General features: G+C 50.6%; 5 protein-coding genes and 1 pseudogene across 9 annotated transcripts in view; 2 read left to right on the top strand and 4 right to left on the bottom strand.

Moving 5' to 3' along the window:
• The window catches only part of RAB11FIP3 (RAB11 family interacting protein 3), a 108,713-nt gene extending 100,393 nt beyond the window's left edge, over window positions 1-8,320 (bottom strand). The window contains exon 1 of one of the 2 annotated variants that reach the window (XM_037034515.1): window positions 7,300-8,320. In XM_037034515.1, coding sequence (XP_036890410.1) covers window positions 7,300-7,908 — 609 coding nt within the window. In that variant the 5' untranslated portion in view covers window positions 7,909-8,320. The remainder of the gene's footprint in view (window positions 1-7,299) is intronic. The other variant, XM_037034516.1, reaches the window with a different exon arrangement.
• LOC118978909 (uncharacterized) lies at window positions 2,519-2,618 on the bottom strand (annotated as a pseudogene).
• Window positions 8,321-28,838: 20,518 nt separating the features above from the next.
• DECR2 (2,4-dienoyl-CoA reductase 2) lies at window positions 28,839-35,441 on the bottom strand. 2 transcript variants are annotated; one of them, XM_037034606.1, is made up of 9 exons: window positions 35,217-35,441; window positions 34,632-34,700; window positions 33,192-33,243; window positions 32,269-32,404; window positions 31,873-31,997; window positions 31,701-31,794; window positions 31,410-31,517; window positions 30,706-30,917; window positions 28,839-29,374 (listed from the first exon to the last, which is right to left on the bottom strand). In XM_037034606.1, exons 1-8 carry the CDS (start codon window positions 35,294-35,296, stop codon window positions 30,709-30,711), a joined length of 873 nt encoding a protein of 290 aa, XP_036890501.1. In that variant the 5' UTR covers window positions 35,297-35,441; the 3' UTR covers window positions 28,839-29,374; window positions 30,706-30,708. The 2 variants fall into 2 exon arrangements, with proteins under 2 accessions (XP_036890501.1, XP_036890500.1); XM_037034605.1 differs by having other exon boundaries at window positions 28,839-29,378; window positions 30,709-30,917; window positions 35,217-35,440.
• A 1,537-nt stretch (window positions 35,442-36,978) lies between these two features.
• Window positions 36,979-40,455, bottom strand: NME4 (NME/NM23 nucleoside diphosphate kinase 4). Its single transcript, XM_037034630.1, has 5 exons — window positions 40,190-40,455; window positions 38,428-38,561; window positions 38,048-38,149; window positions 37,831-37,943; window positions 36,979-37,403 (listed from the first exon to the last, which is right to left on the bottom strand). The coding sequence occupies exons 1-5, from the start codon at window positions 40,278-40,280 to the stop codon at window positions 37,280-37,282; spliced, it is 564 nt and encodes a 187-aa protein (XP_036890525.1). The 5' UTR covers window positions 40,281-40,455; the 3' UTR covers window positions 36,979-37,279.
• Window positions 40,456-50,036: 9,581 nt separating this feature from the next.
• PGAP6 (post-GPI attachment to proteins 6) lies at window positions 50,037-59,221 on the top strand. The gene is made up of 13 exons (XM_037034514.1): window positions 50,037-50,293; window positions 53,692-53,869; window positions 53,949-54,141; window positions 54,352-54,479; window positions 54,681-54,949; window positions 55,041-55,360; window positions 55,745-55,835; window positions 55,918-56,041; window positions 56,635-56,771; window positions 57,419-57,597; window positions 57,666-57,812; window positions 58,381-58,497; window positions 58,804-59,221. The coding sequence occupies exons 1-13, from the start codon at window positions 50,173-50,175 to the stop codon at window positions 59,098-59,100; spliced, it is 2,301 nt and encodes a 766-aa protein (XP_036890409.1). The 5' UTR covers window positions 50,037-50,172; the 3' UTR covers window positions 59,101-59,221.
• A 2,044-nt stretch (window positions 59,222-61,265) lies between these two features.
• Window positions 61,266-64,725, top strand: MRPL28 (mitochondrial ribosomal protein L28). Of its 3 annotated transcripts, none has more exons than XM_037034607.1 (6): window positions 61,318-61,380; window positions 61,535-61,832; window positions 62,594-62,746; window positions 63,282-63,416; window positions 63,507-63,593; window positions 64,271-64,725. In XM_037034607.1, exons 2-6 carry the CDS (start codon window positions 61,545-61,547, stop codon window positions 64,376-64,378), a joined length of 771 nt encoding a protein of 256 aa, XP_036890502.1. In that variant the 5' UTR covers window positions 61,318-61,380; window positions 61,535-61,544; the 3' UTR covers window positions 64,379-64,725. The 3 variants fall into 3 exon arrangements, with proteins under 3 accessions (XP_036890504.1, XP_036890502.1, XP_036890503.1); XM_037034608.1 differs by having other exon boundaries at window positions 61,377-61,432; XM_037034609.1 differs by lacking the exon at window positions 62,594-62,746 and having other exon boundaries at window positions 61,266-61,380; window positions 61,535-61,761; window positions 63,271-63,416.
• Window positions 64,726-68,165: the final 3,440 nt, after the last annotated feature.

Genomic DNA, 68,165 nt, shown 5'->3' with positions numbered 1-68,165 from the left:
TTCTCCCACTGCTTTTAAGATTTTCTCTTTATTTTTAACCTTTGGCATTTTTTTTAAAGATTTTATTTATCTTTAGAGGGGAAAGGAAGGAGAGAAGGAGAGAAATATCAATGTATGGTTGCTTCTCGTGAGTCCCCTGCTGGGAACTGGCCTGCAACCCAGGCATGTGCCCTGACTGGGAATCAAACCGCGATTGTCTGGTTCGCAGGCCACCTTTGGCATTTTAATTAAGATTATGTCCTGGTGTGGGCCTCTTAGCATACAACATAATTGGGACTATCTGTGCTTCCTGGACTTGCATGTCTATTTTCTTCACCAAATTAGGGAAGTTTTCTTTCATTATTTCTTCAAGTAGATTTCCAATTTCTTGCTTTTTCTCTTCTCCTTCTGGCAACCCTATGATGCAAATGTTGGACATCTTAAAGTTGTCCCAGAAGTTGCTTACACTATGCCTGTTTTTTGGATTCTTTTTTTATCTTGTTGTTCTAATTGGTTGTTTTTTGCTTCCTTACATTCCAAATCATTGATTTGATTCTCAGCTTCATCTATTTTATTGTTGTTTCCCTGTAAATTGTTCTTTATTTCAATTCGTGTATCCTTTGTTTCTGACTAGATCCTTTTGATGCTGTTGAGGTCTTCACTAATTTCCTTGAGCACCCTAATAACCAGTGTTTTGAACTCTGCATCTGATAAGACTGCTTATCTCCATTTCATTTAGCTCTTTTTCTGGAGATTTGATCTGTTCTTTCATGTGAGCCATGTTTCTTTGTCTCCTCATTTTGGCAGCCTCCTTCTGTTTCTATGTATTACACAGAGCTGCTTTGACTCTATCTCTTGGTAGCATGGACTAACGTAGTAGGTGTCCTGTAGGGTCCTATCACCCAAGCTGGGTACTTGAGATGTGCCCTTTGTGCGGCCTGGGTACACCCTCCTCTTGTAGCTGAGCTTTGGTTGCTGTTAGCAGATCAGTGGGAGGGATTTACCCAAGTCAGTCAGCTTAAAGGACTGGCTGTTACCACAGACCAACACCCTCTGCCCTCTGTGGAGGGTCAACTGTGCAGGGGGAGGGTGGTGGTGCTCCAATGTAGTCTGCAGCTGTCCACTGGGTGCACAGACTCTGGGGTTTCCCAAGTGGTACAGGACCAAGTCATCCCCCACCTGTGTTCTGCCTGGGGCCACCCTCCATGAGCCATAAAGCAATCTGAGATGGCTGCTACTTGTACTAGGCTTGAAGGTTCCCATGAAAAGCCAAGCTGTGAATCTAGGCTGGCTACTGCTCGTGTCAGCCTGGGGCCACTTAGCAAGAGGTAAAGGAGCTGGGGGCTCACTGAGGCAGGCAGCTGCTTCTTTGAGAAGATTTAGGAAGTTGTAAAGCATTAGTCAAGACCAGCCATTCATATGGAATAGTCACTTTTAACAGCTTGGGTGGGCAAATAAGTTGGGTGGAATAGAGCCTCAGGCAATCTCCAGGACAAAGCAAGCAGTGTCAGCCAGGTGACTGAGTCTCAGATATAGCACCTGCCTGCCAGCTCTGTGACTCTGTGGAGGGAGGGCTCAGAAAAGGGACAGTGGCCTCTGCCCACCTTTCTGTCAGGGAGAAAGCCATCCACCAGCTCTTGCCCTGATACCAGACTCTTCAGTTCCTCTCTGTATGCCACTGTTGCCTTTCAAGCTGCCACCCTTGTGGTGCTGGAGCTCGGAGGGAGTGCGTCTGAGTGAGTCCATGTGGGAGTTTTTTAAGAAGAACTGCTTAGGACTCCAGAATTTTCTTCCACCAACTCAATACTCACTGGTTTTTGCAGCCAGAAATTATGGGGACTTATCTTCCTGGCACTGGAACGCTGGGCTAGGGCAGGAGGGGCCTGGGACTCCTCTCTCCCAAGTTTTTATCCACCACACATGAATTCTGGACCAGCCCATTCCATATCTGCACCTGTCCTACCATTCTGGATGGATGTTGCTTCTTTAATTACATAGTTGTCAGACCTTCCATTCAACTCACTTTCTGACAGTTATGACTGATGGTTGTTCTATATTTAGTTGTACTTTTTTTTAGTAATTTATTTATTTATTTTTAGAGAAAGGGGAAGGGAAGGAGAAAGAGTGGGAGAGAAACATCAATGTGTGGTTGCCTTTCATGTCCCCTACTGGGAACCTGGCCCGCAACCCAGGCATGTGTCCTGACTTGGAATCGAACAGGCAACCCTTTGCTTCACAGGCCCATGCTCAATCCACTGAGCTACTCCAGCCAGGGCTATTTAGTTGTAATTTTGATGTGATTGTGGGAGGAGGTGAATCGTGTTTGCCTATGCCTCCATCTTGACCAAAAGTCATATAGGTATATATATTTTTGTATTAAGTATTTATGTATTAAGTATTTATGTAAATTTATGTATTAAGTATTTAAGTAGCTATCTTATAGATGGTGGCACTATGCTGATTCTTATTTTTCTGATAATGCTTACTAGTATTATTTATTTTCATCTTTTAATTTTTCTCCTTATGAATTTGATTTTTTTAAAACATGGAATGCCTCACAAATTTGACTGTCATCCTTGCACAGGAGCCAGACTAATATTCTCTGCCAATTTTAGTAGATGTGCTGCCAAAGCAAGCACTACTTTTATCTTTTTAAACAATGAACACCTATAAAAATAATTTAGCTTCTACCCAATACGAACTCAACTGTGTACTTCTTCAGACAGTCGTGTATGGGTGCCTGTGTGTGTTTAAAAATGTCTGGAAGGAAATGTACTACAATGCTAACTGTATTTTTCTCAGAGTTGTGGGACTATTGGTCATTTTTTGTTAGTATTTTATATCACTCTGTATTTTCCAGTTCTTTAAAAGTATTAAGCATGTGTTATTTTATAATTCGGCAAAGGGGCCCTGGCTGGTGTGGCTCAGTGGATTGAGCACCAGCCTGTAAACCAAAGGGTCGCTGGTTCAATTCCCAGTCAGGGTACATTCCTGGCTTGCAGGTCAGGTCCCCAGTAGGTGATACGTGACAGGCAACCACACACTAATGTTTCTCTCCCTCTGTTTCTCCTTCCCTTCCCCTCTGTCTAAAAATACATACATAAAATCTTTTTTTAAAAATTGCCTGTGATCCAAGCACATAAAGGAATGTCACCTGCCTTTTAGCAATCTATCCAACATGCAGACCAAGAGTTACACATACAAACACATACACACACAAAACAGAAGTTTCCACATTCATCTGCTCATACACACAGGTTCATTCTCTCTCAGTCACATCAGCTCCCACATGACCTGCTCACACACACTCATTCACTCTCATTCACACACACTGAAATTCAAGGCCAGAATAGAAATGGGAAAGGACACTGAAGCAACTAAAAGGTGCAGCCAAAAGAAAGAGAAAAAAAAAGGTACAGCCAAATGTCCCTACGGACTTCCAATTCCCACCAACAAAGGCAGAGAATTAGAAACTAGGAGACCTGAGCAGCAACACTTCCTCCAGCAGCCTGCTTATGCAAGTACTGTACTGAAGAGGATGGACAGTGTCTACAAGGTTCCTGAAGGGCATTCAGGGCTCAGAGGGGGAGGGTCCTCTGGAAAAGATCAGTGACTATCAAAATAGAACTGTGTAAGTGAGCATAATAATACAACATGAAGGTAATCTTTACAATTAATTCCTTTGAAAAATAAATCCAAAATAAACCAGCTTTGCACAGTGGCAGTATCATAGCCAATGAGGTTTATCCAAAATAAACCAATCCTTCCTCACAATATTCTTAAGAGTTTATTCTATAATTTCTACTTTACAATGAGTTAGTGGTGACTGCAAAAGCAACAGTATTGTCAGTATGAAGGGGTCATGTTGATGAGGAATCTCCAGAAATGGTCGAGGCTGTTAAAAATAACCTATTTAAGTTCACAACTAGTGCCCGGGCACATCTGACTGTCAGTTACTGTTTCAACCAGAAAGTTCCACTGTAGTCCTCTCTCTCCTTTCCTCTGCAGATGCCTCTTAACACTTCTGTTACACCACACCTGATCTACTACATACCTGATCTGTCACCGGGTGATGTAATGAGATCCAGACGCACTGTGACCTTGCTGAAGAGGGACACACAAAAGCCATCTGTATTATAAATGGGAGCTGCTTCTAGTAAAACTTCAGATACAGAACTTAAATAATTTAAAATGCTTCGTTTATAAACAGATTATATAAGATACTGAACATGCTATCTTTGAAAATTTTGCAATAATCAAGATAATCTAGCTGATATTATCAAGGACAGTAATGTGACCAGCCTAACAGTCTCACTCTCTCAATATTTTGAAATCTCAAAGTGGAAAATACAAAAACTTAAGGTCTTTATTTCCGTTATCCAGCTTATCTGAACAGTTTCTAAGGTTTTAAAAAATCATGAATGCTTTAAAACGAATCCTTATCTTTCAGAGATATGAACTGACATATTTATGGATGAATGATATGTCACATATGTTTCAAAAATAATAGGGGGTTGGGGGGTTTCAGGTGAACCAAAACTGCTGAAACTGAGCATTGGCGAGGGGGGAGTTCACTAGACTAGCCTTTTCTCTCTACTTCTGTATATGTTCAAAACTGTTCTTTTTTCAAAAAAAAGATTTTATTTATTTTATTTTTAGTGAGAAGGGAAGGGAGGGAGAAAGAAAAGGAGAGAAATTTTGCCCGGCAGCCTCTTGTATGCCCCCAACTGGGGGGGTCGGGCCCGCAACCCAGGCATGTGCCCTAACTGGGAAGAGAACCTGAGACCTTTTGGTTCACAGGCCAGCACTCAATCCGCTGAACCACACCAGCCAGGGCAGGGCATCCTTTATAATGTATCCTGATAATGGACTTAGAAAAAGCAAGCTTAAATCAAAGTAAAGGATAGCTAATCTTACACCAACTCTTACACCAAGACAAAAATCAACCTTTCACTACCCTGTGAATTATCTGCTCCAAAACAGATCTCCTCCACCATCCCAGGAAGCTCAGTCAAGTCTGGGTACTTAGATCAAGTCTAACACTGCTTGTTCTCCCTGAGCAGCCTGGGAGAACAGACAGAAGGGGCAATGCCACAGGTTCCTTACACTCACCCATCGCCACCAAACCCTGAGTCATACAAGCCTTACCACCAAATTAGAAATTCCACCAGCAGCTTACAGAGCAAAGAATTCTGACTCATTTCTACTTTTTGGTTATAAGAAAGTTCAGCCCCAAATAGCATCCCAAAGTTTTCCCCATTGTGACCAATAAGGACAGTCACAACAAAAGGTGTTTCTCCAGTGAAAAGAATTTTATAAAAGTCAGTAAGATGAAACTTTGTGGGAATATTTTGAGCTACCAATTCTAAGAAGTTGAGCCCTGGCTGGTGTGGCTCAGTGGACTGAGCAGCGACCTGCGAACCAAAGGGTCGCTGGTTCGATTCCCCATAGGGGCACATGCCTGGGTTGCAAGCCAGGTCCCCAGTCAGGGGTGCACGAGAGGCAACCACATGTTGATACTTCTCTCCCTCTCTTTCTCTTTCCCTTCCCCTCTGTCTAAAAAAATAAATAATTAAAACTTAAAAAAAAAAGAACAAGTTGAGAGCCATGTAAATGTTATTAGCCAAAAAACCACATTCTGGTCCCTGTGCTAGCACTGACAATTTAATTTGTGGGGTGTTGGGAAAGTTGTATAACCTTTCAGGGCTTCCATTTCTTACCTGTAAAGTGAGATGAAGCCTGCTTGCCTACTACTACCTTCGAGAAAGGTGGTGATGATCCAGTGAAAACATAAATGAGCCTCACATAAGCTGTAAAGTACTCTGTCTATGTCAGGTTATGACTAAAAAAAAAAATAACCACACACACAAATGTCGTATTTTTAAAGCATTTTTGGTGTAATGAAAAAGGGTATGTTTGAAGAGAAGACTGATCACACTAGTTAATAACAACCCAGGATGCCCAGGTTGCTCTCCAGCCCAGAGGCAAGAAGGAAAAGCATCAAAGAACCTGGACCAGTAATCACTATCCTGCTAACCACAGAGGAAATTACATATTTCCATGCCCATTAGATTAAGACATGGGAGACCCATCTGAGCGATGTATTTCAGCCCAGCGCTAAGCACAAGCACCATGCACAAGCACCATGCAGCTAGAAGCTGACGGGTGCATGCACATCTTCCTGGGCTCAAGGAACATTGTGAATACTGGGAATGGGGGGCAGGGACATGGCACACAGGTGCCTTATAAAGATTCTTAGTTACAACACCCTAAATACCAGGGTGTCAACTTTACCTCTTTTCTTAAAAATCTCTCGACTTAAACATGCATATCTACTTGAACACCCACTTAACAAATGTCTGCTTGTGTTGAGAAGTCAATAAAATACAAAAACTAGAAGATCAGCATTTTAGGGATTTCCTACTACTAACCAAAATATTTAAAAGTGAAAACCAGTAACCTATTTCATGTTTACCCGGTTACTGGCAGAACACACACAGCCCTGCTATTAATGCCAATTTTCTTTAGTGCTGAGACGGAAGAGAAGGGCTGAATCTTGAGACCCACCCACTCCCAGAGCAGCTGCAGCCCGTGGACACTGAGTGGGACCCCTGTCACAATGCACTGTACATTCCCATGGTTGGCTATGCCTCACCTCTCCTACAAGAGTGGAGGTGGCCCTGATGAAGTTCTGCTCAAGTTTGTACCCCCATGATGCTCTCAGGTTCATCCCCAGCCCTCCTCCCCTCATTATCATTCCCTTTCCTTCCACACAGAGGTACAAAAGTGAAATTTTTTAGTGTTTACTGTCTCCCAAACAATAAAAGATAAGCCTACGTAGAACATATGCCAAAAAAGGTGTCTATCACCATGATCTTAAGCAGCCAAGCACAGCCTGGCTTTTGAGGTCTGAAGGAGTGATTACTTCAGCCAATCCAGATCTGGGCCCTCAGTTAGAGGAACTGCCAGGCACTTCATTCAGAGGGGCACTTCTATCAGGCATCTGTCACCGTGTCCCTACGCCAGGAACTCTCCTCGGTTTAAGAAAGAGAAAGACCCAGCTCGTGTGGCACGCGGAGGCGGGGGGGGGGGGGGGGGGGTTGCAAGGCAGTGAAAGAAACAAACTCTCTAGAACAGAACCTCTTGAAAAGGAGCCTTGGTAAAACTGAACCAGAGTGAGGGCAAAAATGAATAAAAAGAACAAGCGGGCGCACTGGTCTTAACCATGCATTTCGCGAACAGAGCGGACCATATCAGCCTGCTGGAGGCGCGCAAGGCCAGGCTCTCCTGCTGAGGGCCCAGGCACGCTCGCCGAGTTACCTGCTCTGCCCCGTAGACCGTGGCGAACTGGACGAAGTCCTCCATGCGGACGAAGCCGTCCCCATCACCGTCCAGGGCATCGAACACGGCTCGGAGGCGGGGGCCGTCCTCTGCACACCCCGTGGACTCGCTCGTGAGGGAGCGGGTCTGGCTTAAGTCCGACGGCTGGTGCGCGTCCCCGGGGCCCACCTCCAGCGTCAACTCCACCGTCGGCGAGGGTAAGGAAGGAAAGAAGTCGACCTCGCCCCTCCCGTGGTTGCTGTGGCTAAAATTCTGCGCGTAGATAGACGTGTTCTCCTGGCAACTTTGGGGCCCATAATCCTCTGAATCCTCTGGCTCTGAAGTCCAGAAAAAAAGCGGCCCGAGTTCTGTCAGCTGCTGATCAGGGTCAGGATCGGGGTCAGGGCAGGAGGCCTGACTCGGCGGCAGGTAAGAGGCCGCCGGAACCCGCTTGACGCTCAAGTCGGCAGGGTCCAGCTGGCTGAGACCCGGGCGCGGGGCAGGATCGGCGGACATAGGGGCGATCCCAGGCCAGTCGAGTCCGCCCGGCTCCGGGTCAGGGCACGGGCCGCCCGTGGGGGAAGCCGGTCGACCCGGCTCCATCTTCATGGACGCGCCGCGGGCCGCAGCGCGGGCCCGCGAGGCCAGTGGTGCGACGGGCAGAGCGGGCGGCAGACAAAGGCGCTCAGGGCGCGGCGGCGGGCGCGGGCATCCCCGCGGCGGCGCGGGCGTGCGCGCACGGGGCTCCCGGGCTGCTCGGGCTGGCTCTCGGGCCCTGCTCCGCCCTTGCCCATGTTGGTGCGGCCCCTCAGCTGCCCTCGGCCCGGCAGCGCGGCGGGCGACGGCCCATGGCGGTAGGCACGGGGAGGGAATGGAGGAGGACAGGCGGCGGCGTGGGGCCCTGGGGCCAAGGAGGGCGACAGAGAGGACGCTGAGGAGGACGCGGAGTACGGTGAAGAGAGAGGATGAGACGCCGGAGGTACCCAAGCGAACGCCGCCGCCCTTGCCCCGCCCTCTGTCCGGAGTTACGTACACACGCCGCGGCGCCCTCCCGCCCCGCCCCTCGCCAACTTGCTACAAAAGGCGGGCGGCGGGCCGCGGCATGGAAGGATATTGGGGTAGTGTGTGGTATCCTCAAGGCGCGCAGTGTGGATTCTTATTCTCTCGTTCTTTGCCGGACCCTGGTCTGGACCCCGACCCTCAGATTCAGGAGGTAGCTATCCTCGGGAACTGCAAGGGCATACGTGATGTCACTGCCGGGCATGCGGAGATAGCCGACCCACGCTCGGTGCGGATGAATAAACTGCGCCGAGAGGAGGACGAAAAACCCCTATATTCACCTGTCCCAAAGGCTCTGAGCCCTCCTTACGTAAAGCTCTGTCACAAATGGATAAACAAAGAACACCATCCTAATGGGATGCAGTACTGATCGTGGCACTGAGCACAGCCCCCACGTGGCACCGCCTCCTGGCGCACGTGCGCTTGCTGCGCCCGCCCCTCTCCTCCCACAGTCCGCTCCTCTCCGCAGATTCCCACAGCGCGAGTAGGTCGCAGGCTTTACCTGCGGTGGCGCGCAGTGGTGGGCAGGAGCAGGAACTGGACCGCGCTATCTCTGTACAAGGGTGGGAGAGCACCGAAAATGCTGTTTATCTCACTTCTAACTGAAGGTACACGTGGTCGAACACTGAGATATTTTTTAAGCCTATGAAAAAGGTGTTTTTCACAGGGTGTACAGTGTTGATCACCAGTCAGCAGTCAGGCCTCCCAAGCAAAGTGGCTGTCTTTGACAACTGGCATCTGTTTCTCTAGATGTCACTTTCATCAATGAGGACACGGGATGCCAGACAGGAACATGGGCACCCTGCAGCAAGCATGACAGTGAAGACATGCCAGTTAGGAACAGGTGAACTGCCAGGCCCCAGGCGAGATTCTAAATTTAGCCTGTAATGAAATGAATCCAGGGAAAGTATGAACTGGTATTTTTATACGCCGTGGGCACCCAAACCAGATATGTTTCATAAGCAGCTTTGGCAAGAACCAAAGGAAACTGAACCTCTATTTCCAAGTGTACAGTGAGGAGCAGAGTGTTAATTAAATGAGTCATCTCCCATGACAAAAATCCCAGGACATGTAGTACCGGATTTTGTGAGGTGGGCGTTGGAAAAAGAAAAGCAAGGGATCCCCTTCCCCAAACTATATTCTCAAATTCTTTAAAGAGCTATATGCTCTCATCAGGAAGATACTGTGTTCAGAAAAAAAAAAAAAAATCTCCAGTTTTGGCAAGAATTTCAAATGGAACTGTTGCCTTTGGCCAGATAAAATTTTCAGAGGTAGTTATAGTGATGTGCTCGCCTTTCTAAATAACCGTGTTAATGTGGGTGTGGTAAAGAAAAAAAACCTGACAGGGCTGCATCCTAAGGAAGCAGACACTCCTCCCCTGCTGCTGGGCTGATGCCAGAAAATTCTGCGTTCACTGGCTGGCTGATACACCAAAATGAAACCGTGGGGTTTGGAGTATGCACCCTCCTGCTTGGACCAATTCAACAGACTTTCTGTGAAACATTAAGAGTGATTATTTTGGGTCAGTCATTAAAACCTCAAGCATCTCCTTTGTGGCAGGTGAACATTTTGGATGGGTAACATTCCAGATGAAATGAACCAGCTCAGTATAACTAACCCCTGCTGCCATTTCTCCATTAAAATTTGCTATGCAAATTTTAATTCAACCAGGTATCAGGTACACAGAAGAGGAAGGGACGTTGGGGGCAGCTCACATCTGATGGTTTTTGAATCTGGGTGACTGTGAAAACCTCCCTCTGTGAATGTTTTCTTTTCTTTTTTTTGTTAATCTTTAGAGGGGAAGGGAAGGAGAGAAATATCAATGTATGGTTGCCTCTCCTGCGTCCCCTGTTGGGAACTGGCCTGCAACCCAGGCATGTGCCCTGACTGAGAATCGAACCGGGATCATGTTTTGCAGGCCCGCGCTCAATCCACTGAACTACACCAGACAGAGCTGAATGTTTTCTTTTCAAAGTTACTTGGGATAAACACTTATCTTTGAAACTCTCTGAGCAGCTGGGTCTCCTAATCCCTCTTCCCTGATGACCTTCGTCTGTGGGGAAGAATAGGAAGGTAATTCAGGAGATTCCTAGCTGTGTGGCACAGCCCTGGTGGACCTGCCAGGGCAGTAGAGAGAAATGGGTCAGGAAACCTTGATCTAAGTTGGGCCTCTCCATCATCTGGGTGAGACCTGGCCACTAACAGAGGTAGGGGGAGGGGTACAGGCAAGCTCAATTTGATCACAAATGTACTTCTTTATTTTATTTATTTTCAGAGAGAGGGGAAAGGAGGGAGAAAGAGAGGCACATAAACATCGATGTGCATGAGAGGAACATCAATTGGTTGCCTTTCACATGTCCCCAACTGGGAACCTGATCCACAATCCAGGCATGTGCCCTGACCAGGAATCAAACCACCAACCCTTCTGTTCCCAGGCTGGCACTCAATCTGCTGAGCCACGCCAGCTAAGGCTAAATGTACACTTTTTAAAACCAGGAGGAAATACACCAAAATTATAGTAAACATTACATATGATTTCTACTCTGATGAACTTAAAATGCCATCTCAATTTCTCTTTCTTTTTTTAATTCTCACTCAAGGATGTGTTTTCACTCATTTTAGAGAGAGAGGAAGGGAGAAAGAGAAACATCAATGTCAAAGAGAAACATTGATCGGCTGCCTCCTATTCGCACCCAACTGGGGGTCAAATCTGAAACCCAGATATGTACCCTGACCAGGGATCAAACCCCGAAGTTCTCTGGTGTATGGGATGCTACTCCACCAGGCCAGCCACCCAGCCAGGACCTGTTTTCTCTTATTCAAACTTCACTAAATGCTAACATTTCTTAATGTATTTATTTAACCAACTTGGATCTCACATCTGTGAATTGTCCAATTGTACCCATGCTTATTTTTCTCTTGGATTCTCTGGCTTTTTCTTTAGGTAAAATCCCTCATTAGTTTTTGATGTTGGAAATATCTTCTCTCTGCCTGTCACCCTTTCATGAACTCTGTCCACTGGAAAAATTAGACAGAAATCTTTCATTTTGAGTAGTCACCCCATTGATTTTATCCTTATCCTTATCCTCATCGGCTTTGCTAATCATAAAGGAAGGATAGACTTTTCATAGCTGGTGCCAGTTCTCTATTGAGAAATCTCAGAACTAGATCCCTATATCACATCAGATACAAAAATAATTACAGAGTAATCAAAGCCATAAAGGTGGAAAGTAAAACTTTAACACTCCTAGAAGACATTGGAAAATATACTTATGACCTTGGAGCAGGAAAATTTCTTACACAAAAATAAAAGTCACAAACCATTAAAGAAAATAATGGTTAAAAGTTAAAGACATTAAAATTCGAGCCTTCCAAAAGTATCAGGATAAAAATCAGATCAGTGAGAGCTGGGGGAGAGGGGAATGTGCCTGAATGAAGAAACTGTTCTATGTCTTGTCTGTAATGGTGGTTCTATATTGTATGTGTTTGTCAAAACTCATACAGAATTTTTCACTACGACGGGTAAATTTTACTGCGTGTAAATTGCACTTTAGTAAAAAACAGTATTTTTTTAAAATTAGCTTCTGTTTGACCAAAGTCATCATGAACTACTGTCTCATTCTGCTCATGCTACTATAACCAAATTCCAGGCGCTGGGCAGTTTAAACAACAGACATGTATTTTTCACAATTCTGGAGGCTGAGAAGTGCAAAGTCAAGATGGCAGCAAATTGACCCTGCATGGGCTTTAGAGCATTGTCCCCCTGTGCCAAGGCTGCGAATTCAATCCCCAGTCAAGACACATACAAGAAGCAACCAATGAATGCATAAATAAGGGGAACAATGAACTCATGTTTCTCTTTCTCTCTCCCTCTTTCTCTAAAATCAATCAATCAATTTTTTTAATGGCAACAAATTTGCTCCTTTTGAGAGCTCTCTTCTTGGACTGTGACGAGGTGTGAGGGCTTCTTTCTAGGTGTAGCCTCCCATGGAGGCCATCAAATTGGGGGTTAAGGAATTTTGGGGAGCACAATCCAGTCCATAGCAACTATGAAGAGCTTTAAGATTTTCCTTTTTATGTATTTATTTTTAGAGAGAGAGGTGAGATCAATTGCCTCTCACACACCTCTAGCTGAAAACCTGGTCCACAACCAAGGCCTGTGCCCTGACTGGGAATCAAACAGGTGTCCTTTTGGTTCATAGTCCGGCTCTCAGTCCACTGAGCCTCACCAGCCAGGGCACAACTATGAAGAGATTTAGAGCAGATTTAACTGACAAAGCATTTCCTTCCAGAACACATGAAGATTCCTCAGAAATCAATAAAAGAACAGCCACCCAGTATAAAAATAGATGAGCCCTGGCTGGTGTAGCTCAGTGCATTGACCATGGGCTGTGAACCAAAAAGTCACTGGTTCGATTCCCAGTCAGGGCACATGCCTGGGTTGTGGGCCAGGTCCCCAGTAGGGGCATGTGAAAGGCAACCATAGATTGATGTTTCTCTCCCCCTCTTTCTCCTTCCCTTCCCCTCTCTCTAAAAATAAATACTTTTTAAAAATGGATAATGAATATAAATAAGCAGTTCCAGAGGAGGAAACTCATATGGCTGATAAATATTAAAAAGATGCTGAACCCCAATGATACTCAAGGAAATGAGTAAGGATAGCAATTGACACCAATCAGAGTAAAGCTTAAATCTAATCCCAACAGAGTATAAGGGTTCACATTACTAATAAAGCACTTCCACTTCTGTACCTTCCAATGCTCAGGTTCATGAGGAGACAGGAAGGGGATGTTCAGAGGTCCACGAGGAGACAGGAAAAAAATGTTTTTGTAGCACTGGTTTTCTGTTGCCAGTCGAAGTGGGGTCCTTGTAGTGTTGCAAAAAAAGCATTCTGGGGACCACACACGGGAGGATGGGCTATGAGGTATGATGATAAGATTTATTGAAGCTGGAGCAAACACAAAAGACAGTCCCAGGTTCAGCTCCATCTCACTGTGGGCAGAATCTGGCCTAGTCTTTATCAAGTCCAGAAGAAAGGCCAAGTTCCAGATATTCTGTCCCACTGGTTTGGTTCGTGTCAAAGCTTAGTCCAGTACAGCCTTTGTTCCTGTCCAGCTAGCATAGTCTCTATTCCCTGCTGTGTTCCTGCTAGCACTGTGTCATTGTATCCAGGCTCACACTTGGAACCCATGATTGGAGCCCATTCGGCTGCCGGACCACAGGAAGCAACTACGCCCAATTGGCTGCTATGGAGAGAGAACACACGAGCTCATGAATGCGTGCATGTTATGGGGGTGAGGGGTGGGGCTTGCCTTTATTAAGTTCAGTTTATATTATCTCAGGTTTGAGAAGGACCTGGCACACTATCAAACTAACCGATCAACTTCCGAATCCTTCTTGGGCTGGTTTTGGGCCCTTCCCCTAACCGGTTTCCTAGATATTTCAGTGATCTGTGTCCATTATCCAATCTGATCCTTTCCCCAAGCCAGGCAGTCAGGCCTTTATGGTCACCAACTTGGCTCCTACTGCACATCAGCTTAGCTCCCCCTGTGCCATCTTGGCTTCTACTGCACATGTGCCTAGGTCCTCCTGGGCTTCTACTGGGCATGTTCCCAGCAGAGGAATTTGCCCTTTATTGCTTATTCCTTCCACCTCCCTGGAAAGCGGACTGGTTGTACCCTGAGATTGGAAAGCCGGTCTTTTCTCCCTACATGGGGAAGGAGTGATGTTAATCTCCTTAGTGGGGTAATGCTGAGATCCTCTGGGGTATCTGAAGTGGTAACTTCCAGATTTAATTAGGCTTATTGTCCAATTCAGCTTCCTAGTTGATTAAACTTCTTAATGTCTGATTCACATTGCTCCTTTATCTTTTATTAATATCAAATTGCCTATGCTAACATATATTCCTCCCTGAAGAATCTCGGGCCTTTTAATCTTACAAGGATAAATGAATGAAGATCTCATCTTCTGTACCTTCTTCCTGCTGTCAAGGGATATAGTTGTGCCTATCCCAAGGCCTAGCGATTTTTGCTATCTGCCAATGATAGGAGCAAAAGGGAAGGGGAGCCTTCACATAAGGGAAAGTGGTTTTATGAAGTCCAGGTAACTGGTGCTTTCCTTGGGAGGTGGCATATGCAATGTCAAGAGGATGGCACTGCTGGGCAAGCTGGCATCTTTGTTATATTCTAGAGGTGACAAATTTGACAAGAAGGTTTAAAAAGGCATAGCCCAAAAATGAGGAGAATTATAGCAACTAAAGGTCTGAGAAGAGGTTAGAATCAGGTGATAGAGGGAAGGAATAATTTAACAGTGTTCCAGATTAAATTGGGGGAGAGGCTTTCCTAGACAAAGGTGTGTCACACCTGTCTGAAGCCCTCTTGTTTACTGTACTTAATTCAAATTAGACTAAGGAAAACATTCTACAACCATATTTCTTTTTTTTAATTTATTTTAATTGTACTTTTTTCCATTACCATTTATCTCACACCCTCTTCCACCTCCAACCACTGCCTGCCCCGCCCCCCCACCCGACACACAACCACCACACTGTTGTCCATGACCATGAATCCTTTTCCTTTTTTGCTCAATCCCTCCACCCTCCTAACCTCCCCTCCAGAGCTATCAGCCTGCTCTCTATGAATCTGGCTCTGTGTTGCTTGTTATTTCAGGTTGTTCATTAGATTCCATAAATGAGTGAAATCATATGGTATTTGCCTTTTTCTGACTACAATATTTTTTCTCAAACAGGCCTTTTCTGTGTAAATTACTTGGGCAGAAAAGGATAGTAGTTTCAAAGTGGCAGAACTTTGGTAACTTCAGTCCTGCCTTTTCAATAATAAAGTTTTACACTCTAGAAATGAAGCCAATAGACCACCCTATACTTTATGGACTCCGCCATCTAATCTTGACAACAAATCAGTTTGGCCAAAATGCTGCGTCTCATTTCAGGAGGCAGCAGTGCAGACTGGCTTTCGTAGCGAGGCCTATATTATGTAAACAAGCAATTGGGTAAATAAGGTGTATGTCTATGAAACAAAAGAAAAGAAAACTCAAAGGTTAATGAACACAGCAGATTATAAACCAGTTTCTGAGTCTGTAAGACTGTCATTTGAGAAGACTTCCAGATATAAGGCTTTTGCTGGAGTAATAGCAAGCAGTAACAATCTGATAAATGCTCCTTGTCTGCAGTTTGACCATAACTGGTGATGTCACTAAATACTTAGGTAAATTCTGCATGGCAAACACAGACACAGCCTTAGAAAAAGTTTAGTTCTCAGCCCTGGCTGGTGTAGCTCAGTGGATTGAGCATGGACCTACAAACCAAAAGATATTGGTTCGATTCCCAGTCAGGGCACATGCCTGGGTTGCAGGCCAGTTCCCAGCAGGGGCCAGTTCCCAGCAGGAGACGCACAAGAAGCAACCATACATTGATATTTCTCTCCCTCTCTCCTTCCCTTCCCTTCTCAAGATAAATAAATAAAATCTTAAAAAAAAAAAGAGAGAAAGTTTAGTTCTCAATAATTCCAAGTCAAAGGATGGGGAAAAAACCTAAACATTAGTTTGGAGTGTTGAAAAAAACTAGAATAATTCAGGAACCAGTTCAGTTTATAGGTGAAAAATAAAACTTTGAAAACAGTTTACTGAATTAGAGTCTAATAGCTAAAATTGGGCATTGTGATTTTTATTGAAAAGCAGTTTCTCTCCCAAAAGCATCCTCATTTTTATCCAAGAGACTGCATTAAGTCCGGTCTCAATTTGGCCCAAATATTTGCATTAACACAAGAATAGCAATTGATCATAAAAGCCCTTTTAAATCTGCTTAGCTGGAATCTCATAAGGAATCCTCAGGCTGAGTTTTAATCAGCCAGTCTGGGCAAAAAGTCAAACCACACAGTTGTCATTAGGCTTTGCCTGCAATACCTGTAAGTTTGACTAATTCTTCAAGTTCTTAAGGTTCCCCCAAAATGTCCTGAGCTTCTTCCTTGCCATCTCTCAGGAAAGCAGCCTTCACTTCTTACCTGGAAAGACTTCCATGAACCACATGAATAAGCAAGGTACCAGGATATTTCTCCACTGGGCTTTTATCAGCTTCTGATTCAATCTTAATTTCTTAAAGTTTTCTGGTGACATCCAGAGTTTAAGCATGTCTCTTTTAGGTATGATATTCCAGTCAAAGTCTTGGTTAATAGAACTACAATTTGAAATTGGTTTTATGTGTCCTATTATAAAAGAACAGATTCTTATTTGATTTATGCAAACAAACATATTGCGATTACTCACTTAGAACTGCCAAATTCTGGAAGGATTTGGCAGGGAGAAAAATATAAAGCAAAAGGAAAGTCTTTGTCTCTTTTTAAAAAGTGTCAGTCCTGGCCTGGTGGTTCAGTTGGTTGGGGTATTGTCCCACGCACCAAAACGCCGTAGGTTTAATACCCACTCAGGGCACATACTTATGTTGTAGATTTGATCCCTGGTCAGAGTGTGTACAAGAGTATAAGAGGCAACTGGTTGATGTTTCTTACATCAATGTTTCTCTCTCTCTCTCTCTCTCTCTCCGCCCCCCCCCTCTTCCATCTTCTCTCTCTAAAATCAGTAAACATATCCTTGGGTGAGGGGAAAATACAGGACCAAACTCTAACTGTATTAGAGAGCTGAAAAGTAAGCAATTCGCATTCTTTTTTTTTTTTAGCAATTAGCATTCTTTAGATTGGCAAAGGAACAGCTGAAATAAGTAAAGCTGATTTGCTCAGATGGCTAAGGTTTTTATCTCTTGATAAGATTTACCTCCCAGAAATTTGCCTTTTAAAAGATGGCCCAGATAAGAGTTTCTACAGACCGTGCATTTGCATTTCAAAGGTACAGACTTTTGTTTCATAAAGCCAATTATGGGACCCAGAGTCAAATTTTTGCCAGCTGGCAATTATGCACCCCAAAGGGAGTGTCTTGAGGCACTATGAATGGGGGTGGTATTGTCTATTGTCTTCAGGGAGAGAAAACCGGGTATCTGAGGGAGGCATGCATGAGCATCCTCGGTGCTCCCTAGCTCTACATCACAGACCGAAACCCAGGGTGGTGTGTGACCCTCTCTTTTACTAGCCATGGGTGCCTGACTCCTTTGCTGGCCATAGTATCCCATGGCCTAGGTCTTGCTCCTCCCCCAACAGGAACAGAAACCTTCCCAAAGAACACAATACATGTCCAGGTGTAGAGCGTTACCCAATCTTCTGAGGGCAGATTTATTGTACCAAAAGTTGTAACGGTGCTCAGGCCTGCCAGTTGGGCTCACTCTGCTTAGTCAAGTGGCCTTGACTCCACATGGATGATTCTGATGGTACCCCTACTGACTCAGCGGAAAAACTAGTCCTATAACTTTGGCCTTTAGTACTTGAGCTAGTAGCCTATTTCCCTGCCTTTCATATTTCCTGTAGCCCCAGTCTTTCAAGAGGCCTAGTAAGGTTGGAGCAGCCTTCTCTAGGGGGAAAGGGAGCATCTCTATTAAGCTGTCCCGAGGATTAGCTGGGCCAGCCCAACAGAGATCGCTCCCTAGACCCTGGGGGCAAATCCTGTTGGCCTTCTCTAGGAAGATCATAACTTGCTGAGTACCCCTGGGTATGAGAGGACACAAAAATTGTGTGAAAAATTACCATCTACTCAGTCCTCAGTCTACAGATTAGTTTTTTGTTGTGGAGGTTCTTTTAAAACTATTACTTCCCAATTAGTTTAATTTCAACCTTACCTTTTCTGTGAAAAGGCTTTCTATTGATTTTACACCTATAGGAGCATTAATGAAGTGAAATTTGGATGTTGTTGGCCTTGGAGGCACAATTTCCCTTGTATACTGCACAGCTAGGGGAACTCAGATGCCTTGGGCCTACGTGGCTCCCCCAGGGCACAGATGAGTAGCTCCATTTGCAGCAGAAGCCAGGAGCATGGCAGTGGGCCACTGCCCCCAGGTCGGCACTCTGTCCATGCTGGCAGCCCCCATTTCACTGAGCCCCAAGCTGCACAGCAGTGAGCCATGAGACTAGCAACTTGTGGTTGCCAGGGACCACTCCCAGATTGTGGGCATGCCAGAGTGGAGACAGAGAAGAAGATCAGAGCAGAGCTGTGCACTCACATAGTGTGCTGTTTCGCTGGGCTTCGTTGTGACTGTGGGAGGCCCCTGGCCAATTCCCTGAGCACTTGCAGCTGCAGATAAGGAAGGGGCAACTGGGCATGCTTGAGGTATTGTGTGCCAGGAACAGCACCACAGCATCAGCAGGTGCATCCGCTTCCTACATTCTGCATCCCCTGGCACCCATCAGCCTATCACCCTGCAGGGACCCACAGTGCTAGGGCTGGTCTGTGCACCAGCTAGGGATGGAGGTCTGAGTTGCAAGCCACTGTGACAGTGCTCAAAACAGGGGACTCTGGGGCAGGCAAATGGAAGGCAGGCCCCATGCTCACTAGAGCACCGTGGTTGGGTGGCAGTGGCTGCTTGGGGCACTAGGCAATGAGGCAAGTCTGCTCAACTCAAACCCACGAAGGTGTGGCCAAGGGGAATTCCATACCTGGAGCTGAAATGGCTAGTAGGAAGAAGAGAGAAAAGAACCAAAAAACCTACACAGGCAGCAGCAGAGGGGAGAGAGAGAGTCAAGGGAGGAAAAGACCTTCCATCATAAGAGGAGAGATCTCAGCTTTCTTACCACAAGCCAGTATTCCTTCTGGGGCCCCACGTTGGGTGCCAGATGTTGCCACTGGAAATGGGGTCCTTGCAATGTCATGAGAAAAACATTTCAGGCACCATGCATGGGAGGATGAGGTATGGCAGTAAGATTTATTGAAGTTGGAGCAAGCACAAATGACTATCCCTGGTTCAGCTATGCCCTGCTGTGGACAGAGTCCAGCCCTGTCTTCATCAAGGCCAGAAAAAAAGCCGGGTTCTAGAAATTCTGTGTCATTGGTTTAGTCCATGTCAAAATTAGTCCAGTACAGCCTTTGTTCGTGTCTGACTAGCATAGCCTCTATTCCTGGCTGCCACTGTGTTATTGTTATCCAGGCTTGCACTTGGAGCCCACGGTTGGAGCCCATGCAACTGTGGAGAGAGAATTTCAAGCATGCGAATGCACGCAGGTTACTGAAAGAGAGAGTGAGAGAGCACAGGTGCTTGCCTTTGTTAGGCTCAGGTTATATCATCTTAAGCTTGGGAAGGACCAGGTATTCTTTCAAACTAGTCAGCTTCCCAGGTTTTTGCAGGTTGGTTTTGGGTCCTCTCTCTAATCAATTCATTTTCAAGATCTTCCAGGGTTCTGTGCCCCTTATTCAGTGCAGTCCTTTTCCCAAGCTAGGAAGACAGGCTTTCACCGTTGCCATCTTGGCTCCTACTGCACATGTGCCCACGTCCCCCTGAATCATCTTGTCTTCTCCTGCATATATGCTTACCTCCCCCTCCTCCATCTTGGCTTCTACTGTGCATTTGCCCAGCAGTGCAATTTATCCTTTATTGTTTATTCTTCCCCCACCCCCATAGTCCAGGCAAATGAACCAGTTTAACCCTGGGGAGATTGGAGAGCCAGTCCTTCCTTCCTACATGGGGGAGAGAGGGGTGTTCATTCCCTTGGTGGGGCAATTCTGCAATTCCCTGGGGTATCTAAAGCTGTAAGTTCCAGGCTTAATCAGGCTTACTGTCTGATTCTGCTCCATAGTTGTTTAGGCTTCTTAGGCCTCTTAATCTCTGATTCCCTTTGCTCCCTTCTATGTATTAATATCTAGCTACTTATGCTAACAGTTCTGTGAAGAGACTGCTGACTGGCTGAGGTATAGTCTATTGTAATGGAATACTGGTACTATGTAGTAATTTCCATAAACAAACCACATCTGCCACATCAACATGGGATAACTTCTAAAATAAGTAAAAAAGCAAGAAAGCGCCCTGGCTGGCGTAGCTCAGTGGATTGAGCGTGGGCCTGCGAACCAGACGATCGAGGTTCGATTCCCAGTCGGGGCACATGCCTGGGTTGCAAACCGGTTCCTTGCAGCCTAACTACCAGCAGGGGATGCACAAAAGGCAACCATACATTGATGTTTCTCTCCCTCTCTCCTTCCCCTCTAAAAATAAATAAATAAATAAAATCTTAAGAAAAAAAAGGAAAAAAAAAGCAAGAAAGCTGGAAAAGAACTGTGCAAACCATTTTTGCAGAGTTTAAAAAGACATCCTTGGCCCTGGCTGGTGTGGCTCAGTAGATTGAGTGTGGGCTGCGAAACAAAGGGTCGCCAATTCAGTCCCAGTCAGGGCACATGCCTTGGCTGCGGGCCAGGCCCTGAGTGTGGGGTGTGCAAGAGGCAACCACACATTGATGCTTCTCTCCCTCTCTTTCTCCCCTTTCCCCACTCTCTAAAAGTAAATAAATAAAATCTTTAAAATATACACATTCAAATAAATTCTACCTCTTAAAAAAAAGACATCCTCAATGGCATTTATTGTTTTCAAACACCTTTATTTGTAGTAAAAATACCAAAACAAACATGAGAATTATATTAAGGGGGATGGGAGAAGAAAGGGGTGAAAGGTAAAATTTAGCTCTACCTGTAAATTTTGTCTCCTTAAAAGACAGACTGGGAGCAAACAGGGCAAATGATTGACATCTGATGAACCTGGTGGTGAATGTGTGGGTGTCTCTTGGTTTCATCTTGTTGTTAAATCTTGTCTACATATTTAAGAATTTGGTAATTAATCACTTTTATTATTTTTTTAATATTGTATTTATTTATCTTTAGAGGGGAAGGGAAGGAGAGAGGGAGAGAAATATCAATGTATGGTTGCCTCTGCCGAGGACATACAATGTATCGTGTGTCCCCTGCTGGGAACTGGCCCGCAACCCAGGCATGTGCCCTGACTGGGAATCGAACCTTGATCCTCTGGTTCGCAGGCCCGTGCTCAATCCACTGAGCTACACCAGCCAGGACCTAATCACTTTTAAAATTAAGCAAATAGCCCTGGCTGGTGTAGCTCAGTGGATTGAGCGCGGGCCTGCGAACCACACGATTGCGGTTCGATTCCCAGTCAGGGCACATGCCTGGGTTGCAGGCTAGTTCCCAGCAGGGGACTCACGAGAGGCAACCATACATTGATATTTCTCTCCTTCCCTCCCCCCTCTAAAAATAAATAAAATATTTTTTAAAAAATAAAATTAAGCAAATAAATCCTCTACCGAGTCTCAAAGATGTCTGCCTATATTTATATGTTTCCCGTCACAGTATGTCTCTAATCCATTTGGGGTTTTTCTGTCAAGTAAGGTAAGAACCCAACTTTATTTCTCTCAATGAGCCAGTTTTCCCCAAACTATCTGTTCTTTCCCAACCTATTTGTGAGGTTACCTCTATCAGCCATTTTATTACTATCTGTTCTTTCCCAACCTATTTGTGAGGTTACCTCTATCAGCCATTTTATTGTAATATTTGAAAGTAATTTGGGTCAAAACTGAAGTGATATTAGGAGTCCAGATCAGAGAGTTGGGGAGCAGGCTCTGGGGGGCTGTCCCCAAAGGGGAACATTCCAGATGTGTCTGTGACAGGCTCTTCCCTCAGTGAGCACTGAGGGACATTTGGGTAGAACATTGGTGCTTGTAGAGAGCTCTGCATCTCAGAGCACAATAACCAGGGCTGAGCCAGCCAGTCACCCAGTGGGGGCCTCATCCAGGGTGCTTTGGGGCAGCTGACCAGTGGTCCTGGAGATGTGACAGGGTCCAGGGTGATGAAAGTGCAGGGTCACCAAATAGCCTGCACTTGGCCCCCATAAAAGGGGTCCTGGACCCAGCTGAGTGCCCCAAACTTCTTCCTACTATTCCCACCTTTCAGCCATAGATCCACCCCCTCCTCATGCAGCCTTTTCTCCCATAGGGCCTCCTTTCCGGGCTGGTCTTGCCCTCCTAGCCCCTGAGCTGTCATCCTGGATGGCTCACTAGTTCTTCCACACTGTCACCTGAGGGTAAAGGGGAGGGGGAGGAAGGGGGGAGGATTACCGAGGGACTGGAGGAGGCAGTTCTTGGGTGATGGGTATGTGCCTTATTGGAATTGTTGTATTGGTTGCACAGACATATGTCAGAACTCACCAAATTAGACACTTTCTGTAAGTGCAGTTTCTTGTGTGTCCATTATATTTCAATCAAGCCGTGAACAAAAACTGCCAGCAAAATACCTTAACTTACAATTTTGAAAACAAGATTAACATTTGCTAGAGAGAAGTCCGTTTTAGATCTAGATCCCACTCTCCCCCAGTAGGCGTAAGCAGATGAGAGCACAGATCCACTCATGTTTACTGATATTCAGTTCAGTGGGACAGGGCTTTTTTCTCACCTTCAAATTTAGTAAAAATACATTTCCTAGATTAAAAATAAAGCAAAAGTTTTCCCTGGCTGGTGTGGCTCAGTGGATTGAGCTTGGGCTGTGAACCAAAGGGTCACTGGTTTGATTCCCAGTCAGGGCACATGCCTGGGTTACTGGCCAGGTCCCCAGTAGGGGACCTGTGTGTGTGTGAGAGGCAACCACACACTGATGTTTCCCTCTCTCCTTCCCTTCCTCTCTCTCTAAAAATAAATAAATTAAATTAAAATAAATTTTAAAATGTTTTAAAAAAACAACAAAAGTTTGAAAGGCACAATTCCTCCTGACTCAGTCAAAGTTTGGATGATTTTCCTTTTTTACCATCTCACGCTGAAGTTGCTGGCGCCTGCTCCCATCTTCCTGTGGAGACAGGCATATGTCTATGAGAGCCCTCTAGTCCCCAGTGTGCCCAGAGCACTGAAAAGGAGTGTACACACCCCCGCACACAAACACACATTATCAGCTTGTTGGGCTACGCATTGATCTTCAAGGAGTTTGTTTGGTATGACTCAGGACCCACGTGGGGCCATCTGCTGTAACACTCATTTTCTAGAAGCAGCCTTTCTCCAATCAAGGTCATGGCTGCAGTGGGAGCTGTCATGATCATATGATGTGATCAATCCTTGGCCACAGTTTAATGAACAAGAGCCAGATATCTGACCCAATGCAAGTGGACATGCACCATCTTTCTTTAGGAATTTGGGTGAGCCTGACAGGAGAAACATCATCTTTCTCTTCAGGGGGCTGGTCTACAGCTTATGCACACTGCTGGCTCACAGGGCCAGGCAGAGCTAAGAGAAAGAAGGGTCCCCAGAGCCCTCAGTCCAAGCTCTGTCCCTGAGCTTGAGTATCCTACCCTTGGAGCCCGGTCTTCCCCATACATTCCCTGTCTTTGGATCTGAACAACTAGAGTAGATTTCTGTCATGTGCACCCAGCAGAGGTGGGGTGCACCCTGAGGGAAATGCCAAAGGGGCCCATGCCCAGTCCCCTTCCCAGTATGAGAAGCCCTATCTGCCTTGCTCAAGAGGATGTCACTATTCAGCCGCACCACTGGGCAGAGCCAGAGAAAAAAGAGATTCACCTGAACTTGTAGCCCATGGTAGGTGGCTTGTTCTGGCCCATAGGATAAGGACAAAATGATGTGAGGGTCAGAGGACAGAGGTACATCTCCTGAGCCTCAAATTGAGATTCTCAGGGATTCTTCAACTCTCTCTTCCTGCTTCATTCAGTGAGGACAGGAGGCGGAGAAGTTCAGAAGGGTACAAGTCACATCTGGGTTCCCAGATGGAGCTCTGGGCAAAGCGTGGGCTCAGTATGCATAGAAGGAAAAGGGAGAGGAAAACAGAAAAGACCAGGGTGGGGGTGGGGATGAGGCGAATGACTCTGAGGGATGGAGGCGGGAGGTGGGTTATGACAACCCAGCAACTGAGAAAACAATGTGGCCTAAGTCGGGCATTTGCAAAACCAGCACTAGCACCAGGTGTCTAACCTCCAGGTCCTCCAGAGGTGACCTGAAGGACAAAGCTAGCAGGTATGAGCCAAATTTTACCAAGTTACCACAGGAACAAGAGGAGTCCGCAAAGAGAAAGGCCCTCAAATTAGCACTGGTCATTTAAGGCAATTTTAAGATCTTCTTTGCTTTTTGTAAATACAAAGATAAAATGTGCCCAGATATTCATTGCATTATACAATAGCAACATTTCAGGAATAATCTGTGTGACTCACAACAGCATTGGGGGCCATTAATTTATTCATTCAACAAATACAGCATACAATGCTTTTCTATATGTGCATATACTCCCTGAGAATAAAAAGACATGGAAAAGGGGCTGCAAGGCTGTACCCCAAATGATAATTTTTTGTGGTTAGCAGCCCTCTGCTTTGGCTGATGTTTGATATATAGTTTTGAAAGAATTAAAAGAAAACACCGTGAACCCATCAAAGGGGAAGCAAAGCCTGTAAATCAGCTTCCACAGCTAAAGTTTCAGAAAACTCTGACTAGGCTCCACATATTTAAAAATTATCCTTCCTCCCTGGCCTGGTAGTTCAATTGGTTAGAGTGTCATCCCAATACACCAAGGTTGCGGGTTCAGTCTCTGGCCAGGGCACATACAAGAAGCAACCAATGCACGCATTTAAAAAGTGGAAAAAAAATCAATGTCTCTCTCTCAAATCAATTTTTTTAATTGTTAAAAATAATTACCCTTCCTTTCATAGGAGATACTTCTGAAAGAAAGGTTACCTTTCAGGTTACCTGGCATCTTCTAGGGGAATTTTAGAGATTAATGGGAAAGGGGATAACCTAGTTCTGTGCCAAGTGCCACAGAGCCCAAGTACCTCTGCTGGAAGTGATGTAACACCCTGTGCACCTGGCCCTCCTCACCAGCCCCACCACGCAGCAAGTGATGACTGCTGGGCTTCCCTGTACCCATGAGCTCCAGCGGCTGTCCCATACCTGCAGGATGATGCCCGGGCTGGTAGACTAAGCCAGAAGGTGATTTCTCATAACCAAAATGACCATCACATGCATGGGATGAAGGAGCATGGAGACAAACTTTACTGTAACTGTGATGATTAATTTTGTGTGTCAACTTGACTGGACTGAAGGATGCCCAGATAGTTGGGTGTCTCTGGAAGAGATTAGCACTTGGTTCACTAGCCAGAGTGAAGATCCACCCTCACCAATGTGGGTGGCATCGTTTAATCCAGTCCACTGACAGCAAACTTCTCTCTCTCTCCTGCCCTCAGCCATCAGAGCTCCTGGTTCTCAAGACTTTGACTGACTGATTACACCATCAGCTCTCCTGGGTCTCCAGCTTGCAGATCATGGGACTTCTCGGCCTCCTATAATTCAATCCCACTAATAAATTGCATTTATATCGGTATATATCCTATTGGTTCTGTTTCTCCTGAGAACCCCGGCTAATAAGTACTAAAGGTCTTAGCGGACTTCCAGTTAAGATGGTAGCATAGATAAATACAGCTCACCTCCTCACACATGTACATCAAAATTACAGCTAACCTATAGAACAAGCCCTGGCTGGTGTAGCTCAGTGGATTGAGCGCAGGCCTGCGAACCAGACGATCGCGGTTCGATTCCCAGTCAGGGCACATGTTTGGGTTGCAGGCCAGTTTCCAGCAGGGGCCAGTTCCCTGCAGGGGATGCACGAGAAGCAACCGTACATTGATGTTTCTTTCCTCTCTCCTTCCCTTCCCCTCTAAAAAGATAAATCAATAAAATATTTTTTTAAAAAAATTACAACTAACCTATAGAACAATCATCACTCAGAACCACCAGAAACTGAGCTGAATGGAAGTCCTACAATTATGGAATTAAAGAAGAAACCACATCGTGACTGGAAGGAGGGGCAGAGACACAGAACCGGGTTGGTCCCACACCCACATGTGGCTGATAAAACTCAGGACGACTATCTCAGGAGCAAGGGGTCTCAGCTCCACACTAGGCTCCCTGGCCCAGGGTTCCAGTGCCAGAAAGATAAGCCCCCATAACTTCTGGCTGTAAAAATCAGCAGGAATTGAGGCTTCAGAAGACAGCAACTGTTGGAGTATCAGGCAATTCTTAAAGGGCCCATGCACAGACTTACTTGGACTCACTTCCTCTGAGGCCCAGAGTGGGAACAGCAGATTGAAAGGTGTCAGACATACAGGGAGGAACTAAATTGTCCATGGCATCAGGGTAAGAACTGGGGGGGTCAGCTTTCTCCCAGAGATGCTGGCACAGGACATTGTTCCTTTCCTGAGCCCTCCCCACAGAGCCACAGAGCCCACACAGGTGGGCACCATATCTGAGACTCCATCAACTTGGCTCACACTGTGTGCCCCGCCCTGAAGATTCCCAAAGGCCCTGTTCCACCCAAGCTATTCCCAGTGGTTTTTCGTATGAATGGCCTGTTTTGACCCATGTTTCAGATTTTCCTAACTTTTCTCAAACAAGCAGCGTCTGGTGTCGGTGAGCCCCTTGTCTCTCACTAAATGGCCCGGCCCCACGCGAGCAGCAGCCAGCCTTGGGTCAAAACTTGGCTTCACCTGAGCACCTCCAAACCCAGCACAAGCAGTAGCCACATGCAGAGCACTTTATAGCTTATGCTGTGTGACTCCGGACAGAACACCAGTGCTGGCTGACCTTGGATGTGCCAACAGCAATCACAGCTATCATTTAGAACTGAAAGACAGATAAAGAGCTTCCCCGACAAGAAAAAGGTGGAGTTCATCATCACCAACCCAGTAAATGAAATGTTAATGGGTGTTAAGATAAAAAATATGAGCAATAAAATACATATGTATCCAGGACAATAAATACATATCTATCAACAATTGATTCTAAAAAACAAAATAGCCCTGGCTGGTGTGGCTCGGTGGTTGAGTGCCAGCCTGTGAATCAAAAGGTCACTGGTTTGAGTCCCAATCTAGGGCACATGCCTGAGTTGCCAGCCAGGTCCCCAGTGGGCGGCTTGTGAGAGGCAACCACACATTAATGTTTCTCTTCCTCCTTCTCCCCCACTTCCCCTCTAAAAAGTAAATAAAATCTTTAAAAATTAAAAAAAAAACAAATAAGCAGAACAGAAACAGAATCATAAATGGTTGTCAGACGGGAGAGTGTCAGGTGGACGGGCAAAAGGCGGAAGGGATTAGAAGTACAGATTGGTAGTTACGGAATAGTCATGGGGATGTAAAATACATATAGAGTAGCCAAAGAACATGTATGCATGACTCACAGACACGGACAACAGTACAGGGACTGCCTGAGGGAGTGAGGGAGGCTGGGTGAAGGGGGGCAAAGAGGGGAAATGTGGGACAACTGTAATAGGATAAACATTAAAATATAATTGTAAAAAATAAAGGTTTCATTGCTGAAACCTGCACCTCAACTGCGTATCCCAACCTTCAAAAGCAGGGCCTAGTCACTGATGGTGGTATACCCTCCCCAATCAGGCTGTCCTCTAGGGCCTGTTCTTTACGTGACAGCATGCCCAAGCTCTCTGGTGTATAGGAAGGGGGGTTCAGGACTGCCTCTGCCTCTCACTGGCCAGGTGTCCCCAGTGACTACTTTCACTGTTTTGTCTTCCCCCCAAGAAATACCCTAAGAACCCATTCTACCTTGCTGGTGAACTCGATGCCACCACATTCTGTTCTCCCTGACAAGGACCACCTTTAAATAGCAAAAGGTGCCCAGGCTGGTGTGGCGCAGTGGATTGAGTGCTAGACTGCGAAGCAGAGGTTCATTGGTTCGATTCCCCGTCAGCGCACATGCTTGGGTTGCAGGCCAGGTTCCCAGTGTGGGGAGTGCAAGAGGCAACCACACACTGATATTTCTCTCCCTCTTTCTCCCTCCCTTCCCCTCTGTCTAAAAATAAATAAAGTCTTTAAAAATAAAATAAATAGCAAAAAGTGCTCCACCGTGCTCCACCAGCTGGTCTCCCAGCCAGTATGGTGCTGGGGTGGTGGGGTGCTGAGGTTTCCCTGCCAGTCCCTTTGCACCCGCATAGAGGTGGTCTTTTCATAGAATGAAGGGACTTTTAACAACGGACAAGGGAACTTGGTCATCTGGGGCGATGCTCCAGTTCAACACTCTAATGGCAGTGGGAACTGAGAACAAACAAGGACCTTGCACGGCTAAGGCCCTCTACCACTAGGGGGCAGACAGCCGCTCCTTGCCTCAGGGTGGGATCCAGAGGCCTCTGAATGGGAAAGGACTTCAAGCACTAGGTGTAGAAAGCGTTTTTCTAAACTCTTCACAGGAAAAAGACAGCAAAGAAACAAACCCTTTACCTGTGATGACCAGATCACCAGTGATTCTTTTCAAGTATCTTCCTTTTTCCTTCTAAAAGCTTTTGCGATTTCTAATAAATAGACGTGTTTTTTAAGATTTTATTTATTTTTAGAGAGGGGGAGGGGAGAGAGAGAGGGAGAAACATCAATGTGGGGTTGCCCCTCCCACACCCCTCACCGGGGACCTGGCCTGCAACCCAGGCATGTGCCCTGACCAGGAATGGAACCAGCGACCCTTTGGTTCCCAGGCTGGTGCTCAATCCACTGAACCACACCAGCCAGGGCTGAATAGATGTTCTTATAGTAAAAGTATTTTTGAAGGAAATGCATTTTCTGGCAGAGCGCTAGGATCTGTGCTTATACAAATGAGTGGTAATAAGGCGGGGAGGAAAGGTATGTGCCCACCTACCTTTCCTACAGTGGGCTGACCTACAGTTTTGAGGGCCTTGAACCTTGGGGCACCTACTTGACACAGGCTGGGGCTAGGCAGAACAGGCAAGTGGGACTGCCCTTAATCCTAGGGAAGGGGGTGAGGGGCATATCCCAGAAGGTGGTCTGTACCCTCACACTCCAGGGAGCTCTGGAATGCCACCCGCCCCCTGGCAGACATCTGTGTGATGTGGGCAGGTCAGCAGGCTGGCCCTCATTGCTTGGTCACTCCCACCCGAGCACAGGAGGTGGGGCCATGGGAAGGCAATGTGGATACAGCACAACTCCCAGAGGAGGGGCCGGTCTTCGCTTCAGCTGCTCTGCTGGGGGGGCTGGTTTGGACCTCTCAGCTGGGTGAGAGGCAGGTCCTAGGAATCCAAGAGTAGGCTTCGGGCCAGTCTCCCCTTCAGAATGCCTTCTTTGCCTCAGCTGTCAGCTCCTGTTAGAAATGCCAGCAGACACCAAGGTCACAGAGGACTGAAAGGCATGGGGGCCATCTCCTACATAGCCTACAGGGCTATATTTGCCACCTGGGCAGCACCCACAAATGGCCGGGAGAGGGCAGTGGGCAGCCAAGCCTTGAGTCCCCCTTGGGGGGCAGATACCAGCAGTCCCTCCTATCTTCTTCCAGAGCTCCCCCAGATGAATGTTCCTCACCCCAGTTACTGGTTTACCAGCCCAGGCTCCCCACCCCCAACCCCCTCAGCTGCCTGGTCCCTCCACAGGGAGTCAGAATGTGTCTGATGGCAACCAAACCACAGAAGGCCTGAGAAGACAGGCTTCTCAGCATCACCTGTGCCCACAAACCTGTCTCCAGGGAGGATGATGGGGGTGGGGAGAACACTGCCGAAGCCTGCTTCACAGTGTGACTGAACTGTCAACTCCTGGGGTGCCCCTTCACCATAAGGCCTCCTCAGATGAAACAGGAGACAGCCAAAGTCCTAAAGCATCCCACCACCACCACCGTGCGTTGGGGACCCAGGAAGTTCGGAGGACAGAAGGGTTCAGAGGCACAAGCAGGGCCTCAGCCTTCCTCAGAGGAAGCTGTTACTTAGAAAACCAGGGGGCCCTGGCTGGTGTAGCTCAGTGGACTGAGCACGGGCCTGTGAAGCAAAGGGTCGCGGGTTCGATTCCCAGTCAGGGCACATGCCTGGGTTGCAGGCCAGGTCCCCAGTAGGGGACACATGAAAGGCAACCACACATTAATGTTTCTCTCCCTCTCTTTCTTCTTCCCTTCCCCCCTCTCTAAAAATAAATAAATAAATAAAATATTTTTTTTTAAAAAGAAAACCAGGGGGTGTGGGCCTCATGCAGCAGCCACATTACTGGGACTGGTGGGGAGGAAGGGGAGACAGTGAGCAATGGCATCCTTTCCCTGTCCCCGTGGGCTAAGCCAGCTCTCAGACCTCCAGAGAGGGTCACCCAGGGGAGGTGTCGAAGAGAAAGACACTCCTGTCTGCTCTAGGCAAACAGTGCCCATCCTGGTTTGCAGGCATCCCTGAGGTCTAGGGTGCAGCTCTATTGGGCTGCACCCCCTCCCAGCACCGCCTGAGAAGAGCTCTCTGCAGCCTTGCCCCCCACACACGGCTTGGTCTGTTAAGGTAGTGGAAGCCCCAAAGTGCAGAAGGACACACCTAGAAATGTGCCCAAGGGATTGAGGGTGAATGAATCAGAGCCCAGAGAGTGACCATCAGCCCACCAGGCAGGGGTTTGGGTAAGGGTGCCATGGACACAACTGACCCCCCTTGAAGGCATGAGTGGCACATCACCTAGAGCTTAGCAGAGAAGGATGCAAAATCCGCCAGCAACTTGATGTCATTAGGGAGCGTCAGCCACATTCCACCATCAACCACCAGCAGGGCCCCCGTCACGTAGGATGCCAAGGGGCTGGCCAGGTAGAGCACACTGTGGGCGATCTCTGTCTTGTTCCCCAGCCTCTGCAGGGGGCCGGCCAGGACCTTGCTGGCTTGGGAGTCACCTGGGAGGGCAGCCTTCATGAGTCCCAGGACCCCAGGACCCTCCACCCTCCCTTGCCCAGCTTTCCCTAGACCGCATCTGAGAACGTTGTGGGTCCTGCTAGCATCATCCTGGCAAAGGACAGGCCAGGGACTGAGTAACACTGCCACGAAGTCAGCACAGGGCTTTTGGATGTACACCCTGCTAAGGTTCTGGAAGCTTCCATGGGAGTCCCACTCCGTGTCCAACTCACACATCAACACCAGCAGCCCTGTGGCCTCTACCTCAAGGAAATAGCTGCCCAAGTCTGGCTGATCATTAGTCCACTGCAGCTGTGTGCTAACTACAAACGGCCCTGACTTGACCTGAGGACAAACTCTTTACCCACCCCAGGGAGCCATAAAAACTTGGCCTAGGCTTGCCCCAACTAGGTGGGAGGGGACCCCATGGAGGCACTGTGGGGCCTGTGCCTAGAGGATCACCCCAAGGGGCATGCTCTCCCTGAGAGCCTTACCTATTAGCCGCCGGAACCCCTCCGTGCCACTGATAGGGCCAGGGGCAAGGCTGTTGACTCGGATGTTCTGGGGACCCCACTCCACAGCCAAGTGCCGAGTCATCGCATCTGCAAGGGAGGAAGACAGGCATGAGGGAGAATGCAGGGCTGCCCTGCCTTCTGGGGCAACCTAGGTGGAAGTGGGGACTCAGGTCCGGGGCTGGGCCTCTCCACTGCCCACTCGGACACTGTTGGCCTCCAGGGATGAGCTGGAGAGGAACCCAGGAGAGCAGACCAGATGGGGTGCCATACCCACAGCCGCCTTGGCAGAGCCTGCATGCAATTGGAGCACCTGCCCACGGGTACCCAAGGTAGCTGTGATATTCACAATTACTCCTCCATGATCCTGTAACACATAATGTGATAAGGGTGTCAGTGAGCAGAATGCCAGAAGAGGGGAGGCCCCAACCAAGAGAACACTCACCCGGAAGAACTTCTTGTAGAGCACTTGAGACACATTGAATGTGCCCAAGGTGTCGATGTCCATCACAGTCTTGAAGGCATTGAAGGACAATTCACTGGCTGGGCACAGGAAGTTACCAGCCGCACCTGCAAGGTGGAAGGAGACGCGGATGGTGCTAGACCCCTGGGAAGTTAGAGCAGACTGACATCAGGGTGGTCCAAGGTGGGCAGGGAAGAAGGCTTGAGAGTGCCCCTGACTCTGATTCAGCCAAGTTTACAGCACAATGACTCAGAAGGAGCAGAGTTGGGCTGAGACGGTGGCCTGGAGCCTGGGACAGAAGTTCTGGGATCTCCAAGTAGGAAGGTCTGGTATTGCTGACTCATCAGAAAACCCCCATCCTCGCTTGAAGTGACTCACAGTTTATGAGAATGTCAATTTTCCCAAACTCCTTCAGTGCCTGGTCCACGGCAGTCATGATGGCTGGGGGAGCTCGAACATCTAGAGATAAAGGGAGGCACCGCTGGCCAGTGGCAGCAGACAGCTTTTTGGCAGCCTAGAAGCCAGACAGGAAGAGAGAGAAGAGGTGGGCAGTGGCGAAGTGGCCTCAGCCTGGAGGGAACAACCCTTTAGAATATGAGAAGGGCCCCGCCAGGCAGCTCAGTTGGTCAGAGCATCGTCCTGATACGCCGAGGTTGCACGTTCCATCTCTGGTCAGGGCACATATAAGCAGCAACCAATAAATGCATATATAAGCAGAACAACAAATCAATGTTCACACTATCTTTTCCTCTCTCTTAAAAAAAAAAGAATCCAAGGAGTATGTGTCCAGGTTCTGCTGGGAAGCTAGGGTTTGTTGCTGGACTCCAATCCTGGGAGGTGCAGCTAGTGTGCAGCGATTCCCTGGGTCCGTTGCCCCAGTGGACATTTCTAAGACATTCGACCTCTCTCCTCCACCACTGGCTCCAGTTTCCTCCCTCCACACCACCTTCCTGGGCAATCTAGTTGGCTTCCAGTCCCTGCCCAGAGACCCACTGTGGCAGTGGTGAGACTCTCCTCCTGAGCATGTGGGACATGTGGACTACTATTATAACCCAGGTGCTCTCAGAGATCTCTCTTGGTGGCAGTACCACTCAACATGACAGCCCCTCACAGGACACAATATTTAGATTTTTAAAAAATCCTGGGGTGTCCCTGGGAGGCAACTTCCACTGAAGCTCAAAATTTGGAAGAGGAACAGATCTTGGTGTCAACATCCTCTGGGCCTCAGGACCCTCCAGGCCCAGGCTCTGGGTCTCCATAGCCACTCATGGATGGGGTGGGCATAGGAGAGACCCCCTCACCATCGACAGTCTTGGAAGGCTTCTGCTGGCGATGACTGTGTGGCAGCCGTGCCTGCAAATCCAGAGGGCAGGAGTGAGGATGGTAAGATGCAAGGGACACACTTAGGTAGGCTCCTGACCAGAGCTCTAAGCAGAGCTCCCGTCCTCCAAGGGTCTCTCAGGCTGAAGCACCTAACCCAGGACTAAAGGTACAGCTGGCAGAGGACACAGGGGTCTAGGCAGGGCTGAGCCACTGTGGTGGGACTTCAGGTGAGTGCCATAAGTCCCACCCCCAGGGTTTCTGGGAGGGCCTTTCTGGCACCAGGATATGGGACCTGACCCAAACGCCATGTGCATAGCACCAAAGCAGCTGTGAGCATCAGATAGGGCCCAGACATTGGCACGGGGCNGTCTCTCAGGCTGAAGCACCTAACCCAGGACTAAAGGTACAGCTGGCAGAGGACACAGGGGTCTAGGCAGGGCTGAGCCACTGTGGTGGGACTTCAGGTGAGTGCCATAAGTCCCACCCCCAGGGTTTCTGGGAGGGCCTTTCTGGCACCAGGATATGGGACCTGACCCAAACGCCATGTGCATAGCACCAAAGCAGCTGTGAGCATCGGATAGGGCCCAGACATTGGCATGGGGCCTGCTGGGTCCCCCAGCACAGCCACACATGCCCCTGCCCTCTCTCCCTTTAATGTTGGAGAGAAGGTCAGAGAGCCCATTCTGACGCCAGGGGCACCTGCCTTGCCTTACCTCCTGACAAACCCAGTCTCGCTATGGTAGTGGTGACAACTGCAGCTATCACCTGCTTAGCAGGTTCTACCTGCTCCTCCAAATGACCCTGACCAGCTAGCCATGCTCTGTTCAGAGAAGCAACATGCCCAAAGCTACCAGCTAGGAAAACAAATTCACCCATAAAGAATGAATCCCAAAATCTTGTCCAGGAGGACTTACCCCTCTGGTATTAAAGATAGGGGTCCAAGAGAAACCAGAGAGGGTCCCAAGGATATCAACAGGAATCCTCCCCCCGAGCTGCAGCCTAACTCTGGGCCTCTCCAGGATTGGGGTGACAAGTTGCTGACCTGGGCAACTTGTATCTCAAGAGACACTGTGCTCTGTGTCCAGAAGGGCCCTCCATGGCCCTGGCCAAGTGAGGCCCCAGGGGGCTCTGCAACAGAGTTACTTCGACCTGTTGAACCCCACCTTTGTATAAATGAGAGTGCTGATACCAGAGCCACACAGTCCCCACTAACCTCTAGGAGAGGGCCCTGGAGTCCTGCCTCCCCTGGGACAGCACTAGACCCCTTTCAGATGCTCTCCTGTGGCTCATTGCCTAGAGGGGTCCCCACCCCCACCAGCATCTTGCCCAGGAATCCCAAGATCCAGCAGGGAGGTGTGAGAATCAGTAGTGGGGGTTGGGTGGGATGATGGGGACAGAGCAAACAGAACAGTGCTCACCGCATAAAAATCTCAGCAATTCGGAACCCTATTCCAGAGCCACCACCTGTGATGAAGGCGACTTTGTCCCTGGGGGAAGAAAACAAGAGGCTCTTTAAGGATTTCCCTGGTAACTGAGAAGTAGGGGAAGGCTGCGGCTCTGGAAGAACTTTGACCCTATGAACTAGTCAGCTCTATCAAATTCAAACTGTTGACAAGGAAAGTGAATGATTTCTGTAAGAAAATGCAACGCTGAAGCCTGCATTCCTAGGCTTTCTGGGTCTTTGGGAAATCCTATTTCCGCCTAAAATTCTCTGTTCATAAAGTTGTCAATTACGTGAGTAATGTTTTCAAAACGTACAAGCCTTGCTCTGCCTGCCCCTTACTGCCACCCTCCAGAATACCATTAGGAATTACCAGCACTGGCAAAGACAAACAAAACGTGCTCTCAACAGGGCAAAGATCAAAGTGTAGGAGTACTTGGGCAGGCCGAACCCCGGGTCTCACTCTCCGGGCTCCTCCAGTGTCCGGCCCCGCTCCCCGCCACCCAGGTCCTGACACCGCTTCTCGAGACACCCGGAACAGAGGCCGGAACTCGGCCCTCACCGGAGCAGATCCGGGCAAAAGAAGTGGCGGTACTCAGGAAGACAGTCGTCCTCATCGACATCGGGTGGCGGCTGGGCCATGGCGCTCGGCACAGACCCAAGGCAGCGAGGACAAGAACCTGCTTAGGATCAGAGCACTACCCCACCACCACCCGGGCTAGCAGCGCTCTAGTGAGGTCACCTCCGCCACCCACAGAGCCGAGGCTTTGCAGAAAACCCGCCCACTCGCCACCACCCCTCCCATAAAGGCTCTAGCTCCTCTCAGGACGCCCCACCCACAGCTGCCTCCGAGCAGCCCCGGTTGCCCCCGTTGCCCTGCTCGACCACCCCGCTAGCCCCACCCACAGGGGCCTCCGAGCGTCTTGCAGGATGTTCCGCCCACTGCAGCCTGCTGAGACTCGGGGCTGGTTGGTCTGCTGCAGAACCACGGCGGACGCAAGAGCAATTATGCCGGCGGATTTCCGTGGCTGTCAGGTGCGCGGTCCTCGAAACTGTTCACGAGACTAAGTCCTTCCCACAAGATTGGGTGCCGTGGTTGGAACCAGCTGGACACAGCGGACACTCGGTTTCCGGGCTAAAGTCAGGCTAGTAGCTGCCGGCAACAGAGCCGCTGGGCTCTCACACCGCTGCTGGCTCAGCTGTGCATTTAGAACACCTGATGCCCTGACGTGTGTGGCTGGCTCGGTTGATTGAGCATAAGTCAGGCAAAGCAAAAGGTCGCTGGTTGGAATTCTGGTGTGCGGAGGCAGCTTATAGATGTTTCCCTTTCTCCCCCTCCTCTCTTCCTAAAAAAGTGAATTTAAAAAATAAAATAAAATAGGCCCTGGTTGGTGTGGCTTAGTGGATTGAATGCCACCCTGCAAACCGAAGGGCTGCTGGTTTGATTCCCAGAGAACATGCCTGGGTTGTGGGCTGGGTCTCCCGTTTGGTGCATGGGAGTGGCACCTCATCTATGTTTCCCTCCCTTCCCCTCTCTAAAAAATAAATGAAACCTTTCAAAAAACAAATCACCTGGTTTGAGTCATGCTGTGGGGAATGTTCACCATGTATATACCCTCTCCTCCCAGGCACCTCCCTCTTGTTGCATAAATATCAGAAAGAAGGAGGTAAGGAGACTCCAGCACAGGAAAGCCATAGAAAACAGAAAGGCCTTTGCTTCATTTGTCCAGCCCCAGTGCCATTTCCCAAAATGACCCATTCAGAGAGCGATAAACATCCGGGCATGGACCAGGGCATGGTCCAGGGCATCAATAGTGAAGAAAACAAAAGAAAAATAAAATGAGGACCAAGTCAGTCCCAGGAGGTGTAATGGCATGCAGTGTCCAGTACCTGTCACAAGTAAGTAGGGACACTTGGGGACCAGGAGCAAGGGGTGAGATGTAGTGTCAACATGAAAACAAGTGGACACCAGGCAGCCCCAGGAAGACATGAAGAGGGGGAAGGCCATGGTTAGCAGGCTCTTTGCCCTGAGGGTGGTCTTGGTCACTCCTTCCTGCCACCCTCCAGTCCTACCCAAGGCAGATGGCTCCTCCAGCAGAATCAGACCAGTTGAGGGTGGGGACAGCACCAACTTCAGGGCCCAGGTTGGATTCCCCTAAATTTCAAGTTGGAGGTCTCTGGACCTCTGCCAAAGTCATACGTTCATCAGTTATTGAGCCCCTACGGATTTATGAGATGGTAAGCTCCATCTCTACTCTCAAATGGCTTACAACTTTGCATAAAGGCTTCATCTGTACCCAGTCTTAATAAACACTCCACCCCCATGCACAGCACAGTGAATTTTAATGTCTCCCCTTTGGGGGAGCAGAGGTTAAACTACCCATTTTTGGAAGACACCCCCAAAGTGGTCTGGCATTATGGCGTGGAAAGGATTTGATCCAATCTCTTACTGGCTCAGAATACAAAAGGCACATAAAGTTGGCTCAGCTGATCTGGGCTGGGGCAGAAGGTAAACAGGGAAGTGGTCTGAGACACACAAACAGAGCACAAGGGTGGGCTCAAGTTCTTGTGGACAGAGGTAGTTGGTCCTGAATGGATGCTGGGCAGCTGAGGGCATCCTGAGGCTCAGGCTGGGTAGAGGTTGCTGCGATAGCCTTCGTCTGCCCAGTCCACCAGCTCATTGCTCTGGAACCACAGCTGGATCTCCCTCTGGGCCTCCTCCACGGAACTGCTGGCATGGACGACGTTCCTGTGCCAGGTGATAAGTAGCAGAGGTAAGGTATAGGCTTCACCATGTACCTTGGGTGTCCTGAGAATGGTCTGCTGATTCCCTACTGCCCAGAGGACTAAAATGGGTGATTATGCAGAGGGGAAAGGGAGGGGGAGCTAGGAAACCGGGTTCCAGCCTGGCCTTGGCCTGTTACCCACAACCTCATGGACCAGCCCAGGCTTACTGGGAGCCTCATTTTCCCACCAGCCAGCCCTCCCTCGGGGTATTTGGCAGGATACAGTCAGATAACTACAACGATGGCAGAGTACTCACACAACACAGGGAATGCTTTACCTCCCTGAAACTGGCAAATAGGTTGATGTCCCACCATCACAAGCCTCTTTTAGATTTACTTTCATCTAGCAAGACAATGAGCTTGTGGCTGAATGTGTCAGGGCTCCTGTACCTGGTAATGTGGAAGCTGAAGTCTCCTCGAATGGTGCCAGGGGCAGCCTCAGCTGAGTCAGTGTGTCCTATCATGGCCCTTGAGGTGCAGACTACATTGGGGCCTTCCCAGACCTGCAGCACAGAGATAAAGGTCGGGAAAAGTGGGGATCACTAAGGGCTCAGCAGCTCTGGGCTCAGTCCAGGGCACTCCCTCCACCCCTTCCACCAGGTCATACCATGGCCACCACAGGGCCAGAGCTCATGTAGCTGATGAGGGCTGGGTAGAAGGGCTTCCTCCGAAGGTCATGATAGTGCTCAGCAAGGACGCTCTCTGGCGCCTGGATAGTGTTGGGGGAAAGAATGAAAGCAGCCTCTGGAGAGGCAACCCCACTGGGCACTGGGGCAGTGACTTTGCAGATAACACCCACATGGGCTGGTACGCCAAACACAGACGTGCAGGACAGATACCACCTCTCCATCCCTCCCTTTCTACTTCTAACAATAGGATACTCCTCCTGAAACAGGGCTAAGACATGAAGGGCTCAGGTCCTGAGCTCTGTGAGAAGTCCTACCCCTAGCACCCTGAAGGTCACCCACAGGCCAAAAGTCCTGTTACCTGAAGCATCTTCATCCCCACCAGCTTGAAGCCCCTCCTCTCAAAACGCTGGATCACATCCCCAACAAGCCGCCGCTGCACCCCATCTGGCTTCACGGCCACCAGGGTCTGCTCCCGGGTCCAGGAGGGCCCTCCTTTAGAAGAGGAGGGGTCAGCGATGCTGCCTCACCCTTTCACATCCCACCTGTGTTCCCCTGCCAGGACCCAAACATCATCTCGGCTTCAGCGTCTGCCTTCAGCAGAGCAGCTCTGGGAAGTGAGGTGCCAACACCAGGAACTGCCCAGTATGGTGTTGCTTGTCAGGGACAACCAGGGCACTGGATTCCTGGGGGCTTCCAACCTGTCGGAGGGACCATGGCTCCTCCCAGGCAGGAACAGAAGCGCTGCCCATGATGGAGCTGGTGTGCCCTGAGAAGGCGTCTTAGAGAGCTACAAGGCCCAGGAAGGCACAGAGATGCCACACTGGAAAGAAAGCACGACTCTTGGCTTCACTTTTGACTCCTGTCCTTGGGGTGATGGCACAGACACTGCCTGAACCTCCACCTGCCACATCCAGGGACCCTGAGCCCATCTTCTGGGTCTAAGGTGAAGGAATAGCAGGCAACCAGGGAGAAGTGTGGTATACTCCCCCCACCAGGTAGGCCATGGACACCAGGACAAAAGGGACCTGGGGGTTGAGAAGTAAAGGGGTTCCTGTCTGCAGGTAAGGGATCTGAAGGGCTTCTCTTCTTACACCTATTGGCCAGGCAGGAACTCTATACCGCTGTGGAATTTCAAGGCAAGCAGCTCCAGACCCAGGGAGAGGGCACTGAGCTCTCCCCACACACAGCCAAGGAGACCAGAGGCTGCAACACCATCCAACAGCCCCAGGCCACTTCTAGAGTTCTGAAAACCCTCAGCATGGAATCCACGGTCAAATTTTAAGAGCCCAGACCCCGGGTATCTGGCAAAGTCCTTTAGATAGAGAGCTGGTGGAGAAAGGAGAGTAGGGTTGAGGCTGGCCAGTGTCCCCGGGACATCTGCAGCTGCCTTTCCTCATCCCCAGGAGGAGAATTAACCAAAACCTGTGCTGTGGGTGACCACATCCCTTCAGGGCTGAATGAGGCCCACTGAGGGAAGACCCCTGGCTTGTTTGGTCTCCCCAAACCCAGTGCCTAGGAGACTCCTGTTTAACCTGGCCTTGGAAGATGGCAATTCACTCTTCCCAGCATTCGGAACACCATCACATCCGGCTCTCAGCTAGGGTGGAGAACCAGTTACAGATATGGGCTCCAGGGCCCCAAATAGGTTCGGCCAAGAAAGACTTAGGGCCTGGAGAAAACGCCCCCAAGACAGTTTCCGTAAGAAGGGTTTTCATTTGCTGAAAATTGACTTAGGGAGCCCCAAGTCAGCAGGGACCTTCATCATCACTCAATGTGGCCACTAGGCCTCTGGCTTCCTCTAGCTCCGGAGCCCCCAGTCCTTCTGCCCTGAGGCAACCTGGGGAGGAGGCTTGTGGGGTTGAAGGCAAGGGTTCGGAGGTGTGTGGGACCCTGGCCCCGGGCTTGTACCCGAGGAGAGCGCTGCTCCAAATGCGCCTTCCTATGCAGCCAAATCACCTCGCGCCCCTCCCTGACCCGCAGAGCCCCAAGGCTTCCCAGCGAGACAGGAGGGCTACGCTACTGGGCTCTGGCCCGCTGCCCCACCCCACAGGCTGCCCATTCGGCACAAGTGCTAACCAAGGCTGGGAAGCGCCTCCCACCAGCCCCCTCCGATGACTCACCCGAGCTGGGGCGCACTAGTAAACTGGGGACCGGAGTCCGCAAGCTGCACAACAGCCTCCACAGCGACACGCGCCCTAAGATGCCCGTCATGGCGCCTGCCGTGCGGGCGCAGCCTGAAAGCTGGAGGAGGGAGCGGGACTATAAAGCTTCGAGGGAGGGAAGAAAAGGAGGAGGAGCAGAGGGATGGAGGAAGAAAGAGTGGAGGGGCGGAGAGAGGGAGAGATGGAGAGGAGAAGGGAGGAAGGGAGGGTGGGCAGACCACTGGAAGTGGTGGCCAACTCCCCATCCACCCCCGCCCCTTCCCCTACCCAACCCCACCCCAACCCTACCGCCTGCGTCCCCAACCCCCACCATTCAGACCTTGCAGGGCTCATGGAAAAGTATGTCAATTTCTATTAAAGTCGGAAGAAAAAATATATATAATAATATGAACCTAACATAGGTTGTATTCATTTTCACACCAACGGGGTCATTAAATATTGACAAGGAGCTGTATATATTTAATGTGTAAGACTTGGTGAGTTTGGAGACAAGTATATAACTGTAAAATCATCGCGACAGCATATGCCATAAACATACCCATCTCCAGAAGTTTTCACCCACCCTTTTTATTATTGTGTGTCTCTTTGTTAAGACAATGTAAGATTTATCTTGTTAGCATTTTTTGTCATTCAGATTGGCTGGCAACACCCTCTTGGTTTTCTTTTAACTGTTTCCATTCTTCAATTTTTTTTAATTGATATTTTTAAAGTGCTTCTCAGATAAGGTTAAGTTCAAGGAGTTCATCATCACCAAGCCCTTATTATATGAAATGTTAAAGGGACTTATCTAAGAAAAAGAAGATAAAAATATGAACAGTGAAAGGACAGCAAACTCACAGTTATTGACAACCACAACTAAAACAAAAGCAAACCAAGAGGACAGCTAGATCAGGAGCAGAACCATAGAAATGGAGATCACATGGAGGGTTAGCAACAGGGGAGTGGGAGGAGGAGAAGGGGGGAGAAGGTACAGAGAATAAGTAGCATAGATGGTAGGTAGAAAATAGGGGGGAGGGCAAGGATAGTAGGGGAAATATAGAATCTAAAGAACTTGAGACACATGGACATAAACTAAAGGGGAATGGGGGGAGGGGTGTGCAGGGGGAGGGGAGTGAAGGGGGGAATAGGAGAACTGTAATGGCATAATCAATAAAATATATTTAAGAAAATAAAAATAAGAATAAAATAAATAAATTGATATTTTAAAGAGAGAGGAAGGGAAGGAGAGGGAGAGACACCAGAAACAATTTGTTGTTCCACTCCTTTTTTTTCACGTTTCAAACCTTTACTAGTCAGTGTAAACCCCACCAGGGCGAATGCACCCACATGATTTCGTGCATTCCGAGGATTAAATGGAAAATTGCACAGACCTTCCTCTTCAGCAGCTTTATACTGAACCATTGCATTCAGCACTCTGGACCGTCTTTCTTCAGTTTGCTGTCATCCACACTCACTGAGTAGAATTTATCTTGCTCCATGGGACCCAGCTTGTTCTAGAGTTCCAGGTTATTCTTTTTGCCCCATCAGACATCTGGAGGGAACAATGCCGGGCCCACGACGTAGTGCTCTGCTCCAGCACCCCGGCTCCAATAGATACCAATAGATACGAAGAGGAGACTAAGCCTGGGTGCTTCTCGGCCTGACTGGTGATCTGACAGAGTGTGGTAGGAGGGCCCGAAAGCAGAGAAAAGGAAAACTTCATGGCCCAGGAGCAAGTAATCGGTGCCTGTTGTTCCACTTCTTGATGCCTTCATTTGTTGATTTTTTTATGTGCCCTGGTACAGGCTTGAACCTACAACCATGGTGTATCAGGATGAGGCTCTGACCAACTGAGCTACCTGGCCACGGCTGTCTTCATTCTTTTTTTTTCTTTAATTCTTGTTCAAGTACAGTCTTCTGTCTTATATTCCCAGCCCTGCCCACCCCTCTGTCTTCATTCTTAAAGGATGTTTTCTGCTAGATGTACACTTATGGGTGGACAGGAGTTTTTTTTCTTTTTTCCAGCACTATAAAGATGACATTCCACCGTCTCTGACCTCTGTGGTTTCTGATGAGAAGTCACAAGTCATAAAAATCGTCATTCCCTTGAATGTCATTTTTCTCTGGCTGTTTTTAATCTTTCACGTTCGGTTTTCAGTAGTTGGTTGTGATGGGCCTGCATCTGTTCTTTGTATTGATTCTTCTGAGGCTTCACTGAGCTGCTTGAGTCTGTAAATGAATGTCTTTCACCAGATTTGACACTGTTCATCAATTATTTCTTCACATAATTTTTCTGCCTCCCCTCTCTCCTGTCCTCATTTGGACTCTAATTTTTTTTTGCATTTTTAAAATTGTTGTTCAAGTACAGTTGTCTCTATTTTCCCACCACCACTTTCCCCGACCCTATGCACCCCACCCACCCCCATCTCCCAGCCTCAATCCTTCCCCCCTAGACTCTAATTTTAGACATGTTAGACCTCTTTCACCTCTTTTCAGGTCACTGAAGGGAGAAGCCAGGAAAAGTGGGCTGCTTTATCTAGGAGGAGGGGGCTGGATAACCTTACCCCCCCGCCAGCCCAGGTCAACTGGTAAGGGGCACCCAAGGGAGCCATCAAATGAGAGCATAATTCTTGTGGCCTCTTGCTCTGGCAGCCACCTTCTGCCCCTATCACCCTCTGCTGTGCCCCCTTGGAAGGGGACCAGGAATTTGCTCTGGTCACCACGCTCTCATGTGGCTGGACCTTATTCCCAGTTCCGTGTAGATCAAGAGCCCTGTGGGCACCATCTGTGCCCTTCAACTTCTGGTACACAAGTGCCCAGATCAAATGGGGATAAGACCTACACGCTGAACTTCAAAAAACAAGATAAAACTAACCTTCGTTTAAGCATAAGTCTAAGAATATGTACTTTCTAATTTTGGTTGGAAAATTACTTTTTTTTCCCTCATTGAACTTTGTTTGAATGGGTCTCAAAATTCTGTGACAGATTTTTTGTCAAGTTGTTCCTATTAAAAAGTACTGATTTTAGATGTAGGGGAGAGGAATTTTTTAAAAAGTACTGATTTTACCCCTGGCTGGTCTGGCTTAGTAGATTGAATGCCAGTCTACAAACCGCCTATTCGACTCCTGGTCAGGGCACAGGCCTGCGTTGCTGGGCCAGGTATCCAGTAGGTGGCGTTTGAGAGGCAACCATACAGCAATGTTTTTTCTCCCCTCTCTAAAAATAAATAAAATCTTTAAAATATATATTTATAAAAAATTGAACCCTGGCTGGTGTAGCTCAGTGGATTGAGCTTGGGCCTGCGAACCAGACTATCGCGGTTCAATTCCCAGTCAGGGCACATGCTTGGGTTGCAGGCCAGTTTCCGGCAGGGGCCAGTTCTCTGCAGGGGATGCACGAGAAGCAACCATACATTGATGTTTCCTTCCTCTCTCCTTCCCTTCCCCTCTAAAGATAAATAAATAAAATATTTTTTAAAAAATTGATTTTAAGCCCTGGCTGGTGTAGCTCAGTGGATTGAGCATGGGCCTGCGAACCACACGATCGCGATTTGATTCCCAGTCAGGGCACATGCCTGGGTTGCAGACCAGTTCCCAGCAGGAGATTCACAAGAAGCAACCATACATTGATATTTCTCTCCTTCTCTCCTTCCCTTCCCCTCTAAAGGTAAATAAATAAAATTTTAAAAAGTTGATTTTAAAAACTAATAACTTAAAAACTGCCACATATAAAAAAAAACAATAAGTGGTCCACAAAACATACTCTTTCCTTCTGAAGATTTTACTGTGCATCATAATCACAAACTAACCAGTCTTTACTTGTGACCAATTGACACAAACAATTCTGAGAGCACTGAAAGGGATTTTTCTTTATGAAATGATAATAATAGATCTTAGCTGGACCTAAGAAAAACTTTGTTTTGGTAAAATAAAGATTCGGAAACCCTATATTGTTCATAAAACTTTTGGAAAAACTATTCCTATGAAATCCAGATGCCTGGCCACCCTGGTCTAGTTTATGCTGCTATATCGGGACACTGGGACAAAGAGGGAAAGTGACTTCTGCACCCACCCCTCCGGGCCAGACCACATCAAGGTTTGACCCAGTTCCTTCCCTCCTGCAAGGCTGCTGTGGGGTGGGCGACAGGCTACCCCACGTCGGTAGAGTAGGAGGCCATAAACTGACAGATCTGGAGTCCTCACAGAGCCTCGCACACAGGGTACACCTGGAGGAGGAGCCCAGGAAGGGTCAGAGACAGGTAGGGCGCAGCTGCAAACAGCCTGCCCGAGGGCCTGAGTCATTTCTGTAATGTGTGCAGAGCTGAGCACCCGCCTAGAGCTGGAAGGGAAATAAGGCTGGGTCCAGGGCAGTGGCACCAGCGCCTGTGGTAACCAGGAAGGAAGGAAGGGAGACAGGGAGTGCCGAGGCAGGTGGGAGGGGAAGGGCAGTGGAAGGGCACTGGCAGCACTTTTTCCTCCTCTGCCCTGGGTGGGTAGAGAGGCCCTGAAATCCAAGTGTTGTAGCTCTCCCAACAATTATTTGGATAAAATTCAATGATAGTGGGTTTTTTCTGCTTTTGTTAACCTTTAGAATGTTTATTTAAAGCAAATATAACAGTGCTCATTGTGGCCAGACACAGACTGTGGGGAAATGTTCACGTCCCCCCACCCCCGCCCCTCTAACAGCCCTCCCCTCTGCTCGGGCGGACAGCACCCCGCCTGGTTCACACTCACAGAGCTAGTGAGAGGGTCCGAGGGTGTCCGTTCTGGAAATGGGATGTATCCACGTTATCCAGCAGTTAGATTTTTCTACTTTATTAATGTTCCTTCAGAAGACCCATAGACCTGTGTAAAAGTTGTGTAAAAATTCGTCATGTATCAATATGTCGTCATTTATTCACCCATCCCCCTCACTATGCTCCCACGTTTCTGCAACTACAAATGTTGTCAGTGGGAATTAGGTTCTTCCGTGGGACGACGAGGAAAGCCTTCCAAAGACCCACTCACAGGACACTGTGGTGTGGCATGGCTTGTTCACGTGGAGAGTGAGCTGCACCTGGGTTTCCAACGCCCCACCGAAACTGGGAAAGCTAGCATTCGTGCTGCCTGTCACCACCACCTAATAAGCAGAGAAAGGGACTGAATCTTTACAAGCGCTTTATTCAGATGGTGGGTGATCTGATAAGAAGGCGGGTTATGTGCCCTAAAAGAATGTCTTACATTTTCTTTTAAGCTAACCTCTTTTATAAGGAGGGAAAAAGTATAGGTCAGGGATTTAGAATTCAGGAAAGAGGTTAATCAGACGAACACTGCAGTCCGAGAATTTCCCTAGCATCCTTTTAACCGTGTCCTGAGTGACTGACTCTTTTTTAAAAAGATTTTATTTATTCATTTTTATCATTTTTAAGCATATTTTAAATATTTTATTTATTTATTTTTAGAGAGAGGCGAAGGGAAGGAGAAAGAGTGGGAGGGAGACATCAATGTGTGGTCGCCTCTCATGTGGCCCCTACTGAGGACCACAGCCTGCAACCCAGGCATGTGCCCTGACTGGGAATTGAACTGGTAACCTTTTGGTTCACAGCCTGTGCTCAGTCCACTGATGGGCGATTGATTCTTTATCTGTCTCCTGTGTTCTGTGTCCTGGACTGCAGGATGTCTCTCCCTGGAACACAATGGCTCAGATACCTTCTTGATTGCTTGCAGTCCTCCTGGGGCACAAAGGTGGAAATATTTTCAAGTCCGGTCCAGCATCCGGCCAGCTTAGCGTGTGTTTCCAGCTGTAGTCCATTTCAGCCTCCAATCCGGAGCCTGCCTGTGAAGTTGCATGGCGGCTGGGGCCAAACGGCCATGGAAAGAACGGGCAAGTGCATCTGTGCAAAGTTATGAGCAGAGTAGCTTCTTTGTTCCCTCTGGGATACATTAGTTTGAGTTTGGGATGGATTGGGTGCTTTTCAAAAGAACTAGTCAACTTCCTCAACCCATCCAAAGGTTTTAGATGGGTTTACACCCCCTAGTAAGACTGGCTGGCTGCTATGGTCCAGCACCTCCCCCGGTACCCCCAACAGTCTGGTAGTGGATGGGGGGAGGGAGGAGTATTAATTCCCCTTGGCAGAGCAGTGCTGTAATCCCCTGGGGTATGAAGCTTTAGCTTCCTGGCTAGCAAGTAGGCTTATGTTCCCAATTTATTAAACTCAGTGTCTAGTTCCCTTTGCTCCTCCTCAATATGTAGGTAAACTCTGACGGCAATACAAACACTTCTGCAGCCAACACCCTTGTGTCTGTCCTTGGGTTTTTGTGCTATTTCATTTTCAGACTATGAGACTGACGCACTGCCTGCTGTGCTAAGAGGGCACCTTTCTATCACATTTGAATGTTGCCACAGTAACCTTCAAAAAGTTGGGGGTTCACATTCCCACCAGCCAAGTGTGAGGCTCTGCATCCCGAGAGGGCTACCCATGCTGCTTCCGATAAGCAGTCAGTCTCTTTTTACTTTGTATTAAAACAAGTGCAAAGGGAGGGGAAGGGGAATAACGGGTGGAAGAGGGGAAGAAGGGGAAGGGGCAAGAAAAGGAACGCGAATGGAGGACTCAGGGACACAGACAGTTGGGGGATCGACTGGGATTGGGGGTGGGGTAGAGGTGAGCAATGGGGGAAAAAGGCAGGAGAAATGTAACTAGAACAATAAATAAAAACAAGTGCAATTTAGCAGCATTTCATGTTACATGCCATTTGCATCTTTTCTTCTTCTGTAAACTGTCTTCATATATGTGTCAAATTTTCTTTTGGGTCTTTTTTCAATGTGTAAATTTCCTTTCTATCCTAAGCATATTAATCCTTTATCATATGCATAGCACATATTTTCTCCCATTTATCTATTATCTTAATTGATGACTATTAGCATGCTTTTTACTTTCACACTTTTTATAATTACATACATTTCTGAAAATGTTGTAAAATAAGTAACATTTCCTTCATAGTTTCCTGTCCATCTTGGTTAAAATATTCTTTCCTATCTCTGTATTCTAAGTTTCTTTCTAACATTTTGATCATCTTATTCTTGGCAGTTGACCATCTGGTCTAGTTGAAATTCACTTTTCTGTAGGCTGTGAGGTAGAATACAGGACTATGTATATACAAAGGTCTCTAGGCAGAGAGCCCTCTAGTCGCTGAGCCTCAGTTTCCCATCTTGGAAATGAAGCCCCTCAAGGCGGGTTCTTGGGTTCTTTCCATTGCTTACACTCTTACTTAGCAGAGGTGTCCGGTCTAGGGCCCCTTGACCACCTGCTAGTTAACCAGCCCCCTAGATGGAGCACTGGAGTGGGGGGAGTCTGCTGCCACCCCTCCTACCTGCTGGGAACTTGGGCACAGGAATGTCAAACTGAGGAGGCACACTCAGGAGAGGCTCTTAGAGGAGGACTGGTGGTGGGGGGAGCCTCTGAGCCGAGCCTGGGGCAGAGGATGGGTCTTAGATGAAACAGTCCCCAGAGATGACCACAGCTGCTGTCCCCAGCACAGCTTGGCAAATACCAGAACGGGTCTCTGTCTCTTTAAATTCAGAACAGCAGGAGCCCCACCTCTAGGGCCCAGCCTAGATTCCAAACGAACAAAGGGTCTCTTTTGTGCTTTCTACCTCCCTGGGCTTTCTTCCTCCCTAGACCTCCACCCACTACCCCCCTTCACTAGCCTTAAGTGGCCTTGGGCTTGATGGGTCAGCTTCTCCTCCCTCCCCTCTAGTTAACCCTCACCCCAGCTCACACCAAGAGTAAAGTTCAAAAGGTACAAACAGGTATAGTACCCCCCATCCCATCCCTAGCCATGGGGTTCCCTCCTCAAGGATAAACCTGTGCCCTTGCTGCTGGGCATTTCCAGTCATTCTGTGCCTTTGAAACATACAAATAAATTTAATTTTTTTTTCCTTCAAAACCAGTACCTTTCTTAACATTGTTCTGCCCTTTCCTTTTCTGAGCTAAAGGTAAATCTGGTAGACCATTTCCAACCAGCACAGAGATCCCTGATTTCCTTCTGCAGTCACACTATGTTATAATAGTGTTTGAGTCACACAATATGGGCATCCAGGGATCGAATGCCCCATCGCCTCATTACCAAGATTTGGGTTCTCTTCTGCAAATGTCTCCACAGGGACAATGCACATCAGTGGAATAACTGATGCAAGACTACGTACTCAGGGTCCAGAGGCTTCTCCAAGGCTCACTAAATATGTTTGTTGGCTCATAACCTCACCCTTGAGGTTTGATCAGACTTTCCAATCTTTGCAGATTTGTTAGGTGAAAGAAAAATTTGTTAGGTCTCTCTGGGTGCTTTTACCCTGGAATTTCAAGTTCTAAGAAGGGAGGTTAGAGCTTGTTCTTGTTCCTTTGCATTTCCTTTCCAGGAATATTCTCAGGTAGTTTTGTATTGCAGGGTGGGGGTTTTCTTATTGATTTGTATAGCTCTTTATTATTAATCTTATTAAAATTTGGACCTTTGTAATACAAGGTGCAAGCATGTCCTCTCCAGTTTACGGCTTGTATTTCCACCTAAGTAGTTTTGCTCTTTAAAAAACACTGGATTTTCACCTAGTTGAATTTTCCAGTCTGAGTTTGGGGCCATATGTATAAACGCCTTCCCTTCCCCAAGACTGGAAAAAATGTACCCAAGTTTTCTTCTAGTCTCTGATCGGTTTCTATTTATGCTTAAATCCTTAGTGTTTGGGATCTATTCCCGTATAAAGTGTGAAGAGTTAGCCCCACTCACCAATGTGCAATTCTCATATGTCCACGAANATTTTCACCTAGTTGAATTTTCCAGTCTGAGTTTGGGGCCATATGTATAAACGCCTTCCCTTCCCCAAGACTGGAAAAAATGTACCCAAGTTTTCTTCTAGTCTCTGATCGTTTTCTATTTATGCTTAAATCCTTAGTGTTTGGGATCTATTCCCGTGTAAAGTGTGAAGAGTTAGCCCCACTCACCAATGTGCAATTCTCATATGTCCACGAAGCCTTTCATCTTTAAATTGTAGTTTTTACACACACTCGTGGCGGCTTTGTGGAGTGACAGCTAGGGAGTTCAGCTCTGTGAGGGGCCCAGCAGGGGCCACCAGCACCGGCGAGGCAGAAACTGGCGCAGGACTCGCCAGTCTGTGGCGGAGCGTCTCTCCCAGCGCCCCTCCGCGGCCTGCACCGCCTCGATTGGCCCACGATTCAGTGAACCCACAAACACTCGCGTCCCGTGGGACCACCCAGCGCCCCCTAGGAAGCATTTGGGGCTCTCTGCGTGGGCCCTGCCGCTTGGAATCTCCTGCGCGTTCTAATTCACTGCCCGAATTCCCGCCTCTGACGCAGGTCCCCGGCGCCCACCACACGGTCCTCCCGGAGCCCTGCATCCCACCTCCCGCGCGCACCGTCCCCCTCAGTCCGAGACCCCTCTCTCCGACCCCTTCCCCTCGCGTGCCCTCCGGACTCCGGGTCAGCCTAGGACTACGCCTGCCCACCCGCCCTCCCCGCGGTCTCGGCCAGGCCCCCGCCCTCAGGTTGGCCCGGCAGCTCGGCGGCCCCGCGTAAGCCGCTACGGTGTAACCGGCGCGGATCGCTCCTGACCCCGCATCGCACCCCGCCACGCGTCGCCCCTTCTCCCTGTACGGGAGCTGTACGCTCCCGACTGCGCCTCGGCCCCCGCGTCGCACACCCCCGCCCTCGCATTCCTTCGGGTCCCGACCCCCGCGCCCCGCGGCGCCTCTCGCTCCGCGGTCCCCCGGCCCCTCTCCCGCCGGCTACCGGCGGGGCGGGGCCTCGCAGGCGGAAGTGCCCGGGGCGCCGGTGGTTGGGATCTGCCCGGACGATGAGAGCCCGGGGCAGCGGGGGCGGCGGCAGGGCCCGCAGTGGCGGCGGTGGCTGCCCGGGCGGCGGCGGGGGCAGGCGGCCGGAGACACGGTCTGTGTAGCGCTGGGCCAAGCGCAGAGCCATGGGCCGGGCTGGGACCGGGACCGGGGGCGAGGCGGTGGTGGTGGCAGTGGCGGGGCCGCTGTTGCTGCTGCTGCTCGCTTGGCCCCCTCCTGCCGCCCCCGGTGACACCAGGAAGAGTGGTGAGCGCGAGGGGATGGACAAACACCATCCCGGGGGCACAGGCTTGGCGGGGCGGGAGCAGCGCGTGTGTGTGTGGGGGGGGGGGGCCTGGGATTGTGACTCACCTGGAGGCACCTGTGCGCTCACCTGGAGCGGGCAACTGCCCAGGTCCTCACCCTGGGTTGTGGGCTCAGGTCAGTACCTTGCGTGTGGGAGCGATCGGGGTGGAAAGGACAAGCTGGACCCCTCCTCTGTCCCCAGGGCCGGTTCGGCCAGACGGGCCCCTTGGAGCGAGCCTTCCCTCTTCCTCTTTCCAATGCGTTCACGTCCGGCACTACGGTCGCGCGGTGGGGCGTGGGGGTGGAGGCGTCCAGGGAGACTCAGCAGCGAAGCCTCTGAAAAGAAGGGTTAGGCAGTGTGATTACAGAGGGCGGGGGCTTCTGGTCGGGGAGAAGGGGCAGAGTTGGGAGAAAGTTTCATAGATCCTGGAGCAGGGGTCCAGGTGGATGTCATGTTTCCACCGCTCCCACAGTGACCACCAGCCTAGTGCTGTCACTTTCAACAGCTGGCCTTGCATCTTGGAGGCACTCAAGGTGGCCCTGAGGAGCCTGGTAGGCTAGGGTGGTCCTGAGGAAATGGGTCATTAAGTGGTGTTGATGAACTTGCTTCCCTCCCTTCGCATTTCTGTTCCCGTGAGAGGCCCCAGCCTTCAGTGACCCAAGATAGTGGCTAGACCAGGAGGTGCCCATCTGGGTTCTGCCTGGGGCTTGGGAGCATTGAATAAGTAATCTCCCCTGACTTCTATGGCACAGGACTCCTAGAGGGCCATGTGGCCAGGGTGCAAAGGCCCAGAGGCCCCCAATCCTCTGTAGTTGGGCAGTTTATCCAGCACAATCTGGGACTAGCTCCCCTTTATTTTTCTGCTCCCAGCCCCTCATCATTTTCTGAAATCTTGCTCCTCCAAGCTCCTGTTTCTTTGAGGACTGTGACTTTGGTTTCTGAGCTTGAAATGAGAGGCGATTTCCTGGAGATGGCTCCTGATTAAGTTGCTCTATTAGATACCGCCACCCTTATTTTCTCCATCCTAGGGGGTGGGGTAAGATGAGGGGGTCACTGGTGGGTTGTTTATAGAAATGGAAAACCTGGAGCAGCCCTGGCTGGGTAGCTCAGTTCGTTGAAGCATTGTCCGGGTACACCAAGGTTGCAGATTCAGTCCCCAGCCCATATGGGAAGCAACCAATGAATGCACAAGTAAATGTAACAACAAATCTCTCTCTCTCTCTCTCTCTCTCTCTCTCTCCCCCTCTGTCTGTAGAAATTAATAAATTAAAAAAAAAAAAAGAAAACCCTGGGGCAGCTCCTCATCTCCAAGACCTGCTCAAGGGGCAGACAGCAGTGTAGCCCTGGCTTCTGGGGCCTGTGGGTATGCAGGGGCACCGCACGGAGTGCAGGTCCAAGTTTGGAGGGTGTGGAACAGGTGCCCTCTCTCAAGTTCCCAAGACAGGCTCAGGGACTTTCTTTGTCCTCCCCTCCACCCTGTGTCCCTGGAGGTTCTGTAGGGCAGGGGTACATGTGGCCCTTGCTCCTGGTATCAGAGATGTGTCTTCCGCATCTGGCTCAGACCAATGCATTAATAGTTAATGGTTGGGTATGTTCACCAAGATAACAGTGTAAGGAGATGGGCAAGGAGATGGGGCTGCAGCACTTATGGGGCTGTTGGTACTGGAGGGGCTGTGTAGCCCTGGGAGTGTGGGACCACTGAGTTTTAGGGAACCTTGAGCACCTGCCGAAACTTCACAGCTACCATCTGTGTTCCAGGTATCCTCAGGCTGGTACTCCAGGACTGGTAGGGGGCCAGAGGGCCTTGCCTCTCTCAGTTTGGGGCTCCACCTCTAGGGGCTGAATGCCTCACTGGCTGACTGTTTCTCTAAGACCCCGTAGTCCTGAGGTAGGGGTGGGGAGCTATCCTGTCTCACCCACTAGCACTTAGATTTTTTTGGTCCTTGTCATGCTATCCTCTCAGGAGAAAAGTTTGTATCAGTTCAGTGGCTCCTAGCCTTCCCAGGCCACAGCCTGGTGAGTGGAAGTCGTTACTAGTTGACACCTAGAGTGTGCCTCTGCATGGCCCCCAAGTTGGGCTCCTCTGGAACTTAGACTGGCTTGCAAGTGGGTTGTTATATTTTCTCAAGGTTCCTCCATTGGAGGGTCAGGAGGCTATTCGCCTGGCTCCCTTACCTGCTTACCTGGCTCTCACTGAAAGGCCCCAGAGCTTGCTGCTGTGGTTGTGTGAGCCAGCAACTCTCCCAGCAGGGCAGAGGGAGGCTGCACACTGCTGTGTCCAAAGTGTATTTCTTCCAGTAGCACTTTAACATCCATTAACCTTGGAGGGAGAGACACCCAAGGGGAGGTGCTAGCTACTTCAGGAGTCGGGCTGAGATGGGGGAAGGGACTCTCAAGGCCACACTTGGGCACGAAGCCTAAGCTGGTACTGGGGCCAGGATCCCTGCCATCTGGCTCAGGCACCTTGTGGCCAGACCCCAGGCCCAGTGGTATACCCATGGAAGTGCAGAGCATGCCTGTTCTGTGGGAGCCCCAGTAGAGAGGGTCCTGGGTGGGCATTCTCATCCTCTCATGGGGTAAGCAATTACATTGTAGGACTGGACCCATACTCTCTTGGAGGTTGTTCCCTGGTCAGTAGACACTCCGGGAGGGGCCTCACCCAGGAGGCGCCTCACCCAGGTGGAGGGTCTAGGCCTGTGTGCTGAGCCCCAAAAGATCCTCAGAGCTGATCCAGGAAATTCTGTTATGATAGGAAGTGAGGAGTGAGGGTAGATTTTTGGAGGGTGTGGGGAAAGGGAGTGGAGTCCACAGAGGTGGGGGCCTGAGAATGACTGCAGAGAGCAGGGCACAGGGAGCCCCTGGTGAGGCCAGGGGCAGTCTGTGAGCCATGAGCCCCGCCGCCTCATCCCTGTGTCATTCTGCATGGGCACATGCCCATGGGAGAGTGGGGGCCAGCTGGCTAGGCACTCAGCCTGGGGACCTCTCTACCCCAGTGTCTCTGCTTGGGGCCTCTCTGGGTAAGGAGGAGTCGAGGGTCAGTCCAGCTCTGTCCTGAGTCGTCATGGGCCTGAGTAGGTAGGCAGCCTTCAGACCCTAACTCCCTCACCTGTCAAGTGGAACGAGTTGCCAGAGACAACTGCCAGGGGCTGGAGGGGTATGGTAACCTTTGCCAAGGTCCAAACTGGAGTGCTGGGCATCCCAGGGGCTCTAACCAGCCCACCATGGCTTCCCTTGTCCTATCTCTCAGGGGCCATGCTAGGGCAGAAGGGACTCTCAATTTCTCTCTCTGCCTGCCACATGGAGGTGCAGACACCCACAGGGCACCCCTGGTCCAGCTGACAGTGCCTTCTTCCTGCAGACATCAGGCTGGTGTCTGAGCAGTTCTCGCAGTCCCCGCAGAAGCTGTCTTTCTACAGCTGGTATGGCAGCGCCAGACTCTTCCACTTCCGAGTGCCCCCGGACACCATACTGCTGCGCTGGCTGCTGCAAGTGTCCCAGAGTGGCGGCCCCATGTGTGCAAACGTGGAGATCACTGCGTAGGTGCCTGTCTGCCCGCCTGCCTGAGCCCAGCCCAGGGCCCAGATCCGATGCCTACCCTGTCATCCCCATCTCCAGGTACTTCCGCTACGGCGCCCCTCCAGTCATCAACCCACTGGGTACCAGCTTCCCTGCCAACACCTCTGTGCAGCCCTCCTTCTTCGTCAAGATGTTTCAGAGCAACACTTCCATCAATGTCTCCCACCCAGCACCTGGGGACTGGTTTGTGGCTGCCCACCTGCCCCCCTCATCCCAGAAGATTGAGGTGAAGGTGAGGGGTCTGCTTTCCAAGGATGGAGGGCAGGACACTTCTGTGCAGAAATGACCTGTCCCTCTTATCTACCTCCTCAGGGCAGACCTTGTCTAGGCTCTGCTGCAGCCCTCCCACTTCCATGCCCCATCCCCGCCAGGCCCCGGGTCTCTGGTCCTGCCCCATCCTGTGCCTATGTGTGCCCACCCCCACCTCTCATTCTCTTTCTAGGGCTTTGTTCCCACCTGTGCCTACATCTTCCAGCCTGACATGCTGGTTATGCGGGTAGTTGAGGTCTCCATCCTGGAGCCTGACATACCCTTTCCACAGACCCTCCTCTCACACCCCAGCTACCTCAAGTGAGTGGGGACCTTGGGGGAGACCCAGCCTCCGGTTTTGATGAAGTGGGTGGTAATACTGACCTTAATGTGGGTGAGAAAGGTGGGATTCTGGGTCTTGGGGTCATGCTGGAAAATGGGGCCACCACCCTAAGTGTGAGCGATGAGGGGAGGTCATTGGAAACCACAGAGCCTGAGCGAGGCCATCCCCTTTGGCTGCAGAATCTTCGTCCCCGAGTACACCCAGGAACTGCGGCTGGAGCTGCAGGGCTGTGCGTCCAATGGGAGCCTGGGCTGCCCTGTGCACCTCACAGTGGGCTCAGCTACCTTACCCAGCAACTTCCAGAAGGTGCTCACCTGCATTGGCCCCACCCAGGCCTGCCACCTGCTGTTGCCCTCACCGCCCTGGGACCGGTGGTTGCAAGTGACCGCCAAGAGCCTGGCAGGGCCCCATGTATTGGTGGCTTTCAGCGCTATAGCTGTTCTCACAGGTGGGGAGCGCAGTGGGGACTGGCCCTGGCCCTGGCCCCTGCCTTTGATCCCCAGCCCTTTCTCCAGCTGAGCCCCTTGTCCTCCTGACAGCCTGCAGGCCTTGGATTGTAAACTTCCAGCATCTTCTGCAGAGCAGTCCAAACCAGAGCTGCAACACTTCCACTGGTCTGCTCTCCCCAAGCCCTGGCTACCAGGACCTGGACAGGAACAGCAGTGTGGGTGGCGGCCCCTTCTGCCTCATGAACTACCAGGTCATGAGGGAAGACACGGACGTGGTGTCTGTGCACTTTAGGCCCCTAGACAGGGTCTCCGTGCTGGTGCAATCAGACATGCCTTCAGTGATGCGGCTGCAGCTCAACACAGGCATGGACAGTGGGGGCTCCCTCACCATCTCCCTGTGGGCCAACAAGGTACCTTAGTTTGTGAGTGTCTTGTGGCTGGGCTCAGCTTAGGTCTCAGACCCTTCCAGGCTGAATGATGCTGCTCAGGCCTTCCTGCACTGACTTTATCATGGACACTGGGTCGGGGTGGCCTTTCAGGCAACAGAGTGACACCAGCAAGCATTGGAACATAATAGGGGCAGCACTTGCAGAAAAGGAGGCTTATTTTACAGGTCCCTTCAGCAGGATGAGGGCTATGCTTGAGGAACTGGGATGGCGGGTGGATCAGAGTCTGGGTGTTGCCAGGCCTGGAGGGGAAGGATCCTGGGAAGTCCCTGGGCAGTGGGAACCACAGACGGTACCAACCACCAGGCTGGGGACTTAGGACTGACACTGCGTGGCCACTCCTTCCAGAGTGTGATTTCCAACAACACCTTGGTAATGGTCTGCGTGAATGCTGCCTCGCCCTTCCTCAGCTTCAACACTTCGCTCAACTGCACCACAGGTATGGGCAGGCAGCATCTGGCTAAGTGACCCCTGCCAGGCCCTCTACCCCCTCTTACCAGGCCTTCCTGCTCCTCCCACAGCCTTCTTCCAGGGCTATCCTCTGTCTCTGAGCGCCCTGTCTCGCAAGGCCAACCTTATCATCCCCTACCCAGAGACAGACAACTGGTACCTCTCCCTGCAGCTTGCATGCCCTCAGAGTCCTGAGTAAGTAAACTTGGAGGCTGCCCTGGCTGGGTAGCTCAGTTGGTTGGAGTATTGGCCTGATACACCAAGGTTGCAGGTTCGATTCCTGGTCAGGGCACATATAAGAACCAACCAATGAATACATGGATAGGTGGAACAACAAGTCCATCTTTTTCTCCCTTCCTCTTAAAAAAAAAAAAAAGAATCTGGGAGCTAGGATGGGAACCACCCAGAGCTGCCAGGTAGCTGAACCATTGCATTCAGGGCTATGACTAGACTGCCTGCATCTGAGTTTGGAAGTGACCCAACTTCCTGTTAGCTGCACAGGGTAAGTTGTCTTCCAGGAGATACAAAGGACTCCCTTCTCTACCTGGCCACCTCTCCCCAAGCAGCCTTGGGAACCAGCACACAGCCCTAGACAGGCTGGGATGCAGTACGATGTGAAGCAGAAGGTGCACCTTGACTTCTGCAGATCTCGAGTCTGCTGTCCTCCAGGGCTCGGAGCCTGGGGGCCTCAATGCTGGGTTCATGTGTCCAAGATCCTGATGGGAGCCCTGGCAGGGACTGGTCAGCAGACCTCAGTAGCCAGACCTCCTGTGGCCCCTTCCTCGCAGGGAGTGTGAGAAGGCCTCAGTCCTCGTGGAGACCACCTTGTACTTGGTGCCCTGCTTGAATGACTGTGGCCCATACGGCCAGTGCCTCCTACTGCGCAGACATGGCTACCTGTATGCGGGCTGCAGCTGCAAGGCAGGTGAGGGCCAGGCCTGGTTATGTGCGGACACTCCTGTCCTTGACTTCCCAGCCTTGTGCCTTTCTTTAGGAGCCTATCCCACTCTGCCAGGGCTGGAGAGCACCCTCACAGAGCCAAGGGCAAATGTCTTCTCCCCACTCCTGCTACATAACTCCAATCTTCCATGCAATCACAGAAAGGCACCCCCATGCCTTCTGGCCTTGGCCTCCCCTGCCCACAAATGTCCCATACCTGACCCACATCTACCCACATCTGCTCTATCCCTACCCACATGTATCCCACGCCTATCACATTTGTCCTGTACCTACCCCAGACCTGCCCACCCCTGTCCCATACTTGTCCTATACCTGTCCACACCTGTCCCATACCTTCCCCACACCTGCCCTCACATGCACACACCTGCCTCATACCTGCACCACACTTCTTTAAACCTGCTCATGCCTGCCACATAGCTGTCCATGCCTGTCCACACTAGCCTATACCTACCCACACAAGCCCCACCCCTGTTCCAGCCTGCTTCTAAGGGAGAAAGGGGCTTCTCTGGAGAGCCTCGGGTGAGGGTTGGCCCCGAGGTTCAAAAGTGCCTCCCCACAAGCCTGGCCTCAGTCGCCCCCACTCAGCCCCCTCAGCACTGTACTGGCCCACAGGCTGGCGTGGGTGGAGCTGCACAGACAACAGCACAGCCCAGACCATGGCCCAGCAGAGGATGGCGGCGCTCCTCCTCACCCTCAGCAACCTCATGTTCCTGGCTCCCATCACCCTCTCTGTGTACCGCTGCCTCCTGGTGGAAGCCTCTGTCTATGCCTACACCATGTTCTTCTCCACGGTAGGCTTGCCTGCTCCCACGGGGGTGGTGGGGAGGTCTGGGCCTCCGCTTACTGCCCTGCCCTGCAGTTCTATCACGCCTGCGACCAGCCGGGGGAGGCAGTGCTGTGCATCCTCAACTATGACACGCTGCAGTACTGCGACTTCCTGGGCTCTGGAGTGTCCATCTGGGTCACCATCCTCTGCATGGCACGGCTGAAGGCATCCCTGAAATATGTGAGTGACCACCTGACACGTGGATCTGGGTTCTGAGGGAGAGACCAGAAAGAGGGTCCAGCTGCTGCCCTTAGAAAATTCCCACCTCTTGTAATGACCAGTCTCCCTCTGGAAAAAGCCTCTGCCAGCTGGCTGCTTGGAGCATTTTGAAAAAAGACAGTGGAAGACAGGGTTAGGCAAGGACCTTCCTAGCTCATTTCCCCGAGCTCTCTCCAAAGAGGAGGGCTGGAGCCCTAACCCTAGGCCACACCTCCCTGAGAGCCCTGAACTGTGCTCCTGGAGTCCCTGGTGCTGGGAACACTTTGGGGCTTTTTCTGCCACAGCCAGGCCTGGCTGATGGAGACATATGACCGGTGCTCTGCCCTCAGAAATTTACCTGTGGGTGAATCAGTAACTAGAGGAGGGCTGCCCCCCTTCCTGCGGGCAGAGCAGAACGGTGTGTCGGCAGCTCCAAGAGGGGGCAGGCAGAGATGCCGGGTAGCACTGGGGTGATAGCTCCTGCTGGAACTTGTGCCATCACAGATGACCCTGGCCTGTGACCCTGTGGTCATCCCTGTGTCTTACTCAGGTTCTGCTTCTACTGGGCACACTGGTGTTCGCCATGTCTTTGCAGCTGGACCGCAGGGGCGCCTGGAACATGATGGGGCCTTGTCTCTTTGCCTTCGTGGTCATGGTCACCATGTGGGTAAGGAGCTCTTGCCTAGACCCCCTCTCCTGGCAACTGGAATAAGAGTGTTGGCTCCCCACAGATTCTGCTCGTGTTCCTGGTCCTGGGTCTGAGTCCTCCCAGGGCTGAGGGCTGCCAGTGACTCTTGTAGGGCCTAGTGTGGCTTCATCCCAAGGCCAGGGCCTGAGGACCTGTCAGGTCTGTGCGCCCTTGAACTCTTTCCGAGTAGCACACATCCATGGTCCTGCCACCCAGACTCAGGCAGGTCCCTGGGAGCTAGAGCTGCAGCCCCCGTGCCAATGCTGTCATGGTGGTTCTCTCTAGGTGTACCGCTGCGGGCACCGGCGCCACTGCTATCCCACCTCATGGCAGCGCTGGGTCTTCTACCTCCTGCCTGGCATCTCCATGGCTGCTGTGGCCATTGCCATTTACACCTCCATGATGACCAGTGACAACTATTACTACACACACAGCATCTGGCACATGCTTTTGGCGGGGAGCACTGCATTCCTGCTGCCACCACGTGACAAGCACACTGAGCCCTGGGCCTGCTCACAGAAGCTCACCTGCCACTATCAGATCTGCAAGAACCACAGAGAGGAGCTGTACACGGTGACATGATACAGCCGACTCAGGGACACCTGCAGCTTTGATGATCATCTCTCCAGGCAGGGGCAGGACCAAGGGAGAGGGACCCTGTCCAGATGGATTTCCAACTGAATAAAATTGCCTTGTGCACCCATTTGTTTCTTCCTCCTGAGGAGAGGACCACAACCTCCCATTCCCTTGTGCCTGCTGGCTGCCAGCTGACTCCATCCCTCTGCGGTCCCAGCTGGTGTCTGCAGTGGCCCCTGGAGCCAGAGCCTGGCTGCCTGGAGACAACAGGTACTGTTCAGGGGCAGACTCTGTTCTGCTGACCTGGGGACAATTGGAGATGTGGAGAAATATTCCCCCATCACCCTGTTCCCCTGTGAGGCTGTGTTATGAGATGAAGAGAAGCAGAGGAGGCTTGGGACCACCTCTCACCAGCCCCCTAATACCACTGAGGCACAGAGCTGTGTGCTTGAATGAATGCCAGTCTACCTCAAGCACGGGACTGCCCCCTACTAATGAAGTTGCCATGAAGAGAGGGGACCATGGCCATCAGAGAGCTGGGGGATGTAGGGTCCAACTGCCCTGAGTGGTAGCATGGAAGAGGTTGACTTCTGGCTGTGGTGTCCTGTTCTTTCCCTCCCTCTTGTTCTCAGATGCGAAGGTGCAGGCCCCTGAGAAGAGCTTCCTGGAGGGGGTGCTGCTGAACTGTTCTGTGGGTGCCAGCAACACAAGGCACACCCTGCCCTAACTCTGTGTTCCCACTCTTCCCCTGGGTTCTTGGGCCCTTGTCTGGGGAGCATCCTCTTGAGTTGTTCTCAGGAGTGGAGGTGGTGGCTGCCACTCTGCACTGGCCCAGCCCTTCTTCCATTATGGGGGAAGCAGGGTAAGGGGGCTGATTGCCCTGAGGAGCAATGTTCCGCCCCTTCCCAAGGCAAGAGCAAAGGGGGCTGTTGTCTGAATGAGGGATGTGGAACAGGGCCATGGGAAGCCGAGAGTCACCGAGGCCAGGTCAGCCCCAGCGGCTTCCCTTCTGGGCCCTGTCCAGGATGTACCCTCCCTAGGGGTCTCCCCCATTTCCAGTCACCCTGCATGTGATCACCATAACATTCACTAGGCTTATAAAGGGGAAACAGCCCTGGCTGGTGTGACCCAGTGGATTGAGTGCCTGCCTGCAAACCAAAGGGTCACTGGTTCAATCCCCAGTCAGGGCACATTCCTGGGTTGCTGGCCAGGTCCCAAGCAGAGGGCATGCAAGAGGCAACCACACGTTGTTTCTTTCCCTCTCTTCCTCCCTTCTCCTCTCTAAAAAATAAACAAAATATTTTTAAATTAAAAAAATAATAAAAATAAAATATTTTTAAAAATAAAATATTTTTAAATATAAAGAGGAAACATTAATGGTGTTGTGGGGTAACTTTAAAACATTAACATTTTAAAAACATTTTTATTTATTTTTAGAGAGAGGGAAGGAAGGGAGAAAGGGAAACACCAATATGGGAGAGACACAAAGACTTGTTGCCTCTTGCAGGTTCCCAACCGAAGATCTGGCCTGCAACCCAGGCACGTGCTGTGACGGGGAATCAAATTGGCATTCTGTCTACTGAGCCACACTAGCCAGGGCAAAAACATTAACGTTTTTATATAGCTCTCACATCACTGATTGGTGAATTTAATATTCTATAGTGTGTGTGTGTGTGTATGTGTGTGTGATTTTTACGAGTTTATTTCAGCCAGACTAATGAAATGCCAGGGAGCACTATCTCAAGTTTTCCTTCTACCGTTAGGTTTTTTTTTTAATATATTTTATTTATTTATCTTTAGAGGGTAAGGGAAGGAGAGAGGGAGAGAAACATCAATGTATGGTTGCCTTTCGTGCATCCCCTGCTGGGAGTTGGCCTGCAGGGAACTGGCCTGCAACCCAGGCATGTGCCCTGACTGGGAATCGAACCGCGATCGCCTGGTTCGCAGGTCTGCGCTCAATCCACTGAGCTACACCAGCCAGGCCTTACCGTTAGGTTTTAAGGCCAAAGTTTTACATCGTTTTTTGCATTTCTTCTCAGAGAAAAAAAAGTAGGGCCAAGAATGACAAGCTCTGCCCGATGGGCTGCTGCTCGTGGAAAAAGGCCGCACTTGACGATGGTGCCTAGGGCTGCCGCGGTCTTCGAAGGGCGTTTTTCCCTGGTCCCTAAAGGTGGGAAGGTGGGCGGGATAGTGGTAGATGGACTGGATTTGTAGCCAATCAGTGTCGGTGGAGATCCTCCGCTGCAGCATAACTTCCGGTTCCGGCAGGGCGCGTTGCTGCAAGAGGTATGACCAGTCTTGGTTTGGTACCTCCGGGAGAATCGAGGTTGGGAGCTGGGTTAGTGAGCGGTTTTGAGGCCGGATTTAGGGATCGGGGCTGCGTGAGAGTCCAGGGACCAGCCAGGCTACAGCCTGACTGTGATCTTTTGCTTCCCACTAGGCTGGCCGCGATGCCCTTGCACAAGTTCCCGGTCGGTCTGTGGAAGAAGCTCCGGCTGCGGGAAGGCATCTACTCTCGCCTGCCCCAGCACTACCTTCGCTCACTGGAGGAGGAGCGGACACCCACGCCCGTGCACTACAGGCCACACGGGGCCAAGTTCAAGATCAACCCCAAAAACGGGCAGCGGGAGCGCGTGGAGGACGTGCCTATTCCCATTCATTATCCCCGTGAGTCCCAGCTAGGGCTCTGGGGCGGCGAGGGCTGGATCCTGGGCCACAGATACGTCAACAACGACAAGGTGGGTGAACAGGGCAGGCTTCGGGGGAACTTCTGGGGCTTTACTGCTTTGGAAACCGTGCTGGGCTCCGGAGGTACTTGGAAAGCACAAGGGACACCAACCAGCCCCAACATGGCTTACACTCTGGTGAAGACAGTTCTCTCAGTTCCAGGGAACTATATTCTTTGTGAAACTATCTGGGTATCCTGAGACAGAGCGGCCCATATCGGGAACAGCAAGTGCAGAGACTCTGGGGTTGTGTCCCAGATCAAGTGTATGGATTGGGAGGCCTGTGTGTTGAGAGGAAGTGGGGGAGGGGTGTTTGCAGTCCCCTGTCCCCTTGATTGGCCAAAGATTGTCTCTGATACGTCTCTGGACGCAAGGTTGGCACTACCACCTCCTTATCACACTTTAAAAGACTGAGACACTCACTGGGGGCAGGTCTCTGAGTCTGTGTTCAACACCTGCTGCCTTTGGTGGGAAACATGGAGGAATTGCTGAACCTTCTGGGGGACATCTCCCCGCTGGTGTGTCTCCCTTTGCTTTCTTGGTCCCTGGTGTGGAATGTGATAACTTGTGAACCACGGAGTTATGATTGTGTGTGTGGTGTGTCTGGAACACACACCAGCAACCTCAGCAAAGTCTGGGGGTGCCAAGCTAGATGGGGAGAAGCTGACTTCTAGATAGGCAGCCAGGTCTATAGCCTGAGTCTGTACACCCTGGGTCTTACTCGGCTCTGTCAGGAGAAGCAGCACAACTCATGAGGACTCTTGTTCTCTCAGCTCTCAAAGAGGGTGAAGAAAGTGTGGAAGCCACAGCTGTTTCAGCGTGAGCTCTACAGCGAGATTCTGGACACGAAGTTCTCTGTGACTGTGACTATGCGAACTCTGGACCTTATCGATGAGGCCTATGGGTTTGACTTCTACATCCTGAAGGCAAGAGGGGTCTGACTGCCAGTCAGAGCGGGGAGGCTAGATCGGCACCCACTGAGGCACACTGGTCTCGGGAGTGGAGGACCAAGAGTGAAATGTGAATGGAACCATGGCCCATTCTAGGCAGCCTCAGTGGGGGCTTTCTGCCCACAGGAGAGTTTGTTGCCATTGGCGCTGCATTGCCCTCAGCTCTGCATTGCTCTCCAGGGCCCAGGGGAACACAGACAGCCCCCTTTTCCCTGCTCTTGGCTCTTCCTTCCTCTCTTCTGGCCTGGGGGCTTCCAGTTACTGGGGAGGATCCAGGTGGGGCTGGCTGGTGGGGGGTGGGTGGGACCCTGTCAGCAGCACTCAGCTCTGCATTGCTCTCCAGGGCCCAGGGGAACACAGACAGCCCCCTTTTCCCTGCTCTTGGCTCTTCCTTCCTCTCTTCTGGCCTGGCGGCTTCCAGTTACTGGGGAGGATCCAGGTGGGGCTGGCTGGTGGGGGGTGGGTGGGACCCTGTCAGCAGCACCTGGCCCTATTCATAGCTTCCCACCAGACACCGAAGGAGGACCTGTGCTCCAAGTTTGGGATGGACCTGAAGCGAGGGATGCTGTTGCGACTTGCCCGACGGGACCCCCAGCTGCACCCGGATGACCCTGAGAGGAGGGCGGCCATCTATGACAAGTACAAGGTGAGAGTTTGGGCCTGGACTTCCTGCTTCTTGTGGACCTCAGTGGTTGGCCACCTGGCCTCACCATACGCCATTTATCTGCCTGCGCAGGAGTTTGTCATCCAGGAGGAGGAGGCTGAGTGGGTTGGCCTGACACTGGATGAAGCTGTGGAGAAGCAGAGGCTTCTAGAGGAGAAGGTGAGCATGTGTGCGTGCCAGCTGCCCTGCCCCCTAGGGTGGGGAAGTGCACTGCCTTAAGGGTAGCCTGGATGAAGGGTTGCCACACCAGGTGGGCTTGGGAAAGAGCTGCCTCTGCACAGCTGCCCAGCTGGAGCCATAGTTCTGTGGGTCCCACGTGGCATATTTCCTTCCCTCATGATCCTGACCCTCCGGCCCACTTTATAGATTCAGTACAGAAAGACTCTCTGACCAGCTGGAGTATTGGCACCATTGGTTAACTTGCCCACTTGACATTCCCCAGGGTCTTCCCCTTCAGACCTTCTTGTGTCTGTCCTCTAGGAGAGTGTGGAGCCTGTGGTAGCTGCCGGGATGGAGAGCCCCCATCCATGGTGCAGCAGCTGGCTGCCCTGTTCCCTCTGCTTGGTTTATCTGTGACCCCAGGGCCCTACAGCAGGGGAACCAAGGGCAGGCACCCGATTCCTGCATTCCCAAGGGAAGGTGGTGCCTGTCTCATGGACAAGGCACTACCCTCTGGTCTGAGGCCTGAGGGGTGGCAAGCAGCCTCACTTGGCCTCATGGCCAAGCCTGAGGGGCCCAATTCTCTCATGCCCAGTTCCTCTTGGTGTTTGACTAAAGGCATCTGGATTTCTGCCCTCCCAGGAGTGCCTCACTGTGACCCTGTTTTGCCCCCGTAGGACCCCATCCCTCTGTTCAAGGTCTACGTGGAGGAGCTAATTGAGCGGCTTCAGCAGCAGACACTGTCTGAGCCAGCGGTGGTGCAGAAGAGAGCCAGCGGGAAGTGACCACATAAGTGACTGACCCATGCCTGATAGCCAGGATCAGTGTCCCTTGTTGTGCCCCAGCTACCCCACTCTTCTACCCTTTGGCAAACCTGTAGACAGAGTCTGGGTCAGTGGCAAGAACCACTTGTGAGCAGTGGGCAAACCATTCTTGTGTGTGCTGGCTATGGAACTTTTGGGTGGGGTGAACTTTGTGGAGGCCCTAATGGGCCTCTGGTCCCAGGATCCCCAGTGGCCTGGGGCCTTCTCATAGCCTCTGAGTCCCCGCTGCCCCCCAGCCCTGCAGTGGAGGCCCAGCTGAGGCAGGTTCACCACATTCTGGGGACAGCATGAGTAAAGTCTGAGCCGGGCCATGTGTGTGCTGCTTTGCTTGGAGGACCGGAGCTCTCCTGCTTAGTCCTTGACCCTGTCACCTCACCACCCCAGGTACCCGGCTGAGATGGGTGGTGATTCCCATCTCAGCTGTGGGACAGAGGTTTATTTTGTTGTTTTCCTTTACTCTGGGAGAGAATCCTGAGACACTGAAGGTGGTCTACGATAGGGCAGGATGGTGCTTGCCCCTTTACATTGCACATCCCTGCCTATTCTGGAATGTTTTTCACAGCAGAGGCAGGGAAGCTGTGGCCTGCCCTGGGATGACCGGGAAGTGTCCCTACTGGTATGTCCTTTGCGTGGTGAACACCCGCACCAGCTCAGAGGTGCAGGGGCCCTCAGAGGGCACTGCAGGGGGCAGGGTCTCACAGGGAAAGCCTCGAGTCAGGAGCTCTGCCAGTGTAGCCATGTGGGCCTGCGCCTGTGTGCACCTCCTCAGCTGACCCACACTTGATTTTGGGCCAGTCACCCTGAGGTCTTCCTGGTTCTGAGTTTTGGGGATACCTTGGCCCTTGGCCCTGTCCCATTGAATGGCTCTCAACGCTTACCTGGAAGTCCAGCATTGAGACCCATCCAGGTCCCTAGGAGCATAGGGAGGGGTTCCCCTGACCTGGTCTTAACAACTGGCTGAGAGGTGCCAGGCTTATGAGGTCACTGAGGATTAGGACCTGCCCTGGGGAGAGGAGGGGGTGTGTCCATGAGATCTCTGTCCATTGCTGGGTACACTGTCACAGTGCCACACTTCTACAGTGTCCTCTTGCTTCCCATACACCAGTGCTTTCTCATGTCTCATGTAATGTCCCTACTTGGTGAACAGTTTTTAATACTTAAAAAACTTTACCAAAAGCTGAAATTCCCAGCCTACCCCTAACTGCGCCCCTGCCCCTGCCTGGGTGAACCAGCATGGCCCAGCCCAGTTGTCCAAACTGCAGCCCCTGGTTCCAGGCAGATTGGTGTGTTCTGGATGGGCCAGTCCTCCCCATGTTCATGTCCACGTCACAGTTCCCATGTTCAGCCCTGAATGGAATCTAACTGATCCCTTTCCAGCCCCTTAGCCTGTCACCTTGGTCCCCCTTTGGTGTGTACCCTGGATGTCCCCAGTTCATTGACCTTGGCTCTTAGTCACTCATCCTTAACCTTTCCACCCCAGCAAAATCTACAAGTAGAGGGGGCTTGCCAGGACTTGTAGGGCTCATGTTAGATTCCTGGGGTCCTCAAACAGACCTGGGGCTGGCTCGGCGCTGGGGTGAACTTGGGGCTTCGTCTCCCTGTCAGCACTGGTGGGCTAGGGGAGAGTGTGAGAGCCCTGGCTGGCTCTGCTCCCCTAGGGCCTGGGGGTAACCACAAGGGTGGCCCAGGGTGCCTTCTGGTGCTGCTGGCCTCCCAGTGGGAGGAACTCAGCATGGCTTCAGCAGGTCACTTTGTAACTTGAGTCTCAACTGAAGTGGCAGTGTGAGTTTGGCCTTGGTCCTGAATCTCTGAAACGTGAGCTCTTTTCTGGAGGGAGGCAGCATCAATTTGTTTCCTCAGATTCTCATCAGCAGAGGTTAGGAAGCCCTCAGTGATTGACAGACTCATCCTCCACCACAAATAAAACAATAACCCAGGTCTAGTACGCCCCTGGCAGGCTGGATCCACCACACTGTTTCACCTTCCATCAGGTGGGGAGGGGAACACGCACTGTACACACGTCACACAGAAGGAACTGAGTCATTGAAGCCCATCTGACCACATCTCTGCACCCTATAGTCTTCCCTCAAGGCCCTTGTCAGGCCACCTGAGTCGCCTTCCTCATTTCTTCCCTGCCCCCGCCCCCCCCCCAATCAACCAGCCTTCACCAGCCTCTGTTGATGCGCCTATTGTTCTGAAACCCTCTAGTTCCCATCAGTGAGGCCCTGTAGCCCCTCAGCCCCTGGATTGTGGGGGTCATTTGTACTGATGAAGGTCAAACCTGCAGAAATTAGACCCGCCCTGTGCTGGCCCACATCCCTGTCCCTGCACCAGCTGGGTCAGACCCTTCCTGGTCCTGGAGGAACTCTCAGGCAAGCCCCAATGATCCACGTTTTCCAGTGAGTAGCTGAGCCTGAGTGTTTACATGACAGCACAGCCCAATCAGTCAGCTTCAGTGTTAAGGGCCATAGCTGAGCTGTGGGCTGTCACTATGGCTATGGGCTGGGGAGGGGTCCCTTGGAACTGGAGCGGTAGAGCCCTCTGACAAGAGTAGCTATCAACACCATGTTATATCCAGTCTCATTCCAGGGTCTGAGTTCCAGAAAGGGTGGGGCCCAATCCAGGGCTCTGCTCCCAATTTCATCCTGAGGGTTATCACCTGAGTCCTGCTCTGGTGTGCACTGGCTGCATGCTGGTGGATGTGGAGAGAGCAGGCAAGACCTGGGTACCTTTGTCCCTGCCATGAGTCCCATCAGGATGCTGGGAACTCAAAGGAGCCACTGTGAGGCCCATCCGTATGCACCATCTGCTGTTCCCTGAGCCTGTGCTTGGACTCCATCTCCACCTTCAGCATCCACTGCCACCCCGTTGAATATTCTGCCAGCTCCAGACTCCCCCAAACTTCTCTTCCCACCTCCAACTGCCCCCAACCTGAAGCCCTGGACCAGAGCAACCCCCTTAGCAGTCTCAGCCCTATGCTGCCCTGCTCTGCACTCTGCCACAGCACACCAGATACCTCAGCTTACCCTGATGCCCAGAAAGGAGCTCCAGGCCCTAGACCCTTTCCCCCTGTCAGCTGTCCCAGGCCTTACACCTGGGTAAGACCTGTCTGCAGGTGGTGTCCTGCTTTGCAGGGGATCTCTTCAAAGCTGGGGTCTCAATATTGTGACTGGGCAGCTTGAGTGGGGCCAGTGTGTGAAGCGTGAGAGCAAGGTCAGGGGGCTACTGAAGCAACTGTTTTGCCCTGTGGCTCTGGTTCCAGCCTGGCCTGCTCTGAGTCCCTTTCTTTGGTTGCGTAAACCTTGTTAATTCCTGTTCAGGCTTTCTCTAGCTCCTGGATCCTCTGGCTGTGGCAGTAGCCTCCTCAGCAGCCTCTGGGCCCCTAGAGATGTGCCTCAGTCCTGGCCTCTTTCAGGGGCTTGAGGTTCACACCTGCTCCTTGGAGCCCTGCAGCTGTTCCTTAGGCAACCTTGTGTTCAGTAGGTGTGGGCTGGTCCTGGGGCAGGAAGCTGGGCTCTCAGATGGCCTTCATGCGGTCCTTGACCAAGTGGTGCTCAAAACCAGGAGCATTTGGACAGGCCAGGGTCTGCACAGAGATGATATTCTGCAACACTCAGGAATGATGCCGTGTTGTGCCCTTGCTGAGAAGTCCTGGGCTTGAGACACGTGGAAAGGCCTCACCAAGTGGCCTGGGGGTGCAGGTCATGGGTGTGTGGCCAATTTCCACAGGGTTGTAGAGTGTCTGCTT

This window comes from Sturnira hondurensis, unplaced genomic scaffold (assembly GCF_014824575.4).
Source record: "Sturnira hondurensis isolate 20B ecotype Veracruz unplaced genomic scaffold, ASM1482457v3 Scaffold0022179, whole genome shotgun sequence".
Classification (NCBI taxonomy): Eukaryota; Metazoa; Chordata; class Mammalia; order Chiroptera; family Phyllostomidae; genus Sturnira; species Sturnira hondurensis.
This window is presented reverse-complemented; position numbering and strand designations above follow the sequence as displayed.

Coding starts and splice junctions, on each gene's coding strand:
- DECR2 (XM_037034606.1), bottom strand. CDS start 35,296: ATGGCCCAGCCGCCACCCGATGTCGATGAGGACGACTGTCTTCCTGAG. Junction 33,244..34,631: donor ATTGCTGAGATTTTTATGCG/GTGAGCACTGTT, acceptor CTGGATTTGCAG/GCACGGCTGCCACACAGTCA. Junction 31,518..31,700: donor CTCTGCCAAGGCGGCTGTGG/GTATGGCACCCC, acceptor CCTCCCTTGCAG/ATGCGATGACTCGGCACTTG.
- NME4 (XM_037034630.1), bottom strand. CDS start 40,280: ATGACGGGCATCTTAGGGCGCGTGTCGCTGTGGAGGCTGTTGTGCAGC. Junction 38,150..38,427: donor TGGGGATGAAGATGCTTCAG/GTAACAGGACTT, acceptor AACACTATCCAG/GCGCCAGAGAGCGTCCTTGC. Junction 37,404..37,830: donor TTCAGCTTCCACATTACCAG/GTACAGGAGCCC, acceptor CACCTGGCACAG/GAACGTCGTCCATGCCAGCA.
- PGAP6 (XM_037034514.1), top strand. CDS start 50,173: ATGGGCCGGGCTGGGACCGGGACCGGGGGCGAGGCGGTGGTGGTGGCA. Junction 54,142..54,351: donor CCCAGAAGATTGAGGTGAAG/GTGAGGGGTCTG, acceptor TTCTCTTTCTAG/GGCTTTGTTCCCACCTGTGC. Junction 54,950..55,040: donor CGCTATAGCTGTTCTCACAG/GTGGGGAGCGCA, acceptor TCCTCCTGACAG/CCTGCAGGCCTTGGATTGTA.
- MRPL28 (XM_037034608.1), top strand. CDS start 61,383: ATGACCAGTCTTGGTTTGGTACCTCCGGGAGAATCGAGGTTGGGAGCT. Junction 61,833..62,593: donor GATACGTCAACAACGACAAG/GTGGGTGAACAG, acceptor TTGTTCTCTCAG/CTCTCAAAGAGGGTGAAGAA. Junction 63,594..64,270: donor AGAGGCTTCTAGAGGAGAAG/GTGAGCATGTGT, acceptor TTGCCCCCGTAG/GACCCCATCCCTCTGTTCAA.